The following is a 70482-nucleotide window of genomic DNA, read 5'->3' as shown; positions in this document are numbered from 1 at the left end:
CCAAATCGGCCGAACGGAACGAGGTGTTCGTTCGAGGTTCGCAATATCCCAAGAAGTAGCCAAAACCGACAGCATCTGGGGTGAGATTACGGTTAGTTTGGGTATCAGCAGCGGCCCTTTTTTCTACAAGGGGTTTTCCTCAACGAAGATCAATCAAAATGTGTCCGAAAGCGTGAAAAGGGTCGCCGGTGCCTTAGGAAAAGTTTTCCTTGACGAGGGGTGATCGTTTTTATGTTCCAGCTCAGTTTAATTCAATTTCATTAATTGATAGCACGATATAAACATGTATTGTAATACAACCGGGCGACCTCGTGAGACGCATTTGCTTGCCTTTGTGTTAGAATTTATGATAATGTTTTACATTTACAATTTTTTAATTTTATATTGTCATAATTGTTGTACGAAAACAATGCCAACATGTTTTTTATTCCATTCTAACAAATCAGGAGTAATTTGTAAGTAGATTAATAATTTAAAAGTTCCGGGGAAGTATGTACAAAAGTATGAAATTTAAACAGTTGAACAAATTCAAGCAGCATTTTTTTAAAACAGCTAATTTTAATGTTTACATTGGATTTATGTTATTGAATTTTCTCTTGAAGGATGAACAAAAACCAAACTTTTCCAATAATTACAATTATGTATTCACTTTTTACAATTGTGTACTTCAGTGTATGACCACTTATGATTGATTCTATGTTTATCTCTAGTTCACAATAGAAGTTTTGTAAACAGATGGTCTAACATTCTCATGGTGCTTTATTGTAAAATATTTCTGAAGCCTGAGATTCAATTTAAACCACCAGAGTTCCGATGAACCCATGTAGGTGCTCTTGTAAACGTTAATAAGCAACCCGGATGTTTTTTAGCAGGCTGAGAAGTTGTTGCGATCATATTGCTTGCCATAGTGCCAGTGACTTCAAAGACTTCCTGTAGTGAGCCGTTTGAGAGAGATCTCGTAAATTGATGATAACGTGTTATGAACTTCTCAATTTCATCGCATGAAGCCGGCGCTTGTGAAACCTGCAAGATGCCTTCTTTGTTGCTTCATCCGTCACCTTTAACGAAGCATGTGAAATATTAATAACTCGTTATGATGACGTCCGACTTTTTTATTAGAAACAGCAGCCGACCGGCACAATACCGTGGAAATCAAACTTTTTCCGACGTGCTTTGACGTTTTTTTTTTTTGTATTTGTAGTATAAATATCAGATCCTTGCAAGGCACCAGGAAATGCGTAATTTTTTATTAGAAATATCCCAACTTTTTGATTGGAAAAAAGTTCCAACTAGGGCTTTTGTTTTTCCCACGTTTCCAGGCTCTTCGGATATTATTGGATAGATTTCATGAACGAGAACAACTTTTGTTATATATTTAGGGGTGAAAAAGTTTAAAATGCTATGTACTCACGCTCGAACAAGTTACTAACAATTACTCGTTCTTGGTACAATGGGATGTCAGATGCCGAACATTGAAGCAGAATGTATGAACAGCACCGTTTCCATCGAATTTTCGATGAACCGTACCTTGACTGTATCGAGCAGAAGGTTAAAGCCAACACACATGTTGAAACTTAAAACTTGTTGCATCCTTAGGGTTGTAAGTGGATAATAGCTCGAAGAACTCTTAAATTTGTAAACACAACCTGAAACAACAACAGTGCGTTTCTCGATCCGATGCAATTTGTTGTATGGAAAGTAATAGAGTGGTTTACTTCTGCAAACAAACTCCCTCCGCAGATATTAGCATCGAACTTTCTGGAGAGAAATGCAACGAGCAAACAAGATGAATTTAGATTGGAGATTTAAAAGATGACTTAAGTAGAATCCTTCTCCTAGGAATCCTCGCATACATGCAGCGAATCGAATGAACCAATGTTACCGAGCGTGTTGTTGCATGTGATTTTTTTCCATGTGTTTTTTTTTCCATGTGGACTAGCTTATTTCCCCGGTTACACAGGCGTTATGAATTTTTTTTATGTGAAAGCTATCTTCTAGGAGCTGGAATATGAAATTTTAGTCAAATATCACATTCAACGTTTTATTCCAAGTCCAGTTATCACTTGTTCACTTGTTGTCCAAGTCACTTGTCGTCCAAGTCACTTGTCGAACCATTTAAATCGGTATTGTACAACTTCATATTAATCTTAGAAAGCTTTGAAATATTTATTGCTAAGAAATGTGGTATCGGAGTGAGCTCTGGATTTCGTTCTGGTTGATTTGTACATGACGGCGATATTTTTGTTTTGTTTGTATGAATGATGTATGAATTTTATATGAATTTGTGTGTTTGCATGTGTTTCGAAGCACTTGAAGAATCGTGTATTGGAGAGAACAGTTCTAAGGAAATTCGCCATCACTTCTGTTGGTGGTGCATTTTGTTCTTGTTTTTTGTTTTTTTTTGTTAAATTATACGAAGACCATTCCTAGTTACCCGGTGTCGAGTATTTTTTTTTTTACTTGACTCTATTGAACGTATTCCATAAAACCCGGGCCCGGTTCCGCGTGAAATTTTTAAATTGCTTCAAAACACAATTTAAACATGAAAAGTTTTTTGTTAATCCAAGTATATTTACTCTTTCCCAAATCAAGCTGGTTGTTATAGCAATCAATGCTATGGAACTGTCGGTACTTTTTGTCAAAAGTAAATACGCTTCGATATTTTTGTTCATGCTTCATATTTGTGGACAAACTGAAAATACTAAACATTCGTGGCAAGCTCGTGCCGATAGATAGAAGATAGATAGATAGACAGATAAATAGATAGATAGATAGATAGATAGATAGATAGATAGATAGATAGATAGATAGATATAGATAGATATAGATAGTTAGATTTTTCTGCTTGTTTACCCCAAAACAGAGTCCGATTTTAAATCGTTTCTTCGGAATGAGAAAATAATCCGCTCGCAGGGAAACAAGTGGTGTTCGTCGAAGTAGCGAAACACAGACCGCAGCGCCTGCTGGTTTGCCATCCAGGTCGATAATTGAGTTTATATGTTGCCGGTTCGGTATGGTGCTTCACCTGGTGTCCCAAGGTGGAACCCTTTTCAAAATTGTGACAGATACCGCACGGGTGCGCCGGCACCAACCGGATTCATTTATCTTCTCGAAAGGTGATTCGGTGACTCCTGCCCGTCCCTCTTTGACATCTCAATGTGATGCCGGAGCGCCAACGGAGGGCTGGTAATATTCCTGGTAGCACTACATTTTCCGATGGAATACTCAAGAAAAATGCCATCCAATTTTGCTACACGCCTATCATGCGGGATAACTCCCTTTTTCATTCTCGGATCGTTTGCTCGTTGAAGGATAAATGTACTCATTCTGCTCGATGCACGTTCCGTTTTCATTCCCCTCCCCCTCCCCCCACAAAAAAACAAATAGTCCACGTGGGGGGTTTTCGCAATAAATTATCTTATTCCCCGTACGAACACACACACACGTACTCGCACGTTTATGACAGGTACACGACGAGAGGCGCTTTTCTCCGGCGCTTTTCCAAACATCCCTCGACGCCATCACATCGGGGGAGAGGAGGGGAGGGAGGAGATGGGAATCTTTGACAAAATGACACACTAGTTTACACACGAGCTAAGAGTACATAAAAGCAGTCAACAAAGAGAAGAAAAAGGTCGCCATAAGTGACAGTTTACGAAGCGTAAAGATATGATCTGGTATATATCCTTCGTGGAACATCGTGACATCGTCGGTCAATGATCGTTGGGACACGGTACGGTTCCAGAAGAGTGGCCATAAAAATTGATTGAAAACTTTATCAAAGTCCGATTTTTACTACTCCAGTTGTACATTTTCCTTGGTTCCCATTTTAAGCGCTTATCAATTTCATTAATGTTTCCCATGTGGATCATTTTGCACAAAATCAATCAGTCGTCGAACGAAACCAAAAAATATATGTATCCAAAAACTAATTTACCGTTTTTGGCCCTTGGCTGATGGTTTTCGTGCGGCGATAAAAATAACGGCCTAATTGATTTTTTCGCTCACATCCGCCGAATTGTCTCGCTAATCAATCGCTCCCGAAGACGAAACTCGCCCAAACTAGCCCTGGAAGATCCTCTATACTGGAAAGTGACACATCAGCTTTGTCAAGACGACAACGGCCAGAGCGAACGGACGTCCGGTTCGAACGGTGTGCCGTGAAAAAAGGGCAAAATAGAATCAACTTCGGGCCGTGGTAGAGTCACAGTCGGATATTTAATTATAACGCCGCAGCTTGTCACCACAGGATGTGTGTGTGTATATGTGTGCTGTCTTTGCCATCGAAGACAGTAAAATGATGGACGGAGAGGAGAAAACAAAAACGCGCTCGGGCTGGGAAAAGAGTAATTTGTTTAACTTCGAACCGTAAATTGGACGGAAGAAAGGTAAATATTGAAAAGATATATTGATGGCCGAATGCGCACGTCATGTTTAATTTGCGGTCACGAAGCTAATCGGGCAGCTAGAGACATTTTGCGATCAGCTCTTTCTATCGTGTTGTCGATTTTCTATTCTACTAAGCAGAAGATGCTTCGGTATATTTTTTTACTGCGTTTTTTTTTTGCGTTATGTTCTGCCAACAGATGTTCAAAATGTATTTTGGTGATATAAAAATCAAAAACTGATTTTCCTTAGAAAGGATTAAACATCACAATACAAAAAAGTATTAACCCTTTCGCGACCAAAGGAAATATTTTTCCCATCTACAAAACTCGTTACTGTTTGTTCAACTATTATCAAAAGGATACTTTTGAAACGAAACATCGAAGAAAACATGATGTCAAAGTCGGCAAATGTGTTTCTGAACGAATAAACAAAAAAGAACTATCAAAATTAATTACTCCAAAGCCAAGCCATTCGTGCGTTCAACCAACAACAACAACTTAGTATTTGGAAAGTTTATTAGACTTGATGAATTTATAATGTTTTTATAGAAATGGCTAAGATCTTTTTTTTATAATTTTTTATATGAAATTTGTATTAGAAAGTAAACACACGTCATTTTTTTTAATTTTATGGTTCATAAGGAAAAATATTTCCCATGAAATTATAAAAAACCTACAAAGACTGTTAGGTTTTTTGGTGAAATTCTCTTATTTAACACCCCAAATAGCCAAAATATTGTGTTGTATTGCCAATTTTAGTATTAGCTGAAAGAGTTAAGCACCTAAATGCAATCTTTAAAACTCTTATTGCGAATTTTACAACCCTCGAACACCAAATCTGATTGTTAAATCGCTATACTCCGTATCTAAATTTATTTTATACTGCATGAGTAAAGTATTTCGACACTTTATTCTAAATTACATAAATGTAAATTTTTTTGTGGTTGAAAAATCCACATCGTAACGGTGCGTTGTAAAAATTAAATTCCACCGGAAGAACCCATAAACGTTCCCTCTAAATGTGTTCGCTTTATCGCCCGCAAAGAAGCTAATGATCTCCTCACCGACGAAACCGAGACTCATTACAGAAAACCGCCATGAGCAACAGGTTAGTAGTAAATCTTCCCCTTCGAACCGAAGGCGAACGATGGCCGCGCGTGATGCAGCTCTCAATTACTCGCTGTGTGTGTTAAGTCAATCTTTGGCCTGGCCCTTTCCGCTCTGATCCACATTCGGGATGCACGATCCGCTGCAGGGTGTTTGAAAGGAGCGTTTGGTTGTTTTTTCTGTTTGGTTTTAAGGTGCGAAACTAGCATCTCTACCGACACGCCGGTAGCAAATCGTCTAAACAAATCGTAAAACCGAATCGATTGGATGGAAATCCGTTTCACACCTTGTTCCGGTGCGCCTCCGCCGTTGTTGGTGGAGTAGTTTTCACCTCAGTGCCTTCGAAGAGGGGGGGTTCCTTCTCCCTGCTCGCGAAAACAGTTACTACACCTCGCTTCCTGCCGGGTATAAACATAAATCGCGAATTTCGCAACCGACCTTCACGTGGGCTAGAGGGGAGGGGGCACGGATGAGATGGAGGACAGTATAAACAGCGTGCGGGTGGGAGCTGTCTGCCTAATCAAACACCGCCAATGGGATGCAGCTTTTCATTTGTTTCACCTCGGGGAAGGCCACTTGCCGTCATATATTTGTAAGATTTGCGAAAAAGTTGCTCAAGTTGCGTGCCAGACAACGTGGAGCATCTCCTCTTCCACACCAGGTTCAGACCTGTTTGGTATCCAGTATCTTCCTTCTCGATAGTCCCCACTCCATCGTTTCTTAAAATACTTTTAATTGTGCTCCTCGTTTGTACCTTTTTCCCTACCAGCACCACTTTCCTACTTTCGAACTGCAGGGCGATGGCGCCCTCTGTGTAAATTTGCTATCCAAACAACTCCTCCGAGCGTCCTAGAGGATGTGTGCTACTTCTTTTTTACTTTTTTTTCAATTTGTTCCAGTGTTGCTTCTTTTTCGTCGCCTTCCGATGCTTTACTCCGATGCGCAACTTCTTGGCACGCAAATAGGTGGGATTAACTGCGACGCTGCACCTCTGAGAAGCGATCGGAAGGCAAAGTTTTTCGCTTCCTCCGCGATAATATGCACACAATCCCTTGGGCCCATCGTTGCCGTGTTTGCGCAGGGGTTCTCAAACGGTTGGCATTTATATTTGACAAAACTGTTATAGCCTGTTGATTAATTAATTTGGAATTTTTATTTTATTTTGTTTCTGTTCGGTTTTTTAATGTTTTCAGTAATTTTTTTTTTATTTGTTCATTTTTTTCCGTCAATCTTCTTGTGCTTTATAAGTGCTGTACGAAACTAGTTTGATAATTGTTCACAAACTGTATGTATGAATAGGAAAGTAAACGGAAGAGTAATGCTAGTGAAAACACGAACATTTTCACGATTTTTCGATAAAAATGTAACCAAAAAAGAAAAATGCACAATATTCTGATTCCTTCTTTCGAGTTAATTCGATTTTCTACGGGAATGCTTAAAAGAATGATAAACAAATTCAAGCGAACAAAATTGACATAAATGAAACGGAGAACAGTTGAAACTTTTAAGAATTTTCTTTGTTTGGATGTTTGGTCATTAAAATAAATGCTTTAAAACAAAAATAACGTCACCGAAGGCCTAAGTAATAATATCGCCTTCAGCAACAGGTTGCCAACCACTGACTCGCGTAACGCATGACTTACTTCACGCTTCCGTTTCTCGAGGAACCGAGGAATGGGTTTGAATGGGAATTTAAGTCGTCCGTGCAATACGAGCGCCATTGGTGCCCTTCCTCTTCTGTTGGTTCTCTCCCACCCTTGCGCCCTGCCCGGTGTTTGATCACTTCATTTGCACTGGCAATTTAATTAGCCCAATTAAGCGCGAACGGTAGCTGATAAACATTGGCAGTGAGTCGTAAAAACGGGTGCCCGGTGTCCGCCCGTTGGTGCCAAACAGTTGGAGCACGCGCGTTTCGGTGGACGCAAACGTGCGTACGGCCAAGGGGTTGATTTATCGTTGCTTAGGCACCTGCTAAGTGCCCGGGAACCTTCCGAGAAGTTTACCCGGATTCACTTACGTACATACGTGTTTTATCCGTATCTAGGCAACCAAATATTGGTAATTCATCTCTCGCAGATTAGGTGAATTAGTTCAAAGGGCATCTGTTGCGGTTTGGTAATTCAGACTTCGGTATTTTCCACATTTGCTAAAATTCGATGCAACATAGAAATGAACAAGAAAAATGGACAAAGGCTTCAAATTGCACGACAGCGCTTCCATGACAATCCATAACCAACTGCAACTCTTCATTGTAACCTTAATTGATACTGTCCAGCATGTGCCAAATAGGAATGCAATATTCCATCGATACGTGCGACGAACGGACAATGTAGAGTTGCCAGGAACTACATTGAAACCGGCCTGTTCCGGTGAGACGATGGCGCAGTGGCGTCAACTATACACGTTGCCGATCGTTTGTTTTGCGGTACCATGAAAGTAAGCCACAGACTGTAATCGAGCTGCTAGTTTGGAGCAGCGGTATGGTATTTCCGTATTCGTACTTCCTGTGAATTTGTTGATTTGCAACATTGTGTCCATCGATGCGTTCATTTGGCATACCAATTGATTGGAGCAGTTACTCCCAATAGTTAAGGAATAGTGTAAATTTGAACGGTTCATACCAAATATTCGAGTCAATTCTCGATTTTCATCATTTTATGTTTATCTTCATGAAACATTCGATTTTACACCTTTGCCTTTTTATCCACGAATCGCTTTGTTCAAGGAAAATCACAAGAATGATAGTTGGACCTGTGTTTTGTTTGTTTGTTTTTTTTTTATTTTAATCGATCTGTCCTTTCTCTCTATTTCTCTTTAAACTTCTTGAAAAAAGGTGGGTCATAATTTTCCCAATTTTGTTCCCAACCGGCTTTTTCAAGTTGGATCTTTTCGTTGTTTGCAAAAAACAAAAAACAAAATACAGTCGACTTTCGATAATTCGAAGTTGGAGGGACCCATAAAAAAGTTCGATTTGTCGAGAGTTCGAATTATCAAGTGTGTTGGGAAATAAAATTTATAAAACACGTCTTATGCACTTAGATCTGTGTTTGAGGTGAATATGAAAATAAATATATTGTTGTTAATAAAAAAACATTATTTAAAAAAACCCACTTTTTTCGCTAACTGTTTTTTCTTTACTTTTCTTTGTGCACCTTCTTACAAAGCATATGTGCCCCAAATATGTCCATCCGCCCGTCTGCACCATGTTGTCTATTTCGAACGAAAATCTTCGTCCCCGTTCAACAGAGTGTTACGGGGCACCCGCAATGTGACGCGTTCTATCACGTTTCAACTTGCTCAGAACTTCGAATTGTTGCGAGTTGAGTGGATACAGCTTCGAATTACCGCGTGAAGAGAGCACCCTAGCTTTGAATTTTACTTCGAATTATCGAGTGTACCAAATCGTATTGTTTTTATTCGAAATAGTGAGGGTTTTCCAAGGGACTACTGATATACTTCGAATTATCGAGAGTTTCGATTTATCGAACGTTTGAATTAGCGAGAGTCGACTGTACATTAAAACGTTTTCTACCGCATGTTTCTGTTTGGCACAATCAAATTTATTCAAAAACAGGAGTAAAAATTGAAATTAGATAATGACAATGTGAACAATATCTCAATATAGACAATGTAAACAATATCTCTCTACGGAAATGAAATGGTTAAATATTCAACTAAAATTGAAAATAAACCATTAAATTCTCTTCTCTCCAGCAAACTTTTGTTAATGCAATTATATGAATAATATTCAAAATAATATTCCAAGAACGACATTTTTGTTTCACGTTGGCAGCATTAAAAATATCGGATACGATGGAGGCGCCTGATAATTCGAATGGAGACGCCCAATTATTCTCGTGGAGGCGCCTGATGATTCCAATGGAGGCGCCTGATCGTTTAACCTCCCGCACGAGCGCATGGTCAAGCATTGCGAAAAGGGGAAATATATTCACTGGAAACCATCCGTCATGAGGGATTTTTTGAAAAATCCATCCCCTTTTCAAACAACATTTATTTATTTTCCTGTCCCGTGGCACATTCACGCACACTATCTCGATCCTCCAAACAAACATCGGTACGGATTCGTCCCGGGAAGAAAGGCGACCATCAGCGTCGGCGTCCGTCAACAGTGAAATAAAACATAAATAATTCATTTCAAACTGTCAAACGCCATATCGGACGGCTCGCAGGCTTTTGCGGCCGAAAAATGTGTTGTCCCGGACGCTCTGACCGGGAAGCAATATGAAATGTTTGGCTGCATTCGATTACGGACAATTGCGTTAGCGAGAAAAACTCACCCCTGCCCCCGCCACCGTGTGTTCGTGTTACGGGGGGAAAAGAAGCTCCACCTTTTCGCATCCTAAAATCGTGTGTCCCGGTCCGGAAACTCAATTCGACAGTTGTTGTATTTACGGGGAAGCCGATGATGGTGTGTGTTCCTTTTCCTTTCCCATTCTTCTGGCCCCCCGGTTGGTTGACCTCGCCAACCTTGGAGCAAGCGATGATGGTGTGTGACAAAAATTGTGAGCACGTGCGTAACATCGCAAGATGGCGCACCGCAACTGGTAAATCAATCTCGATTTGAAGCACTTTTTACACTTCCTTCCCTCGGTTCCTCCCTCCGGTCCGAATCCGGTTGGTTAAACATGCAAAACGTTGCGCATGAAACGGTGAAGTCCCATCCAAAGCGGCTCACGGTTGCGTGCACCCGATGCCGCCACATTGTGAGAAAGTTGTGGAAAATGAAAGTTTTCCCCCCGACAGTCAAGCGTAACGTGCCAATTTGCGCAGTATTGTGCTCGTACTCGTAAGCGCTTTTTTGCCGCACTTGTTCATGCTTTTCTAGCTCAAAAGTACAAACCTTATCGAAGCAATAGCTCTTAAGTCAAGCAGGAGGAAGCAGGGTCGTCTTGTGTCGGCTCTACAAAACGTTCTGCAGAGATATGTTTAACATACACAAACAATGCTTTTTTGCTCAGAACAAACGTAAGCTAATCCTTTCAGGAAGTTGTGTTCCATTTGAAATTAAATTCGAAGGGTGGATTTACTCCAACCAGCACGAAGCCTTCTGTTTGTTTAGAAGAGCAATTTGAAACCCTAACTTATTTCAAACAATCCCGTACGTAACGTTAACTTGTACACTGCGTGGCATTATTGTAGAAGCTCAAGAGAGAGCGTTGGAGAATCCATACGAGTTTGGAAAAGTTATTACTTTGTAGAGTATAAAAATAGAAGTTGGATAAAACTAGTTTCGATGCATTTGAAAATTTCATCATTGACTGTTTTTTCATCATGTTTTCCTGCTTGATTTCAATCCTTTCTAATCACAATCAGTAACAAATCGATTAAGTGACAAAAAGAGAATGAATCTAACTTGAAGTAGTTGGAAATGAAATTCCTTTAATAGTTTTTAAAAAATTTAAAAACACATAAGTGTCTTGTCATTTGACGAAATTACATAAAGAACAAGTAATACTACAGTTTTGCATTCGATTGTGTGCTCCCATTTTAATACGTGTACGCCTTTCCGTCACTTTTTATGATGGATGGATGGATTTGCCCGACACTTACCAGCAAGTGTTCAATATAACCCGGCTTACATTTTCAGCCGTTTGCTTGTGCCCACACAAGCGCCTCCCGTTAACGATTGATGTCATCAGGTGTTGTGTCCCACTCCAAAAGACATTTTTTATCTAGCTTTATCTAACGCCAACGGAGGCTCCGGAAAGGGGTTGTGAGGAACATATTAAAGACTTAAACGATTTGTCATAATTGCGCACGTTGTAACATCTGCTTTAATCGAACACCGTTCGTACCCTGAGATGAGCGCACAGACACACACACAAACACACACACCATCTTTTCTCATTCAATCTCCACTAAATGCCTCCTTACATATTCAATTTCGAGTGAATACATTTTCTATCACAAACGCTTTCCCCCTTCGGCCAGTGGCTCGGAAAAGGGGAAGGGGTGGGGTGTGGGAGATAGGGGAATCCAGAATTGATCGATTAATTACAGCTGAGGCCATCCTATAACTCATCGCATCGCCCGATTCGCCCGCCATAATTGATGCTACATTTCTGGTTTTTTTCTTGCTTGGAGGAAACATGGAGGTAGTGGAGGAGGTGATGGAAACGAGATGTCGTCAATTGAAAACTTGGTGCCGTACGCTTTTGCGACGCCTTTTGCGAGTGGTACGAACGGGATGAAACCGGTACGCTCTCCTCCAGCTCCAATTGCATCGAGAACCATCGCCATCGGTTGGAGAACTAATTGAGAATCCCGATTGTCGGATCACGCTTGTCACAGGTCCATGTACAGGACGGTCAGGGCGGAGCAGGCGGCCAGCAGGCTGCATCCACAGGCGGCCACGATGATAACCGTCGTCGTGCCGGCCGCGTCGATCAGCGCCCCCATCACGAGCGAGACGATTAGCTGCAAATGGTGCCCAAATGGGTGTCGTTCCATCATCATCATCATCATCATCATCAAGAGCGTTATAGTCTAACGAGAAGCGTTAGGTAAGGTGTCACATTACGCTCGAACCTACCTGGGCGAGACACAGGACGCTGCTCATCATCGAAACATCTGCGCCGAAACCACGCGGCTCGGTGCTCTCCACACACTTCCCGTCGACCATCGCAAACTGCAGAGAGAGGGGGGAGGGGAGAAAAGGATAATAGATGGTGGCACAAATGGGGGCGAGGCTGGAAAGGACGCTTACCGAGTTCTTCGAGTGGTAGTGCGAAATCAGCAGGAATGGGATGGAGTAGATGGTAGCGTACATGATGCCAGTGAGGCAGCAGCACAGCAGGACGACGGCACGGTGGTGGAGGAGGCCCATCGCCAGCATGCCGACGCAGTGTGCCATCAGCCCGCCGACGTAGACGGGTCGTGCCCCGAGCCGCTCGATCAGCCGCTCAATTACGAGCGAGTAGAGCGAGGCTCCGGCGGCGAACAGCGCCATCCCGAAGCACGCGAACCGTATCCCTTCGTCGTAGCGCGCCAGCTCGGCGGAGTTCTTCGGTGCCTTGAGGGTATTGAGGAAGGGGGTCAGTAATCGGAGGCGTTCATCGTTTCGTGGGGCACACTTGTTGTCACCTGCGAGTCCCCGCCGTACACGGCCGACGCGACGAAATCGGTGAAGTACAGGCAGTAGGGCAGGTAGCCCATGTGCGACAGGAACTGGGTGGCGCAGAGGATCTTCATGGAGCGGGGCATACGCACGGTGTTGCGCAGGAACTGCCGGAAGCCGATCGACTCCGCGAGCTCGGTCTGCGTGTCGTGTGCGTCGCCTCGGAGTCGCTTCAGCTCGTTCTGCAGCATCCGGTGTGTAACCGGTCGGAGCAGCTCGTCCCGTTCCTGCACCGGAAGCGGGATCTCCGGGAAGCTGGTGAGCGTACTGAGCAGCCCGACCAGCAGCACGAGCCAGTTGGCGCTGAAGACGGCCGACTCGTTGCTGTCGAAGTAGCTCCCGATGGGCAGCGACATCCAGTCGACCGACCCGAACAGGTAGCCCATCGCGCCGCCGAGTCCTCCGATCAGCATCATCGTGCTGAGGACGCGCGCCTGGTCGCGGATCGTGCACACCTCCATCGCGTACGTCCGGCAGAGGCCATTCGATGCTTCGGCCGAGAAGTCGGTCGTCGTCAGCCCGATGGTGGTCAGCGTTGCCACCCAGGCCACGCTCCTCAGCCCGATCGCTTCACCGACCGCCCGCCCATGTGGCAGCAGCATCATGCCGAGCAGCATCGCAATGCCGAGGGCGAGCAGGACGGGCCGTCGACGACCCCAGGACGCGCGCAAACGGTCACTGGCTGAGGCCACAATCGGCACGAACAGCACGCCAACGATCGGTGGCATCGCCCACATCATCGTCATGATGGTGTGCGGCAGGCCGATGGCGAGCAGGATCGGAGCCACAAACGCCGTCTCCGTCGCATAAGTGCACTCGATGCCGACGATCAGCAGCGACAGCCGCACCAGCTCCCAGCGCGTTTTCGTCCTAGAAAAATACACAACAACGAAAAGGAGCACTTTTAAAACATCAATCACAAGTTAAAACTAAAGTGGAAAGTTGGAACTGAAACACACTCTTAAAAGTTAAAGAGGAAAGTGAATATTATTCAAGTTTGTTTGTTCGATAAGAATACAATCAAAGCAGTTAATGAAGTGATGGAAAAGAAAGTAAAACTGTAGCACACATACAGTTGCTCCCAACATTGAACGTACATTATCGATTTGCTCGTTCAACCACAAGCATCTTGGTCAATTCTCATGGTAGCTGTAAAATTCTACAAGTATATTATAGAGAAACTTACGCATTATAGAGAAAACGCTAATTACCTGATAAAACATCATTTAGAGAACTCACAAAAGTCATGGTACACCGTTTAGTTCCTCTGGGATTTTCTTACAACTGATCAAGTAGGCTTTGGTAATTATGACATAAAAGGTTCTGGACAGCTTGCACATAACTTCTTTACAGTTTTAGATTTTTATTAGATTAGAGGGGTCAAGAAAGGAAACTGGGGTTAAATTGAGGTAACGAATAATTTCACTATGTGCCATGCAAGGATATTCAATGCGAAAAGTTGGTGACATAGTAGGACGGACATGATGAGATGGCGATTCGAAGGAAGAGTGAAGAATAATCCATGAACTGGGAGAAAAAGAATACTAATGGTTAATGATGTCCAAAAAGTACGGCAAGAACCAACCGCCAGAGCTCCAAAATGAGTTGAAGAAATACCGAACACTATTTCAAGGTCAATCCACAACTCAAGAACTCAAGTCGTGGTCAAGTACTAAAAACATGTTTAAAAATGGGGGGATATCACGAAAAAAAACTTTGATATCTGTAATAATATTGATAAATTTGAACATTTGACCAAGATGATTAAAGTTAAATGAGCAAATCGTCACTGTACCTTCACTTTTGGGAGCAACTGTAGATTATGATTTTACTCATCACTAAAGAAACTTCCGTTGCGTAAAGACGCGTATTCCTCAATACTGTTTATGCAAGACGAATCGTTCTTTCTTCTTACTTTAAGTTTGTTTTACTTTAGTTTTCTTCATCTTGCGAATCTTTTGTTATTTTGTCTCGAACATTGTTTTTCGGTGTCTTCTGCATCTTTGTGTCGGACTACATCTAGTTGGCCTGGTTAGCAAACATCAGCAACAGGGCCGTAAGCAGACGAAATTTAAAGATAACCTTTAGCAACCCTCCATGAAGTTTCTGGACTATACCGGGAAAAAGACTGATAAACCCGATCATCAGAAAGTAGAACTAGTCTTGCCGATTATTCGTGTTGCTTTTTAGCAACAAAGCAGTCTGGTCGTACATGACGCATCTCGGTAGCTTGGAAGTGTTTTGGTAAACATTTGCCGTCATAAAAGAGCCGGTTACATGCGGCTCGCGGTTTTGTCTGCAGGTTTTAGTGAAGTCCACTGTCACAAAGTCCCGTTTATCACGGTTTAAATTACAACATCAAATTCACTCAACAGCAAGCAGTGTGCGGGATAATCGTGCCGAGTTCATTACGTTCCGAAACGGGCCGGATGAATGGCACGAACGTTTTGTTTGGATGTAACACCAATACCGGAACGTGCACGGTTTTTCAAAGATGAAAACAAACGTGAGCAACACTGTTCACTAGAATTTCTTCAGTCCAAGAACCGACTCTGTGGGTTAACTTCAGGAATAAACACAGGATGACGTACGTGGACACAGTTCCCTCACCTGAACGTATGATGGTAGGTGCTGCTCCCCAGCACTCTCTGCGCGTACAGGAACCGCCGGCTCAGCATACCTTCCAGCACATCCTCGTCCGACGGTGCACCCGCCACAGCGACCTTCGTGTCCTCCATCGCGGGGCTAATCTTATCCACTAGAACCAAGCGAAATCGGTCCGTTCTGCAGGTTTCCGGCTGCAGATACCGATCGAGCAGATACCGGCCGGGGTCTTATCTAACAACGGCGCACGACGATGACGTGCAGCGCGACCGTCTCAGCGTCGACTGCTGTTCACCAGTTCGAAGTTCGGCCACGACTGACCGCGCAGTCGCGCAAAACTTCCATCCGTCGACCCGACCCGGCGTTGGGGCGCCGGCGCGGAATTCATGAACTCGTTGTCTGAAAACGACGTTCATCGACGCACACTTTGAGCGAGCGGAGAAGCACGTGCCATGCGTCAGAGTACAAAACGAAAGTAAAACAGTCACACTCCCTTGGTGGAGGGGTAGGCAGCAAGGAGCAAAACGGGGGGAGCCCGCAATTGCAACCACACGAACAAAACATTAATTTGTGTTTGATGGCAGACTATTACCGAGATGAGGATCACGCGACATATTGAGCTTTGACAACGAGTTCTAGATGCGTGAGTCTTCAGTAAATAACTGAAAAATGATCATTATTATTAGAAACAGCCCTAAAATTGTCCCCGTTGTACCAAACTTGAGACAACTTGTTCATTTCTCTGGAATTTCTTGAATCTAGAACCACTAATTTGGGCATGCATTAATGAAAGACAGTTTTATCTATTAGTATCCTTTAAATCTTTATATGTACTGTACATTATTTTATCTGAAAATCAACACTTGACAAAGTATAAAAATATAGAAAAGTGTTCTACACATTTATTTTCGAACAACGTGTGTTCTCTAAGTGAAGAACATTGTGTTTCAAAGTATTTTTTAATGTGGCACACCACAGCTTCAACTTTATTACTCTATTTAGTACTCAGGCTTTTTACTTGGAAGGTAAAGACAGAGAGACTTTCAGTGTTTTATTTATTGAACATCAGTAGACAACGTTCTAGCTGTCGCTGTTGCAACATTTTATTTAAAAGTGATCAATATTTGCATACCAATTCGCAACTTCATCGTACTTCATGGGAAAATTAGCTACGTTCTGTGAAAACGTCCAACATTTTGCATAAAACGATTATAAATTCGTTAAAACTCAGAGTGGTCCAAAGCAATCTGAGAACTCTTGAAGGTAATGCTAAAAACAATCACATCGTTTACTGAAGGACAATCTTGCCGCCTTGACGCCTAGGTCACATTCCTTCCGGTGGCTTCGGTTTTGCAAGTCCATCTCCACCTCACTCGGTGTTATAAATTCCAACCACCCTCATGAATGGTTTATCACGCACACTGTCTGTGAGCGGCCATGGTATGGTTTTAGCCAGTCTCACTTTTTTGCGCTGAGGGCTACTCCAGTTACCCAAGTTGGTTTCATTTTCCGCAACAAACGATGACGTCTTCGGTTCCCAGAGAAGCCGGCAAAGAAGAAGCGACCGTGAACGGGCGGGCGGAAGCGTGCAAAAGATTGACCAATTGTATGATGGCGCATCTGCCAAGATGGAAACATAATTGCTATTAATCGCCACGATTTTCTTTTCCATTGTGGTGCCTTTGGTAAATGGATGCTAACGCTTCAAGGTCGGATAAATAAACAAAAACCGCTGTTTTCTCAGAATGGATGGCATATTCTTTTGTTCACCATTAATAATAAAACCAATTGCTACAAGAAGCAAGTTCGATTAGCTCTCTTTTGTTCACTCTTTCAACTGTTAACTAATGTATGATAAAGAGATAGTTGAATGTTTTACTATTTTAAAACTTCTTTGAATATTTTTAAATAATTTCAACTTATAAACCATTTTCGAACTTTCACGTTGTTATTTCATTTAATCTTTTCGCCTATACAAGGGTGTTTTAAATAACTCGAAACATTTATATTAATTTTCCAGCAGTGATTTCTACTGCGAAAGATATATTATTAAAGCGTTAAAACATATTTGATTTTGTGTGTCTATTTTTTAAATTATTTCTGCACAATCAGTTATTTCTCTGTTAACGGGTTTTTGTTTAAAGTGATTGGCTTTAAAACTCAAAGTCGGATCTGGATTTTCACATTTTTTCCGCATGGCTTCACTCGGCATTATTCCAACAGGTCGAGAGATATGATAATTCCCGCTATCTTTTTCTCTCTCTCTCTCCCGTTCTCTCTCCCTTTTCCCCGCAGCAAAAATGCAAGCAACCGACATCATCGCTTATCACAGCGGGAACAACTACACACTCAACCAGACGGATGTAAGGATCGTGCTGGAAGATGGTACGCATTCGGTGCACAATATATGCACATAATTGCAATATTTTCCGCTCCCTTCACTTCCCTCCTCCTTTACGTCACTTGACCTATAAAGGAGAGAAATTTGCATCCTTCATTTGCATTATATCGTTTGGTTTGTTTGATGTGATTTTTCCTTCCTTCCCGGTAGAGAGTCTGTACAAGGTGCCGGTCGGGCTGCTGGTGCTGCTGTCGGTGTTCTACGGCACGATCAGCATCCTGGCGGTGATCGGCAACTCGCTGGTGATCTGGATCGTCGTCACCACCAAGCAGATGCAGACGATCACGAACATGTTCATCGCCAACCTGGCGCTGGCGGACGTCACGATCGGCGTGTTCGCCATCCCGTTCCAGTTCCAGGCGGCCCTGCTCCAGCGCTGGAACCTGCCCGAGTTCATGTGCCCCTTCTGCCCGTTCGTGCAGCTGATCAGCGTCAACGTGTCGGTGTTCACGCTCACGGCCATCGCCGTCGATCGCCACCGGGCCATCATCAACCCGCTAAGGTCAGCCCGAGGCCGTTGGGACTTTGTCAACCCGCTTGTCTTGACCCTCTGCTCTCTGTTCCTCTCCTACCAGGGCGCGCACGTCCAAGAACATCTCCAAGTTCGTCATCAGTGCCATCTGGATCATGTCGTTCGCGCTGGCCGCTCCGATCCTGTTCACGCTTCGTGTTCGCCCGACTTACTACATCGTAATGAGTAAGTTTTTTAAAAAATACTACCAAATGTGTACTAAACACGAACAATGAGAGATTATGAAAGTGATGAAAGAGATTATCACATTCGTTTTCAAATTAAAATCCGACATATTGTTTGGTGATTTTTTCTATTTTGGCGATTGGAATGCATTTACTTGTTTATTTACAACTTGAATTGTCTATTTTAAGTCTTTTTAATTTGTGTTTTAAAATCCTTTTCAACAAACAATATGAATGGAATAAGCTTCTATCATGTTGTTGATATTCTTCTCATGGCCCCAGTGTTCTCTCCTTATTTTGCAACTTTAAAAACAGGTTAAATTTATTTACGAGTGGAATTTTCCAAATAACAAATTTATCTTTTTTGGCGATTGCGATACATTTACTAATTTATTTACAACTTGAATTGTCTATTTTAAGTCCTTTTAATTTGTGTTTTAACCCCATTTTCAACAAACATGAATGCAATAAACTTCTATCGTCTTGTTGATATTCTTCTCATGGCCATAGTGTTCTCTCTGTATTTTGCAACTTTAAAAATAAGTTAAATTTATTTACGAGTGGAATTTACCATCTCCAAAATAACCCAAAATTTAGGTTATCTTAACGATTGTTTTTGTTTTATTTTCCCGTTTTTCAAAACACAAAACCGAGTTGCATTTGCTAAGTAATTTCTTTGCTCCCCCCGCGATGAATAATGATAACGTTAATGCCCATACAAAGTGATGTAACAAGCGTAAAAAGGGGCTATAAATTAATTTGTTTTTGAAGAGTCAGCTCCACAATAGCTCAAGACCAGTGTTGCACGTTCCTTGCATCCAAGCTTCACTCTTCTCATCGTGTACGTTTTTGGGGACCATTTGACTTTCGGTGCCTCAAATTTCGGGTATCACCAACATTAATGTCTCTTCCTCCCCCTCCCCCAAGGCGGCATGAACGAAACCTACACCAACGTGACGGTGCCATTCTGCAAGGTCGTTAACTTCGAGATGGCGGAGATTCTCCTCTACCGCTACGTGCTGGTGCTGGTGCAGTACTTTATCCCGCTGTTCGTCATCAGCTTCGTCTACATCCAGATGGCCTTGCGGCTGTGGGGCTCGAAGACGCCCGGCAACGCGCAGGACTCGCGCGACATAACCATGCTGAAGAACAAGAAGAAGGTAGGCGAGGGGCCAACGCCGGGTGCCGATGGGAGGGAGTGGTGATTCCCATCCACGACGGCGGCGGCTTTCAGTGTCAGCGAGTGGTCTATTTAATTTGCGCTTTCCTCCGTCCATCCATTTCCCATCCGATGGCAGGTTATTAAAATGCTGATCATTGTGGTGGCGCTGTTCGGTGTCTGCTGGTTTCCGCTGCAGCTCTACAACATCCTGCACGTGACGTGGTCGGAAATCGACGAGTAAGTATAGTAACCCACTGGTTTAAAGCCGCCCGAAAATATCACACGGAATAGCCAAACCACCGTCCAAACGTGCTTGTAAGCCCCGGAATGGAAAGAGCACAATACTTTTCGTCTACTTTGGCAGTGGAATGAGCTTCGTTCATAAAAATCATGTACCATGGCTTATCTTTTGTGGTGGCAAAAACGAACAACCACCGAATACGAAGCAGAACGTACTGAAATCCGAGGCCACTACTATCCATTGTGCTACAAGATTATCGATGCGTTTGCCAACTCAGCCAAGCCTGCTGGATATGATAAGAGGCCTTAATGTTTTTTTTTAATATTATGGTTCGGTTTATCCCGTTATCACTTTCATGTACATTAAAGTCAGAAAGAAACATATGAACAGGGAACTTACTGACTTAAATATGCTTAATTAAAAATTACTCTTAACCATTTTTGATAATAATAAAATGTTCCATTCTGTGTTGATAGAACTATGTGGGGTGAAACGTGATAAGATTGTTTTTGTACAAAAAATAAAATTCATAACGCGAAAACACATTTTGAACGCAAGCACGTGGTACGTTTGGCATGTTGCATACATTTAGGGGTTAGCAAATCCAACGTAATTTTTGTTTTCAATGGATCTTTTTTCCTGATTTAAATTTAAATTAAGAAAACTCATTCCTCTTTTCAAATGTGTCAGCTTACTTCGATTTATTTCAACGCCTCCCACGACGCTCCAAACATTCCAACATGAGAAAATGCAAATTTAATTTCCAATAGAGTAAAAAAAAGTAAGAGAATGTTGAAGAAAATTCCTCCAACACAAAATTCCTTTCCTCGCTGAATTGAGCATATTTCAACGGACCGGTGTCCCTATATCTCTTCTCTCTCTTTTACTTCTGATTATCTTTCACTGCAGTTATCGCTATATCAACATCATTTGGTTCGTGTGCGATTGGCTGGCGATGAGCAACAGCTGCTACAATCCGTTTATCTACGGCATTTATAATGTGAGTAAATGAATTTCTCCTTCCGAAATGGCCCGCAGCAGGGTGGTGTGCTTACGAGAATGGGGTTTACACTTTAATGCCCGCCAGTTCGTTTGATCTTTCCGACCGGAAAATTTCACTTTCATTTGAATGTATTTTTCTTTTTTCTTTTGGCTCCTGCTTTTGTTATCACCCATTGGATCGTGGGCAGGAAAAGTTCAAGCGTGAGTTCCGCAAGCGGTACCCATTCAAGCGGGACGCCACCTTCAACCACAACCACGACGACAAAACGTCGTCGATTTTTACGCGCGTCAGCTCGATCCGCTCGAGCTACGCGACCTCGTCGATCCGGAACAAGCTGAGCACCAACCGGTACTCGGGCTCCGGCAAGCAACTCCCGGCTCAGTTCAAGTTCCTGCCACCGCCCAACGCCAACCACTACCATCAGAACCCGCTCCAGGAGCTAGCGGTGGGACGGCCGGGCGTCCCGAAGGGTGGAACGACTTCGAGCGTGAGCGGACATCCGGCCATCGCCACGACGACCTTCGACAGAGCGCTCGGCTGGGAACCGACCCGTCGGCACGAGGTGGACCACAAGGATCAGCAACGGGACGGGAACGTGGCTGGCACGGACGAGGAGGATGACTTCCAGCAGCGCAACTACGCGCCATCCAACGGTGAGCAGAGCCTCCGCGAACGGACTCCTCTGCGGTCGAGTGGCAAAACGAACGGACAACGGGGGGTTGCGTCTTCCTTCCATGAACGGGTCGCCCTGAACCACCCACATCCGGACAGCGGGGGCGAGAGTTTGGACGACGAGGCGAAACCGACTCCGGCCACGACGCACCTCTACTGCAACGATCTCGACGATGAGCTCGACCGTCCGTACGACTAAGAGCGGTCCGTTCGCGTGGCAAGCAGAACACCCGACGCGGAGGAATTTACAAATCTAGAGAAGCTTTTTCATTGTTTTACGGAGTACAAAATGAGAGCTATATTTACGATGTCTCTTTGCATTTATCTAACGTGAATAAAACTATGTTCGAACTAAAATTGCCACGTTGGATGCATGCTCTTTTGAAACCGGTATCCGAAAGTAAAAGAGTCTTCGCCTTTCAGATCAACTATTACATCACATTTAATCTTCTAAAATGCACGAGTTCGTTGTAACTGTCAGTTCGGTTTTGTGTATGGTTTTTCTACTATTTTAGTTCTTTATTGTTGTTCAATATTATGTTTAAGAGCCTGGTTTCCCTGATGCAAGTTAAGTTTTTGGCGTGGATGCTGGGATTTAACACGTTGACACTTTTTGTTTTAGTACAATCTTTTTTAATAAAATGAGTTTATAAAATTTATTAAACTAACTATTTTTAAAGGCTAATGCAAAATAAAACTTCCCAAAGAATTGATATTAAATATTTCTATATTTTTTATGTTGTATTTTCATTTATGTATGGGTCAAAAACTTTTTAGAATCGACTTCTGCTGTCACCCACTTTTGAGTGACATGATAGTCTACGTGTTTCCGCCTTCGCTGATGGTTTGGTTGAGACTTCTTTATTTTACTTTCCTATGGCCAACCTATGCTCTGGATTGAATACACTTGAACGAACGGTAATATTTACGAACATCAGTACAATACTATATGCCAACAGGAGAAAACAATTAGTATTTTCTATGTTAGTAATTATTCTTTTTTAAGGCGTTTAAACGTCACGACAGTGTGAAGCACAAAATACCTGTCATACTAAGTACCAAGGAAATTTTTGACATTACATTCAGAAGATTTTAACAAAATCCATCATTCTATGTATGTTTGTGAATAGGTTGTACAGTCAAGTCCAGTTATTTGTCCCACATCTCGTAGATCAGTAGGTAAATCCATATTGCAACGTTCGTTCTAGCTCTTGCAGATATTTTGCAAAACCGTCAAATTGGCGTTCTCTGGATGCATTCAAGTTTCAAGTATCGTTTTAAAACAATCTATAGGCAAACTCAAGGATGTAGACATTCTATTCTGAGACTTACTTGATTTCTTTCCGAATTGATTAACTAGAAAGAATTTTCCAAAATCAAAGCTGAACCGGAATGACAAGGTTTTTTGCATCCGAGGTTCAAAAATACTCCAGCATTGTTCAGGCTCAACAACTCCCGGGAACACTTGAATTCGTGCCGGTATTTTCTCAGAATAACATTTACAGCCAAATTCCGTCTACAAGATCGATGAGATGATTTTATTTCTCTATCAACTAAATTCTTTTCGTGGGTGCAGTTTTTGTGGAGCCGGATTTAGGAAATACGATTTTAGATGACAGCTGGTCAATTGAAGGAAACTTCCTGGAAATTTAAATCCCTCAAGAGGCTCCGGGGGATTTTCAGGAACCTCTCCGTTGTCCCTGCCATTATCGCTACAAGCGTCACTTGCACCATAACCTCGCCGTATCGTCGTCCTTCGTTTATTTTCTTAGGAAATAAGAATACCAAATAAATGTCGCACCACGTACAGACGATGGCCGAGCTTCAGGCAGAGCAGGATCCAGAGTAGTTTGTGCAGCAGCCGGCAGAGAAAGTGTATCCTGTTGACGAAGGCGAACGTCAGAGAAGGGGATTCTTGGAAAGCAATCTTAGAACGTACCTTCGACTCCAGCGCGCGCTCCAGCGTGCGGTCGGTGGCTTCGGCTCGCCGAGGACGTACCGCCGTACGCCGGGAATGTACGCCCGGAAGTACTCGTCCCAGTCGACGGTGGACAGATCGAACTCGAGCAGGCCGGCTTCGGTCGGGCTGAGGAGCGTCCGCAGCCGGACCACATTCTCGTTCGCCACGGTCCACTCGCGCAGCCCGAAATAGGACATCGTTTCCAGGAACCGGGTCGTCTTCGCCGCCAGCTTCCCGTACCTATGTACGTCGATGAAGTCGGTTGATGAAAGAGACATGAAAGATAAATCCCCATTGTCAGTAGCTGTCCAACGGTTGTGGCAAAAATCACCGAAAAATGAATGAAGGGCACATACCGAGGGCTTTTCCCGCGAAGCCGGCGGACGACGTCGAGTAGCCGGGCCGGCACGGTGTGACAGCACACGGACAGCGCCCGGAAGAGGGCGCGACTCGGGACGATCGTGTACGAGAGGTTCCTGCGGGGTTCGGAAGGACGAAACGAAAACATCCACTTACAACAGACTTTTTCCGGCGCGAAATGGTATCGATTTGGTAAAAGTTAACATTCAACCTCTCCCTTCCCGGCGGGGAAAAGTAGTGGAAAACGAAAAAAATGAAATGGGAACCTCTGTGACAAATACCACAACCATTTTCCCACCCAATTCCTTACGGACCATTTTCTTCCTCGTTATGCTCGTTCCTATTATTGGAAATATTTATCCGAGAAAGGAAGACGATAATATATCACTCATTGCTCCCGGCGAGCCGTTCGGTGGATCTCAGCGGGGCGCATTATAATTTTCCCGCTTATTGCTCCGATGGTTGCTAATTTCGCTAACACGATTACGATTTTGCCGACGGCCGCCATTTCGCCACGGCAAACCGAAGGGCATAAATAAACATTAAGTGTCTCGACATTACCATTCATGGTGTGCCGAACGCGCGTGCCGGTAAGTGTCCTTCTGTTAAGGGTTTTACTTTTGAAGCGGCTCCGTTTTCCCACAGCACAGATTGCAACCGCCTGTTAAGCTGTGTTCGATACAGCTCAATAAATTTTAATTTAAATAACTTGATGTTCACCAACACTTGCGTTATTGTTACATTACTTTATCTCTTTTCACTCAGTTAAACGAGGAGTGGCTCACAGCAGACGTAAAAAGAAAAGAAAATGCTACAACACTATCAGTAAAAACTAGGGCAGAATAAATTGTTTTGTCCATGGCCAATGGGGTCGCCTAAGGAGTCTTTGAATAAAACATTATTCTGGACAGCTGAATATAATTACGCGGAAGATTCTTTATGGAAGACACGAGAGAGAAAAGGAAGTGTTTATAAATGTGCTTCTGCACCGTTTTGGTGGGACCTTGTTCATCCGAGAAAATCTACTAACCAGCAAATATGAAGAAAACCTTTTAAAATTAGCTTTTCCGAGCATGTACCACTCTGTATTCAGAAATATCAAGTAAAAGCAAACTTTTGTTATGGAAACAGTATCAAATTTCCATGTTCTTAGACGTACCAAACGTTGAGTATTCAGAAAACAATGATTGAGGCTTCTGCTAATTTCTAAAATTTATAGCACGTTTTGATAGAACTGTTTTGAAAGTGCAATTTCCCATCGAAGTTGGCATATTTTGTGAACGAACGTTCGCTCACTTGGTTTATTATGTTCCTGTTCCGGGGAAAAGTAACATTTTATTCCGCTTACCACCACAAGCGATGCAGCAGTCCGTCGAATCCCAGCGACACCAGGCTCATATAGCGGCCCCAGGTCAGGTTCGACCGGTCGTACATATAGTTGTAGACGGGCACCGGCAGCTGCTCCCGTTCCCAGCGGTCACCGTCGGGTTTCCCGGGCCTTGGGCACTTCCACCGTTCCGCCACGTCGTAGCCAGCGACCAGCATTGCATTGACGCAGTAGTCCACCGGCACCAGGTTGGCTCGTCGGTGCCGATTGCCCCAAATCACATGCACGTACCCTTTGACCGTCCACAGGCACAGCCCGGCCGGTCCGTTCAGGTTGTCCGTCCAACCGGCGATCGGTTCCCGGTAGGTGGAGAGAACTGGGGGTGGGGGAGAAAATAGGGAAAACTAAAGCCACCGAACGACAGAGTGTAGCTTCATAGGGAGGTTTAGTTTGTGGGAACGGATTTGTTTTTAATACCCTCGTTTGACGTGGACTTTTACTCTCGTCCGTGACTAGAATATGACCGCGTCTAGAAAATTAATTAAAATTACATCCGACAGAAACATTCCCTCCTTACAAACGGAACCTAGCATAGCTGACTTCTACTATGGAGTGGAAAATTTGTGTTAAAGTGCCAAAAAAGTAGGTTCTACCCAAACTTTACTGTCTCACCCCTGCTGAACTTCAAACTGACACTTGTAAACTCAAATTAACATAAGAAAGTGAAGTATTCTATTAGTGGAATATTTTTCTGTCATATTTTTAAACGTTTTTTTTTTTCTTATTTATTTGAATATTATTTAGTGTTTGGCTTGAATTGAGGGTAATTATGCCTTGCTTCTAACAGTTATACGTTTTGTATGGAGAACTTTCAGTTATCGTTAGCTGTCAAACGCTTTCTTGATCTCAAACCAGCACTTGTGAACGCCATTTCCATGGAACCGTGAAATGTTTCGTTAGCACGTCTCTGTAACGTGAAAGAAACTGAGATAGTTATTTATTGCATTGATTTGCTACTTTTTTTTGGTTTTGAAAGTCAGTACTTGTCGTCAAAATACATAATTTTGCTGTTGCATTGTGTTTTATTAAAAGATACAGATTTATTTGACAGGTTTGATTACTCACTACTGTATTTGAATTTAATTCAAGGAATTAAGAAAAGCAACATGATGAATATTGCTTACCAATCGATGAGAGTTGCTATTATGTACTATTTTTGGCTTTAGGTAGTATTTTCGGCTTTAGAAAAATGTTAGTTCAGTTCACCTAAGCTAACTCCTAAGATATTTGAACTCATATCAGCTCTTGTGAATTAAAACTACATGGGAAAGTAAATTTTTTGTCTTTTCTACTTTCGTTTATCTACGTTCTCTAACTTGGCTAATTTTAAAAATCGAGGGTTTACTTCCAAAAAAATTCTAAAAATCCAAGGTATAGAATCATCTTTTGACTTCATATCCCAAATCTATCAAAACGTTATTATTACCGTCTCATGTGGCTTGTATAATCCGTGCAAAAGGACTTACCGATCGGTGGTCGGAAAATCCCGACGGGCAGGTCGGAAAATTGCTGCTGGATCAGCGTCTCCGCGCACTTTTTGCTGAACGTGTACGTGTTGGGCAGCGCCCCAACCAGGCAGTGCTGCAGGCCATCCATCTCTTCCGGCGACAGCACTGTTGAAAGCTAATCCGGTAAGTCGTATGGGATGAAGTGAAACAAAAAGGACAAAAGTCACCCTAATGCATCCGTGGAGCGGGCTTTTCCTACCTGTAGGACCGTGTCGGGATTCAGCCGGACGTCCGGGTACACCCGCTCGCCGATTTCCGTCCGGTCGCAGTTCGAGTAGAGCGTGGACACGTGCACCATCGATCGCAAACGATGCATTCGGCGCGCCAACAGCAACACTCGCCTCGTTCCGCCGACGTTCGTGCCGATGGCCGTGCTGAGGCACTCGTTGAACTTCACCGAAGCCAGCACGTTGAGGATGACTTCCGTTTGCTGCAGCAGGCGCTCCTCGGTGCCCGGGTCGATCCCCAGTCCGGTCGGATCGGATGCACCGAGCGAAATCTCGACCGCTTCAAGGCGCTCCAGCAGTCGCTCGGTCGACGTTTCCTGGCGAAGCTTATCGAAAATCTGTCATCGGGGAATGGGTTTTTTTTGGGTCGCCAGGATTAGGAATGGAATGAAGTTTCACTAATTAACTACAGGTGAATAGAACGTGCGACATTTGAAACCTGTCTAAATGACCCGGAATATGTCACATATCATTGCGCACGAGCTTGAACAGAGTGAATAATTTACCCAACGAAAGATAAAACTGCCATTTCACATACAATTCTCTTTAAAAAATTCTTTTATATTCAAAGAATAAAACAAAAATGCTAAAAGAAAATGGATTGACGTACTATAGATTATTTTAGTTCTAATTGCAAATCTCGATGGTCTAGTTGCTTAAGTTTCTCAATTAATTGTTTCATTTTATTTTATTGATAACATTTCAATCCCAACGAAACACGCAAACAAAATTGTAATTAGATGTTATTATTAATTAAAAATATATTTTACTTGAGTTTAGAAAATATTTTTTCATGATAAAGAGCATGCTGGATGCTAAAGTGAAATCGGTTCCTATAACACAAAATTCCTCTATGATAATAGACTTGTTCCACAGCAAAAGGAACATATCTATTATTCAGTAATAATGGGTTTAATGTTTCAAAGCACAATACAAACATAAATTGTGTCTTGAAATAACACGCACTGATTCCTACCAATTGGAAAATAATTTAATTGCAAAAAAAAAATACAAAGGACGATTTTAAGCTTAGTACAAAATGACTCCTTGGTAAAAACCATGTTGATTATTCCATTTCGAACCGTTTGTTCTAACGTTAGCAACATTTCCAGCGGTTCCACGAAACGTCGCCTTACGCTGGCGAAAAAATCGAATGTGTTATGATTCTTTCCGTAATTGAAAGTGTCACTGGCATTCCCAACGAAAAACAACACAGCGTCGACATACCGCATCCTTCAGCAGCTCCTGCAGACGTTCCTCCGGCCTGCGGGAGTTCTTGGGCCGGATGAGCAGAAACACCTTTCGCACGCACAAACACCGTAGAATTTTCTCCAGCAGCACTTTCCCGAGGAAGCCCGTTCCACCCGTCACCAGCACCGTTGCATCGCGGTAAAACTCCAACACTCGATCCGAGCCTGCGGACGTTTCCGCTTCGACACCGTGCCGATTCGTTGGGGCAGCTCCGGCGGCCATTTTACGCGAGGCGCAAAACAACACGCAGAACAGAAAAAAGCCTGTTAGGCTCCGTCAAATCCCGGAACGCCTTGCCACGACCATCAGCCGACAACAACTGACTGGCGAGGAAGGGGAACGTTGACTCGACTGAACCGGAAACTTTGACTTCAGGCCGTCGGATGCAATGAAGTGCGTGACAGCGGTACCTCTACAGAGTCGGGTCGCCGGAACACCTCCGAGGAGGGTTGGACACCACCAGAGCCGGTATGCAATATTGATGGCGACGGCTGGGAACTTTCAGCAGCTGCTTATTCCAGCTGGCGTGGAATAGGATCTAACACGGGCGAAGGGAGTTTCCTTACTTCTGAACTTATTTCGAGTTAGGGTCATACACACACATTTACGCAAATGATTTCACCTACGTGTTGTATAGGAATCTACACGTTCGAGTTTAAAAGCCTCCAAATTTTCTAATTACACAATTTCAAATCACCAATAAGTCTTTGAACACTTCAAATGCATAACAGTGACAGTGATTGCCGGTCGAAAACTAGTTTAAATCCCGGTACGGGACCACCTCAACCACCCATCGGGATGCATTTGATTGTTCCATTAGTCGCTTTTATTATATTTACACTCAAATTACGCAAATCAACATAACATGCGCAGTGCTCAGGGCTTTTCCGCCAACCGCTGGAAAATCGTTAAATTGCATTTGCTGTCGGAGGGAATTCTCATTTCGATTTGAGCAGAAACTATGCGGTCGTCGAACAAACGATGAAACGGAACATAATTGCAACTCGGATTGCCTGGTGATTGCAATCGGAAAGAAAATTGCCCACATATGAACTCCCACAAACAAGGCTTTTTTTTATTGAAGTTTATTTATTGGCTTCTCGTTCATTTGCAACAGTAAAACATGAATGGAATATATTCAAATGAATCTTTGATCCGAACAAATTGGTTTCATTGGTTTCGTCCAAAGTCAACAAGGAAAAGGGAATAGTAAAATCGAATAAAAACAAACGCACAGATGCATTCCGAGAACACCAAAAGGAAGCACGCAGGTTGCGAACGAAATCCGAAAGACAAACATCGAACTGAATCAGTTAACGAAACTTAAATAAATGGAGCTGTAATGGAAAAAAAAGCAATAGGTAGAACGTGAATGGAAGGTTCCGAATCGATATAAAATAGCATCAACCTCAAGCAAACAAACACGATTAATTATGAAATGCAAGAGCATCACTCTCTTCTGATATTTTACCACCTTTTTTTTGCAGTAAGCCACATTGCCTTGAACCGGTCGATGCACCTCGGACAGGGACAACAGAGGAAACACGTATTTATAGGATTTTATAACTCGGCAGGAAAATAAGGGATGGAAAACCTTCTGCACTTGAGAATGGAAATAAACAACTACCACCTCGTGTTCAAGAAGAGAGTTGACGTAAACGATGAAAGTTTGCATTTTAAAATAAGTTTCAAATAAATGATGCATTAGCGAAGGAAAAAAAAGGAAAACTAAAGGCATCTGAACGTCACAACTATACACAAACGTGAACGAGGACGTTGAGTGAACTGGGGAGCAAAGTCGTTAATGTGAATTCAACGCAGATGGAATGCGAGGTAACTAAAAGTTCGCAAGCAATGGAAGGAAGTAACGCATGAGGAGTTTTCAATCCGCTGACGAAGCTGTTCAAACGCGCGAACGCTTCACTCGTTCGAAGAATGCATCTTCCCAGTGTTGGAGTTGGTGAGCAAGAAAACAAACAGTTTGCCATCTGACAGGCGCCCTCCAGTGTAGGATGGGAAGCGCAAGCGACAATAATTGCAGTCCCGTGGCGACGTAAATATGCAGCACGACCGGCAATGGGTTCCGCCCAAGTTGTGCCTGACGGGTTCCACCGTTCAGACGTCGTGACCTCTCTCTGGCCTTCCGGTCGGAAGTAAACGGCATGGAATGCCGACACCCAAGCACATCTTGTAGACGCTTCGTTTGACTGGCGCACCAAGAACGGGTCAGAAAGAAAACACCAACCTCTCCAAAAGCGGCATCGTAAGTTTATGTAATGCAAATTGAATGCCTCTGAAGACAAAGAGTGGTATTCCAGGGGACATGAACTCGGAGGAGAAAAACATGGAACAAGGGAAAACATTTAACGTCCGATACTACAAAAGCGAACGGATTTACGAGTATCAATTAGTAGGAGGAACGGTGGAATTAGCACAAGCAAACAAATGGAACGGAAAGCGTCGACGATCCTTGAGGGTCATCTTCTGGGATCTGCAAGCTCCAATAACCGTTCACCGAAGGACTACATTTATCAGTATTTTTATTTCTTAGCGAAAGTACGTCCTTCTGAGGAAGGACCGCTGGTATTATCGTATGGCTAAGTGTGATAAAGACATCAGGTCAAAAGACACTAAACAGATCTTGTAGCGTTTGGTATTCGATCGGGGAACATTGAAGGGGCTTGGACTTGTTCCTTCTCACTTCTATGCTCTTTTCTTTTTGGCATGTTAAGAGAAATTAATGGAAAGCTACACCTTCGTTCGAGTATTTCACTTCCAGTTTGGTCTGTACAGAAGGAAGGTTACAAATATCGCTAGTTCCCTGGACGGACGAACATCTAAGCAGACATTGGGACAGGACAGGAAGCAATACAACTGACGCACACAGACGGAAGCGGTTGCTTAGTTGTAACCACGGAAACCGGAGACCAGGGTGGAGCCTACGTAGGTGGACGGTGAAGAGCCACCGTAGTAGCCGTAGCCCAGGTTGCGGTTGCCATAGTAGTTGTCATTGTTGTAGCCATAGTAGGACTGCAGCCCTCCGTTACCTCCGAATCCGCCGTAGCCTCCATAGCCACCGTAGACTCCGGAACCGCCTCCGTAGGATCCAACTCCAAGGGTGTTGGTGCCCGGGTAGTAGCCGGAGCTGGGATATCCCGATTGCTGGAAGGAAGCAAAAACCCCAAGGGTGTTTGTAACCGACAGAGTAGGAAGCTTATTTCAAGCACCATCGGCCATAAGGAGGGTTGTGACACTTTAAGACTGACTTACCGGATAATAGCCTCCCTGTGGGTAGTAGCCTCCCTGTGGATAGTAGCCTCCCTGTGGGTAGTAACCCCCCGACGGATAGTATCCCCGGTTACCCGAATAGTACGGTTTGCCCAGCAGACCTAGATCGAACACTGGTGCAAAGAAGACGACGCACGGTTACACTTGATAAGGCCACTATAGCCAAACCCTCATCCTAGCCGATAGACCATAGACACTTACGGCGCTCGCTGGAACCACCGCCGTAGTAACTCCGCTGCGTCCTCGCCGAACCCTGCGTCGTCCGGACCAGCTCGCTGGAGCTGCTGGTCGCATCTGCGGCCCCTTCCCCCTTGCCGTCCGCCACCAGCGGGTCCGCAAACAATGGTTTGGAAGCTTCGCGACGGATACGCTGCGGCAGGGCGTGCGCCATCTGCGCCAGAATTGAGGTCAGCAGCAGCATCTGCAATGAATGGGTGGGTGAGTGGCGGTTTTCACCAAGGGTGAGAAAAGTGCAGCCGAGGTCAGCCGAGGCGAACAAATAGGACACAATGAATGGTCCAGTTTGAACATGATTATACTCAAAAGTCTGCGCCCAGTCATGACTTCAATAGGGTTTTCAATGACGTCTTTCAAAACATAACGCCAATGGCGTCCGTCAACGACGGGATTGGAACATGGTTATGAGTTTTATTGCAGCTCGTTAAAAACCAACTCAGAGTGCCTTGTAATGTAGAGTTCCTGGAAAATGTTATTACTTCACGCAGTATCTTGCGTTTCCCGGAAACGAACACTGCTTTGGTACAGATTTATGTTTCAAAGAAAAATGTAAGCACTTCCTTTCCTAGGAGCACTAGATTGAAACAGTTGCTGTGCATTTATGCTGTATGATTGCAACATTTTTGTTCCTTTTGCGCTTTACGCTAATCTACCACATAAAGCAAGAATAAATGTCTTCCTTATTTCCTGTAACCCACTTTAAAGCCTTTGAGATTCATGATGTTACAAAATCTTCAACGATAGCTACAGGGTAAAGTTTTAAATTATTGAAACAATTTAAATCTTCTAACTGAATAAGCAGTGTTATTAGAAACTTCTTTTTTGTATGAACTATGAATGATGATGCGCTAATTTACAAATTACAAAACTTATTTTTTTCGTACTTAATAACATTGATAAAGACAGGCAATAAAATAAGTTTTATGAACTAAGATTGGCTTTTAATGTTTTACCATTTCACATACGAAAATAGTACAAATAAGTCCAATTGTAAATGAAACAAAAAGGATCGAAGAAGGACCGCAGGGAAGTGGAAAATTTAACTGAATTCAAATAAAACAATCATCTCACAAATGTAACGCTTCATATGTTTAGAAAATATAAAATGATATCACTTCGTTTACGATTAAATTTAAGACAAAACCAACAAGAACTCACCTTAAAGAGTATGCCGGTGGAAATCATTTTACACTTTTCGTTAGTCTTTCAGCGTGTCTTTTCGTCTGTCGGTTCTGGCAATGCCGTTCGTCGCCACCAAACTTTCCAAACGGCGGGCGAAATCTGACCGGATGATTAATGGCTGGAAAATCTGTCGCTTTGCGCGCGAGAAAAACAAAACGCCTGTTTTTTTTTCACTGTCAAAGTCACAATCGCACTTTTTCTGCTCTCGATATGGTCGCACACTTCAAATCGCGCTTAGCGTTTCGGTTCTGTGGAAAGGTCGGCGGGAAAAGAGGGAGAAACAAAAGGAGGAGAAAATGAAGCTAAACCAAAGCTAAAACAATGCCGCAAGATGTTATCCTACTATCGGGAGCGGTTTTGTCGGTTATGGTTTCGGGTGATAGAAGCTGCCTTTCACTCGGTGGTTTTTGCATTTAGTTTTCGGCACTTTTTCCTGTTTTTGTCCGGTTTTATTCACAACCGCTTTTCTTCTTTCGCGTCAAGTGGTGCTTGTTTCTCGCAGCGAAATGTTTCGTACTGGTTTCGCTGTTACACTGGAAAAGCACGCTTTTGCATACGAACCGCTTAGTTAGCTTTTCTTCCAACGCGCAACTTCGTTCGGCAAATTTTCCCGTTTTCGACTCTTCAGCGAAATCTGCGCGTTGAATAGGCACACCGTTCTTCCGATGTTTGAGGCACACAAAATACCATAAAACCACCGAGCGGAAAGCGCGACTTTCCTTCACTTTACCTCGTTGCTGATGGAAATCGACACTCGCACAAAGACGCCCACTTGTTGGTGTGCGCTTCTGCTTCCGATGATGAACCGGATGGACGAAGTCGGAAGCGCACTTCTGTGACTGCACAGCACCAAAAAATACCCTACCTTGTTGCAGGCTGTTACTCCGCGTAGCGATCGGATGGAAGTAATGGTTTTTCCCAGCGCCGACACGAATTTATAGTCAAGTCGTTTGTCGTTGTTTTTTTTTTCTTTTTCTTCTTCTCCTCCCCCCGCTCGGTGGAGATCGCCCAGAGACGCACCCAGATGTCGAAGGGCTCGGCAAAGCGATGCCGGGGTTGGGAGCCCAGGGGAGGCTATGTATCTAAAGTGCGATCCACCCGCGACTCGCGCACAACGATCACCCCTTTTCTGCGTCAGTTCCGGTGCCGCCATGTTTGTTTTGCCACCAGCGCGGGTTTTTTTCTCCTTCGAAACATTTTCTGCAGCACTCCTGCAACAACACCTTCAACACACGATAAGAAGAGGACCCACACACAAACATACATTGTTCATACGAAGCTAAAAAGAGTCTACAAAACATGGCCCCGGCAACGATTTGTGAGGTTATGGGAGTGGTCCGGTATGAACTTGAAGAATTCGTATTCGGGTGTATCGGCCCCGAACTGTGGTGAGGGACTGTGCAAACTTTCTGCACCACACGTCAACCGCCGGCCGGTCCCTTGTTTGGTAAACAGCTTAAACTCGGTAGTATTGAGGCCCAAGACTTTGCGCCACCCGATGTTAAGGTCACTGAAATTGCGGAGGACAACAAGCAGCCGTTGAATGCTACCATGGTGATCTACTATGCTCTTAAGGGGTGTTTTTTGTGGCAAAGAATGGTTGGACCATTTTTTTATGCTACATTTCAAAAGCAGCTAGAACGGTAATGTACCGTTATATTAGGTTTTTCTTCAAAAGAATTCTACACTTGTAACCTGGTTATGACTTTTGGGGAGTTGCGGAAATCAAAATTAAGATTCAAGAATCTGGATGACTCTTTGTGTTTTAGAGATTCATGAATCCCAAAGATTCATCAACTGGTTAAAAGTGATGAGCAAAACAGTATCTTGGAGGTACGTGAAAGATGAAGATTCATAAAGGTTTCGAATGATTAATTAACGATTGAAGATTCCAATTCCAAAAGATTTATGAACCCATCTAAATGAATCTTAGGTGAAAGGTTCGTATGAATAATTTTCTTCAAAAGATTCATAAAACACAACACTAGACTTTTGCAGTTTTTCTATTTTTTATCTTCTACATACACTACTTACATAAGGGTCTTTGAGGAAATTATTTAAAACTTAATGCATCACAATCGAATGAAGGAACAGGAAAAATTTTAAATTGCCTTATAGCGTTTTTACGTGATTTTTACCTTTTAGCATTTACCTTATAGCATTTTTACGTGACTTGTCTTGTCTTGTTTCATTTTATATTCCATGGGATAAATGTATTTATATAATTTCGTGAAAAGGACATTCCTTCACAAATAAATCAAATGGAATTAAGTGCTTTTTTTCGTCACACAATAGTACGACTTCTTTTGATGAAAATTAGATTAAGAAACTAGTTTCCCGAAATAGATCAACCCTTTCGAATTCTTCTGATCACTCTCCATCGATTGTTTAACTCAATTCATCAATCCGAAAAGGTCGAACTCGGAGTTGGACAAATCTATAGTAATCTGAGTTTTCTTCGCCAGGGTGAACTGCATTGGTTGTAAAGTCCCTTCGAGCAATTTGTCCTGCGGAATGGAATACGTGCCGGGAATGTCAATATTTGACAAAATCCGATAATTGAAACCCTTTCGATGGTCGCCCGTCGACAAAACAATTTCTCGCCGGAAGATGGATCGTTCGAAATAGTTTGTGTCGCACGAGCTCATCTTCCGCCTTTGTAACCAGGTTGGAAGAAACGGATGGTGGCTAATGCGTTCATTGTGCCGTACCAATCAGTACGGCTCCGAAGTCACCTGCGACAACCTGGGCGCCCAAAACCGTGATGGCCGTTTGCCGTTACCGAAGCGTTGTGCCCCGAAAAACACTTGTGATGGCGCAATTAGAGTGGTGGAGGAGGACAATTTGGTGTGTGAGCAAATAACCGCAACCAATCATTTGGGCACCTGCGACGAAATGTAGGCGACGCAAACCGCAGGAAACGCCCGACCAGAACGATGATTCACGTTTGGGCCCAGCCTTTCAATTTCGGTGCCTGTGTGTGTGTGTTTACCGTGTCGGGGGAGAGTGTTCGTGGAGGAACCGGTGGAGAAGGGAAAGCGATCTCATCACAACCACCCAAACGCCCTGTGAGGAAAATTCTACAACCCCTTCCGGGAACGAGGGTAAGCGTCTCCCGAGGGCCAAGGTCACTAAGTGGTGATAATGGGACTTTTCAACTTTGGTCCACCCATCGGACGAATGTTGGCCCCGATTTCGGCCAGCTGCTGATCCAAAACAAGCGTGACGAAGCGCTGTGCAGCTTGATTTATGTGAGATTTCCCACTTGGGGCCCTTGTTTGCCCCAGAGATCGATATTGTCAAGTTTGGAACGGCACAAATGTAGCTTTAGTGTCGGTCGTTTTGCTGTGATTTGTATCAACTTAAAGAGTTCCCTATTTTAAAGACCAATAACGCTACAACTGAAACAAAGAAATCGAAAGAGCTACATTTGTATCGATTTTTTAAATACTATTAAGTCAATCCATATCTCATGAGTAATTCACAGGTCTATTAGACTACACCAGTGCTGTGGTTCGGTGTGAAAAGATGAATATTTCATCATACCTACTTTACATTCGACCTCTTTAATCGATGTCACTTTTATATTCCCTGCATTTGTGTTCGATTAAAAAATTGTATTTCAATAAAATTCACATCAATACTTATGTTATTAGCATTTAGATCTAAACACATTGAACTGCTGCACTCGCTACAAATATTGTAGTTCCCTCTTCTTTCAACAAATCAAACTGCCTTTATGGCGACATTCATTTGAACAGCTACATTGTTTACATCTGAATTATCCCAAATAAACAAAATGAATTTAAGTTAAAAACAGAAAAAAAAGTTGTAGTTCCTCGAATAACCGTTTAAAATTAAAAGAAATGATAGTAATGCAGTGATAGATAGTATCTCTGAATTATCCCAAAATAAACAAAATGAAATTAAGTTAAAAAAAAAGAGTTGTAGTTCCTCCAATAATTGTTTTAAATTAAAAGAAAAGAGAGTAATCTCTGTTTCGGTGTTCGTAACCTAAACGCACCCAAATTTATCAAACATCGAATTAGAAGAGAATTAAGAAAAAGCAACAATCATTTCGGAAGCGAGTCAAAAACGTGCGACCAAATGTATGCATTCCATTGTAAATTCGTCAAACGCTAACTTATGATTTTTATAACACATCGCAGTGCACGCTTCATTAGCACCCTCCCAGTGATGTGGGTGGTTTTTTCCACCCCTAACCCTCTCGAACAACCCCATATTGTTCGTCTGAGAAAAGAAAAGAAACTATTGGACTCCCCGCAAATGCTGTGGGAAAAATGCAGCTTTGTGTCGCATGTCACGAAAAACGACTAGCAAACAACCATGGGCACTTACATGCATGAGCTTCGGTTGCGTTTTGTTATTTTGAGTCTCTGCTCCAATGTAACCGCAAGGTACTTGCAACTTGCGGTGAACATCTAGAATAAACCTCATCGTTATTACTTAAAGTTTTGTTGTAATAAAAAACCACATATTACGAAATGGCTTTTTAAATAAAAACTTATATCAGATAAGCTTATTTTCTGTCATCTAATACAAATAATAGATTAATGAAGTTTGACTAATTTAATTGGAAATTAAAAATGTGCTAAGTTTATTCGATTTACCCTGTTCTGCACACAAGTCGCTACGTTGCGACGCATTAGCCTTGCTGGTGATGGTGTCAAACACGTTGTGCAAAAGGTCGGACGAAAGCCCCATGGGAGGGGTGCGATAGTGGGTGTGCAGATAATGGTTGCGCCTCTCCGCGAAGTTATGACACATGTCAATGTACCGTGCGCGCGATCGCGACCACGTACACAAAGGGCTCGCGCTTACGTAACGACCCGCAGAGAGGTCTCGTGCCGGAGGTGGGGGAGAACATTTCCCAGCACGAGGAAGGGAGGGGTCTTAGTTTCCCCCAGTGGATGGTGACTGATAGACACTGATTAGACCCGAACCGGCGTGGCAAAGAAGCCGGCCCTAAAGCCGGTGTCAGCGCGCGGAACGGGTGCAGTACGGGTCGACATGGGCTGAATGGAAGCGCTAGTGATCCGCATCCACCGGGTAGGTCGGTGTGAATCCGAGGCTCCAATGTCAGGGTCCCTCCGATGACCACGTTGGCCATTGTGCCGTTTGTCTCGCCACCGCAAGCGGGTCACTCGTACGACGGCCATCGCCAATTTATGGTACGAGCCGTTCCCTTGGTCCGGTGGTTCCGCAAAATGGGGTCAAACTGGCCGCAATGGCACCGTTTGTGGTCGGAGGGGAAACAGTTGTACAAACGGTTGAATTGTAGACTGCAACTGGAACACCACCTCTCCAAGCCGGACGTTCACGCGCACCTCAAGTCAAATATAATTTCAATTCATTTACTTAGTATACTAGATAAGCAATAAGGTTGACCCACTAAACACCAACCCATTTCGGTGCAACACAAAATATTGCCGAAATTTCTACCATTTTCATTTGTTTGGAAGAGTCAAAATTGTGACGCCCCAAGTTATGCAATACACAACACACGGTTTCATTCTAAACCGAAAATTCCAATCTAAAATGTAGGAAATGGGATGGGCTTACATAAAATTACCATACCACTAAATATTCATGAAGGTCATAACACACACACACACACACACACTCCAGATGAAATATTGGTCATCTCCATTAAATTGCAATAATATTATTATTTGAATCGAACCGCGGCTGGAAATAGATTCAACGGCGATGATTCAGACTAAGGTAACGGTGCGGATGAATCATGCTTTTTCTCCGCTCTGTGCGGCGCTTCGTCCGATTGCCTAATAGCATTATCAGCAGACCTCGCCTACGACTTTTTCCGTCACCCTCGTGACCTCGCGGCCTTAAAGGGCATACGGCCTCGCCTGGCTGTTTGACTCAGGTGCTTAACTGGTCAAATGTTGTGACTTAATGAAATATTTCTTTTAACATTTTTCAAGGTGCCAAAATATGCTGGAAAATTACTATACTTTTAAACAGGTTGGTAACATAAACCAAGAACACTAGAAATAAGTCAGGGTCATCTGATGTCATATTTGAGTTCTACAGAAAAATTAATCCAACTCTAGATTAAGTAGAGAAGAAGATAATCGGTGTGTAGAATCTTCCCATGTTCCTTAGGAATGCAACCAAAAATTAAATGAAGCACTAGAAATGGTTGTCTTTATTGCATCGGTATATTTATTCGAGTAGTTTACGGAGACTTAGTAGCTTAAAATCGACAAAGTGCGATGGCTAGCCGCAAGTGTTACACCGCGACGTACCGTACCCAACGGACGGGATGGCGAACTGGCTGCCGGACGGAACTCCTGCCGGTCCAGGTGATCCCCTCGGCGTTCCTGGGAGTGCGTCGACGATGACGAGAGGCAGAAAGACTTGCCTGGCGTTGGGATCGACGGCACCGAGTCCAGGATCACAGTCGGGGCCAGCTTTTGGTGAGTTGTTGCCGTTGTTGAGCGACTTCAGTAGCATCTTCAGAAGCGTCCGTAGCTCGGTTATTTCCTGTCCGACGGCCTGGAGGTCTCCTGATTGAATAAGAGAAAAAGGTTTGCTGGTCAGCTTCAAGTTCCTAAAGAGGAAGCGAGTCTCCCGATGCTACCTGGTGGGGGCTTCAGCGTCTCCGCATTGTTGGTGGCAGGCAGTCCGATGAAGTTGTCCCGGTTGTTGCCGAACTTGTTGCCGCTCGTCTTGGGAGTCGTCGCAGGAGTGTTGGGGAATCGGGGAACCGGCTTCGGTGTCGTGGCGAACGTGCGGGGTGGATTCGTTGGCGGAGGAACCCTTCGAGGAGGAGCGGTCGGTGGAGCCGTACGGACCGGCGCCCTGGTCGTTCTAGGAGTCGTTCGGGGAAGCTCACGGGCTGGAGTTGGGCTAACGCGAGGCCTTGCTGGAGTCGGCCTAGGAGGCGCCGGAGTAACCTTCCGTGCCGGGGGAGTTGGCCGGGGAGTAGTCGGACGCGGGGTAGAGGAAGGCGGGGGTGGAGGTCGGCGCGTCGTAGTAGTACTCGTTGTGGTCGGTCTCAAGGTGGTGGTCTGCGTGACCGTACCATCGTCGTTCACCTTAAAGCCGGGAGGAATCGACAGCTCGTTGCGTTCCTCCTTACTTCGCTGCAGCACGCGACACACATCCGGGAAGTACAGCTTCTCCCAGTCGTATTGAATACCGACCGAATTGTAAATGTCGGCACTGGAATCAAAGTCCAAAAGTCAAGGAAGTTCGTAAGAAATCAGCTTACATTGCTTCTAGACTTTTTCGATAGGTATCGCAACATTATTGCTGTTGGAATTCTTTGATTTCCTGCTATGGCTTGCACTATGAACAAGTCGGTAAATAAGGCAACACATTTTTTTTCAATTCAATGAAAAGCATGCCCAAACATAGAACCATTTTCAAAATAGAAACCTTTTAGTTCAATAAAGTTTAAAAATTACAGAAATCCATCAAATCATAATGCGTTTGTCAAATGAGTTGGAAATCATCGATGGAATGCTTTTAACAGCTTATACCAGTTGTAAAAATGGTCTTCTGGGAACTTATTCCTTCTGCACATCAAAGCAAAACTATCGGATGTGTCAGTGATGTCAAACTATCAACTGCAAAAACAAATTTAAGCCCTACAGCGTTGGTAACGTCTTTCCATTACTTGAGAGGCTTTCTCCAAACCCTTACTCCTGACAAAATCCTATATCCGAGGAGATGTTTCCTTCGCCTAGAGTTCAGAATAAACATTTCCGCAATCGCCTCAGAATCGCTTCAAATACTCACACACTGTTCGCCACCCGCTCGGTGTAGACTTTGGTCGGCCTGTTCGGCGGAACCACCCGGTAGCCCTTCAGGTCCGACACGTAGTGGTACAGATGGGTGCCGTTGGTCGGATCGACGAAACCGTAGCATCCGTACGTCACCCCGTCCGGGCCCTTCACCTTGTGCTGGAACTGGTTGTAGTTCTGCCGGGGCACGTTGTAGCCGTAGTTGAACGAGCCCTCGACCGTCTTCGCCTGATGGTACAGCTTCGAATCCGTGTCCACTTTGATGTCGATGTTGATGTTCTCGTTCAGTGCTGCACTCCTGCCGCACACCACGGCCATCACCAGCAGAACGCACTGGGAGGGGGGGAACGGAAAACAAGTCATGCGGGGTTGGCGCTCGTCAAAGCAGATCTTAATTTATTGATAACCCTCGATACAAATCGATGTCCGATTCTCGTGACAAATAGTGTCGCATAGGACGTACCCGGTCGACCCCCAAAGCCGAAAACCAACCAAGCAACCAACGAAAAAGAAAAACAGAAAAAAGAAACCATATCGGACCGAAACCCACGCACCGTCTCATACCTTGCTCCTACGCAGCGCAGCATCTTCCAAAATATACATATGCGCGCGTTCTCGGCGGTCAAGGAAAATGCCACATTTATGAGGTAATGCTCCAGCCGGCAGGGGAGGACGAGCGCGGCGGAGCGGCTTCTGCATAATCGATCGAAATCGGAATTTCTAATGCCCGCGATGACACCTGGTGACATCAGTTGAGCTGGATCGCGTTTCGCGGTGGATTCGTTTTTCTTCCGATTTCGATTCCGAAGTCCGATCCCCCGCCAAGGTCGCCAATGTAAAGCAATGCGAACGCTCGAGCGTCGACCACGCTCAGCCGGACGACTGAGCCTGCCCCATTAGAATTTGGGCGCAAAAATGTTAATGAATCGTAAACACCGGTTAAACATGGAGCCCGCCGAGACGACAGCATCGGCTGCACGCGCTAGCATAGGCGGAAGCAGAACGACGAAGACGACCACGCTGGCTTATCGAACCCTAGCGCACAGACCAACGAATAAAATTGATTCGTTAAAGCGCCCGCTACTAATCCTCCTTGTTAGGGACAACGCACGTTATTGTTCGTCACGAATGTGGGGATTTAATTTGTTTTGAATCATATCTTTTTGACCGGTTAGGGAAGTATTAACACGGAAAAACAGGCCCCACAATGGGTTCGCATATTTTAACCAACGAGCACGTTTTATGTTAGGCAAATCGTTGTGACAAGATCATCGTAAAAGCCCAGATTTTATACACCTTCGTTGGGTTTTTGTTTGAAATAAAAAAAACTACCGTTAAAGCTACACAGAAACATCTTCTGACAGCGATTTCAAAAAGCAGCATTATTGTGTGAATATTTGCAAAAACTTTTCTTTCGAGAATTCGAATTAAAGGACTTTCAATTACTTTTAGATCCTAAAACAATATTACAAACAGACTTATCGGTTTCATATATCTAATTTCTTGTGTGAACACCTTTAAACAATTAATAAATAATTCATTTACAAAGTATTAAACAAATTGGGACCACATAAAAGGAACAACAAGGCTATTTGTTAAACATAACCTCGGACCAGATCAAGAATTCATTTATCCAAGCTAAGTTGTGGCATTAGGGAAGTTCTTCATATATTTCGTGAAGTACCACTGTGTTAAATTTCAATTGCTTTTATAGGCCAACATTAAACATCGAACAATTTCTCTCAAATTTTCCAACGGTTGATACGAGAGGGGAAAAAAGCCATAAACTGATCACAATCAAGCTAAACTTTTAAATTAACTTCCCTCGTCGAAAAAAAAGTTTGTGAAACTTGCTCAATCAATGGAAAGAAGTCGAATTAAACGTTACGATACAACTTTTTCTCGTTCCAAAACGGCACCAGAAGCAAACAAAGTGGCTGAAAATTGTTAAAAGCGACCAGGGAAAACTCTCGGACCCACTTACCGATCGAGATCGTGACAAAAAAAAGTAATTTCGTTACACAAATCAGGGATTCTCTTCTTTGTCCTGCTTGTGCATTGAACATCGGGTCGTATTTAATGCAAATCGAAAGAGAATATTTCAAGTTTGAGCAAAAGGGAATGAACATCTCGACAAGAAGCAACAAAACGTTGCGTTTTGAGTTTTTTTTTTGTGTTTTAGTGAAACGTTCTGGTGAGACAATTATTACTTGCATTCAAATTAAATATTAACATGCACAGCTTTCAGTTGTAAGCAGTTTTGGTCAGTTCTGCACGATTCTCTCACCCTTGAGCAGATGCTAAAAACGGTGACAAGGTTCCGTGAGCTTCCGTTAAACAAATGTGCTAACTGCCAATCATCCGAAACCAAACAGTCAGCGTGCATTCGATTCTTACGTTTGCTTTATTTTCATCTTTTTAAATTTGATTTTCATTGATTTCGTTTAATTTTAGCAATTCCTGCATTTATTTATATGTTCTCTACCTACTGCACCTATTTTATTTGAACCGAAATCGCTCCATTCGTCCTCCGTGCTTGTAACACTTACCACTCTACTTATTATTGTCATTTTTGCTCACTGTTTTCCGTTACGGTTCGCTTTCTTTTTACAACAATTCAAAGTCCAGAGCTTCTCTTACGAAAATTCTGCATTTAATTTACACTTTGCCACACAACTATGTTTCTGCTCGATCTCTTCTTTGTTCGTAATTTATGTTGCACAATTTGCAATATAATCCACTCGTTTCTGCTTCGCAATTCTCGTACTCTGTTAACTTAGATTTAATCACTCTTTTCCAAGCTGCCCGTGTGTTTTCACTCGACTGTCTATCCCCAGAGCCGTTGCAGGATGGAGGATTACACTGAACAGGGTGATTCTTTCCGAAAAATAGTCACGTTCACTAGCCACCAGCAGCCGGCATTCGACTGAAGCCCGTTCGATCTGCGAGTCACTTTTAAATATGTGTGACAAAACCAAGACCAGATCAATCCATGCCAAAGGGAAGAAGACCGTCTGTGCCTAAATCGTGTTTGGATCCCCGCTATCTCGCGCGCGCACACACGCACGCACATGCCCACACATGCCATGAAAAATACATTAAAAAGCGGCATCAGTTGATAGCGAAGGAAAACGAAACCGAATCGATGGGAAAAGAGTGGGGACGCAGTGCGGCCCGGCGGCGCTGGCTATCATCTTCGTGACCATTTAATATTTTGTGCTTTTGCATTTTTGATGAGACAGAACGCGGCCGGCTCTGGCGCCCCGAAAAAGCGCGACTTATGGCCGCAAACGATCATGATTGGGGAGAAATAAAGGAGAATAGCGAAACTGGACATCAGAACCGGTGCGGAGGTCCCACCTCGGGGTGGGAAAATAAGGATGCTAAGGGAGGGGGGCGGAGGCGGGTAGGCGGCACGACAGACCGTGATCACACCGTGATGGCGGTTTGAGTGATGATTTCCAATTATTTTCCAAGCTCATCTGCTAATAGAACTGTCTTCCGTCATATTTAACATCCCACCAACGGGCGCCATAAGTAGCAGGGAGTATTTTGTCGTGTGTTCTGAAAGACTCCTCGGGCCTGGCTTTTACTGTTTTGGTCGAATTACTAATTTATGAGACAGATTGCTTGCCGCATGCCTTCTCATGCATCGATAAAAAATGACGGAAATCTTAAACAGAAACAGTTGACTTGAAGGAAACATTTCATTTTTTCTTTCCCAAGGACACACTCGTAATGGAGCTGCTACTTCAAACACACTTTTAATCATCAGCCCACTGAATTCATCACGCCGACTCCTCTGACCCATGCTTGTCCCAGTTCCGATGCCTGCTTAGTTTTGGTGCACGGTTCATTTAAGTACGCAAATATTTACACATTTGAATTCGGCTGTTGCAAATAGATTTCGCCACCTTCATCCGATCTCAGGTTGATTTCGGCGAAGCGAATCCATTAGGCATGGTGATATGAATTACTGACTTCAACGTAAAGTATATAATAAATCAACCGACCCAAATCAAGGTAGGACAACACAAAAGTACTTTACTTTTTAACTCATCTTGGTGGAATGTTTTAAAAAAAATTTAAACGTATGATAGAAAGACGTCAATCAAAAAACAGACTTTAACAAGTTTTCGATACAAGGAGTATACACTCCTTCTCCTATCCAGTCCATCCAACCTGTTGCACTTTTGAACAGTTTATTTCTTTAAGCGGAATCGGTAACCATACAACGCATAATGAAACCCAACTTTTTAAGTGAAATGAAACACTAAAGACCTGTACGTCGTTTTATTGCACAGATAATTTTATTGAAATAGTTCACGAATACTCGGGTGTTTCAGGATCGATGTAGTAGGTTGCCAACCAACAGCACTTGGTACGCGGTACTCGGAGCCTATGCATCATTGAAATTTTTGTTCTTCAGAGCCTTTTCATGCACCTGCTTGCACACTTTCGGGAACTTATCCCATTGGGCGTCATGGTCAACATCTGTGTAATGTTGGACTCTATCAAAAAAAGGTGAAAAATTAGTTTGTTAACTGCTTGAATAACATGAAGAACAGTAAACGTTCGCTTATGAATGATGTCATCATAACACGAAGCACAATTTCTTTTAAAAACGTTATAAGTACGAGAGGACCGATGCCAAGATTTAGGACAAACATGATCAAAGTCACCGAGGAGAAAAGAACCTCTACAAGCAACGGATACTTACTCGTCGTCCTGCTTCAGCACCCTGAGACCGATGTCTGCCCCCTTGATATAGTAGGTGAAATGGACCTCGTCATCCAGATCGATATGTCCGTTGCACCCGTAACTCAGTCCTTCCGGGCCATCTTCCTTGTACTCGTACTGAATTTTCTTTTCCTCGGTTTCACCATGGCAACATACAACGACCACCACCAGCAGAATGTACTGAAGAGAAAAGGATGTCAAGTTTGAGATTTAATTCAAATGTTCCTTACAAACTGAAAATAACTAAACAATAGTCTATTGCAAGACATGCATCTCAATCTCTCTTATTCAAAGGTGTTAACTTACCACTGTATTTAGCAACGACATACTGACTCTTCTTCTGAATACTGAATTCACTTTACTTAGCACAAATGCACAAATAATAGGAGCTAGCTGTTGCTTGGACCTCTCAGGTTTCGTCTGCAAAAGAAAATAGACCGATTTCCTCCGGATTACAATTTTGAACAGCAGCTTCAAGATGAATGATAGCTTCTGAGAGTACTTCAACGCGTTTAATTAAAGGCCTCTAACACTTGTACTTACACTTTGACTCAAATATCGCCTTCACAACCTGAATGTCACTTGCATCCAACGATCACCGTCCGACTGATGCTGGCTCAATCTCGGAAGCCTTTTAAATACGTGTGATAACATAAAAAACGAACAAAAGAGCAGCATCGGACGAGAACCAGTTCAATAAACATCCACTCAAAAAGCGAAGTAAAGAATGAAAGCAAAACTATCTAAAGAAAGAGATAAAGGTAAGGGGTCAGAAGATCATCAACATACTTGTCACATCTTCGTGCATAGAACATGCAAAAACTAAGGTAAAGGAAAACAAAACAAAACTGACAAAGATTGGAAGAAAGAGGGATAAACATTTCCTATTATTTCCCAAAGACGGCAGACAGCATCCAACGTTCGATTTACATATTAACGAAAAACTAAACGAACAGGTTCAAGGTCAAGCTGAAGTAGACCAATTTAAAGTGCACTGACCTATGCAAATTAAGTTATCGCAAAAAAAAAATTAACAAGCTTGTTCTAAGGAGCAGAATAGTTTAGGGATATATAAAAGAATGGTTTGAAACACAGTTACAATTGTTAGTGTGCATTGAAAATGTTAATTTTTATTAATCAATTAGTGAAATTCTACAATACTCGTTTGTTGCTGAACATTTAAACAAATAATTTTATTTGCGTCCCAATAATACGGACAGAACAAATGCAAGCTGAATTTATGAAGCAAAATAATTGTAAATAAAATATATTATCTGAAGGTTACAAGTAAAATTGAGTGCTTTTGAGTATTGAATATAGCTGGCTCGTCCATGGTACACAAGTCCATTGCATTCTCAGTAATATTGTCAACAGTTTTGTTTTACGAATTTTATTCTTCACTCTCGTTGCACTCCTTCGGGAAGTTCTCCCACTTGGGGTCAACATCTGGGTATGAAATGGTTCTGAAAGAGACATGAAAAATCAACGTTCAAACATATTAAAACGTCGCATGTTTAAGATATCATTAATATTATTCCCTGTCAACCTTATGATATGATACCCTATTAAGACAACAATATGAGGGGTACTGAGTGCCTTCATACACAAAAGGAAAAGACTAACCTTTGGCTTACTTTATAACCTACAAGCAGACTCAACGATCTTCGCCTCGTCCAATATTACTTCGTCTGGGATAAACGATTTGATCTTATGGAATCCTGTTCCATAAATATATTTGATTTATCATGTAGAAAAAGCTGTTTTACGAATCTTCCCATTTTCCGGCTTTTTCAATTTATCAATTTTATGATTTTTCTTTTTTTTATATTCTATTCTAATAAAATGAAACAAATCAGCCGAGGACATCTTTAACATTGGCACCGCCAATTTTGGGTTGTAGCGTTTGAAACAAACAAACATTTTTATATATCATACTACTTCTTTTTCCATATAAAAAAAGCCTGTTTTCGAGCTTATTATTTTCTGAATTTTTTAAACTTTTCATTGTTCTACAACCCTAATTGGACCAAAATGGAACACCTCTTCAGAAAACTTCGTTGTGATAAGTCCAGTCGTTGTTAATTTTCCTTGTAGGTGGTAATTTATTTAAATATTTAAAAAATTTTTAAATATTTATGGAAAAAGCCCTTTGTACAAATTCCGGCTTTTCAAATTGCAAATTGAAAAATTCAAATATTCCGGCTTTTCCTTGCGATTTTTCAAAGGTCCTTTTTTTCTAAATCTTCCTTGATCTTCCTTTTTCCACGAAGATACATACATTCACTTGTATAGATATAGAAGAGATTACACTGCGAAAGAAAATCTCTCCCAGGATTTTATACTCACTTGCCGTCCAGTTTCAGTGGCCTGTAACCGAATGAGCCCGAAATATATACGGTCGTATAGCTTTTGCCTTCGGGATCGACATGCCCGTAACACCCATAGGTCACATCATCCACGCGCTTTTCCTTATGCTGGTACTGGTCTCTTTCTGGCTGAGGTACATCGAGACCGTATGTAAATGAATCGACTTCTTGACTGTGGCAACCTATCACAACTACCACCATCAGAATGCACTGTAAAAAGAATAGAAGAGAAGGGAAACTATAATCACTTTCCGTTACATACATCTCAGTCTCTATTAATCAAAATTTTTAACCATACACCTTTTAATATGAAATTTCAACACTCACCACTGTATTTAGTAACGACATATTATTTGGAATCACAAATGCACGATTGATTGGATCTACCTGTTGCTTGGACCTCTCAGCTTTCGTATACAAAAAGATGGACGGATTTCCTTAGAACTATAATTAAGTAAGTAACTATAATATAGAATTGCAGCTTCAAGAAATGCTTTAATTGCTTGAAAATTAATACATGATTCACATGACGTTTTTTATTACAGGCTTCTAATACTCTTACTTACCTTTTTTAACTCAAATATCTTCTTCTCACGTCACTTGCATCCAACGATCGCCGTCTGACTGAAGTCAGTTCAATCGCGGGCACCTTTTTAAATAACTGTGATACCATAAAAAAAAAAAACATAAAAAAGAAGCATCGCACGATAACCAGATCGCCTCCGGCACTTTTATAAAAATACACTTAAAAACTGGTTGACGATAAAGAACGAAAGTAAACGAATTTTACAAAAAACATAGAAAGGTAAGGGGTCAGACGAGCTTCCAAATACCGTGGGTTTTTCCAACTTTCCAACACAAGCCGTTCTACTCCAAAAAAAAAACACCAACTTTAAACCAGAATAGATTTTTATTTTGTAAAATTAAAAGAAAAAACATTTATTGGGAAAGGCGAGAAGTATATGAGGACAAACAGGGATGTTTCTTTAAGTTATGGGTTTCAGTCTATTCGTAGTTATACTGTAGAAAGGAAAGGATTTTTCTTCAACAAACGAGTTTGCAAGTTGCTTGAATCACTAAAAAATAAAACAAATCGCCGGGGACTAGCCCGACAATTGTAACCCGAGGCGCTCAAAATAAGCCTACATTTGAAGCAAATCATTGGTTCATGAATAAAACTAAAGGTTATAATATTGGTTTTACTGGATTGAGAAGTAGGTTCATAGTTTTTCCTTTTAAATGTATTGATTGCTTTTTTAGATTCAAAATGTCTTTACTGACATTTCTAATAATCTAATTTATTTAAATTAGATAAGACATTGTTATCCACTACAAAAAAAAATCTGCTCAGATGCCCATATGCCGCAGTTTTTAAATTACGCCACACGCTAGTCTACACTCCTTACCAATATATTTACTACAACGTTCACCCAAAAGCGGAATAAAAAGATACACACGACAAAAAAGGATTTCCATTATGTTCCGGCTCTTCGACGTGAATAAAGCCGAATCCTTTGAATTCAACGTCGCGCTTATTCAACCGCATTGCAACGTTTCACCAAATATCCACTAAATGAAATAATATGCTTATTTACGATTGCTTAATAAATGTAAGGTAGCTTTATTTGATTCCTTAAAAGTGTTTGGTGCATCTCAAGCTCCATTTTGTTAAGTTCCTTGTTTATAAACATACAATGCGATCACAAATTCATGCATTAAATTGCATCTTTGTTTCTTTAATATGTTTGATATGCTTTTTGTGAAAGCCTCCCGGACAGTGTAACAATAACTAGATCTGTTCTTCAATTACCAACGTGTTCGGATGTTTCTAAGACTCTCGCACATTCAAATACAAAAGAAAGGGAAAGGAACATTACACGTGAAAAGTTCTTTCTATACGAAACGTACACCATCAAGAATAGACGAAGCTTTTTAATTGCATGTCATGATATTCCACCTTTAAATTTATTCCAGTATTTCAGACGTTCTTAGTTTGTTCATGTGAAACGGACGGGATGGCAAACTTGCTGCCAACGGGGATGCCCGATTTTCCGTGCAGTTTGTCCACGAGAACGAGTGGCAGCAAGACATGTTTGGGGCTGGAATCGTCGCCATTGTCTCCAGAGTCACACTTGTCGGGGCATCGCGGTGATTTCAGCAGGTTCAGCAGCATGTCGATCACGGACTCTATCTGCTTTGCTGCGTCCTCAGAGATGCAGTTGGATGAAGGGTTAGGGGGTTCCCGAGTAACATCCTTAGATCTAGGAGTGGTTGTCGGGGGAGGTTGTTCGGTTGTTGTACTGGTGGTGCTAGTTGTTATTGGCGTGGTGGGCTCTGGATTTGATGTGGTTGGCGTGGTGCGAGTTGTTCTTGGTGGGGACGGCGTGGTGGGAGCTGGAGTAGTTGTGGACGGCGTGGGACGAGTTGTTCTTGGTGGGGACGGCGTGGTGGGAGCTGGAGTTGTTGTGGACGGCGTGGGGCGAGTTGTTCTTGGTGTGGACGGCGTGGTGGGAGCTGGAGTTGTTGTGGTTGTAGTGGTTTTTGGTGGAGTAGGTTCCGGAGTCTTAGTTGTTATTTCTGGCTCCGGTGTGGTCTCAGGAGGTGGGGTCTCAGGAGAGGAAGTTATTGTCGGTGGATCAGTTGGAGGAGACTTAATGTAAGCATAACATTCTTCCGGAAAGTTTTTCCAGTGGAGCTCTACATCAATATCGTTGTGTGATAAATTTCTGGAATATTAAAAAGAAATGGAATGAATAATGTTTTTAACAAATAACACATGTACACACTCAAAATTTAAATGGAATAACCTTTAATTTGGTTAGAAAACAAACAAAAATTCCCTTTAATGAGGTACGGAAAATTCGTATGCAATGACTGCACCGCCGGTTATGGCATATTCCAGGCATATTTCAAATCAAGCTGGAACCTGTTCAGTGTAGGTGTTGCATACCACTGACTTACAATGTTAGGAAATGTTTAGATAACCTTCCCATGATGGCGTGGCCTATGATCGTCATACCACCAGATGATATACCCTCCCCGGCTGTCGGATACTTACTTGCCGTCCAGGTATAGTGGCCGGTAGCCGAATGATCCCGAAACGTACAAAGTATTATGTTCACCACCCTCGGGATCGACATGTCCGAAACACCCGTAGGTCACATCATCCACGCGGTGCTCCTTGTGCTGGTACTGGTCTCTTTCTGGCTGAGGCACATCGAGACCGTATTCGAACCTACCGCCAGCGCCTTTATGGTAGAGCTTCGAGTCCTGTTCGATTTTGAGTTGTATGTTGATGTCGTTCTTTTCGTCTTTCCCGAATTGGGATTTGAGGTCGTCGCCAAGTCTGGCACTCTGGCAGCATACCACGGCAATCGCCAGCAGAAAGTACTGGAAAAGGAAATAGCAGCGATGCTCGTAAAGCAGATTTTAACTTAGTTATAACCCACAATCCAATTGGAAAACCTCACATCGGAACCGATGATCAGCGAGGCTAAAACGGGGAGAAAGTCCCTCGAAGCTCGCGCGCCAGATGTTATCCATATTTTCCAGAATGTTTAAATTATCCATTTTCCAGGTAAAACTTAGAGAGTACTTTAAATCTGATATTGTGATTATTTTCTAGTTTTAGTTCAGCTAGCCATTACAAACCCAACAACAGGTTGAGTAATAAATATCAAAAAGACGAACAATAAAGCATCTGAAACAAACGAAGATCTTCTAAATTTCCTACTAGACTTGAAGCAATTCGATAAGGTTTGGAATAAAAACATTAGCTGCCAACTATCAAGAGTGGTAGTCATCGATCACTAAGACCATCACGGTCAGACCGCTGGAACCGATTTGTATTTCACTTACCACAGTATTTAGTGCAGCCATATTACTAAAAGTATTTTTTGTTAGTATTGTAACACTTCACAAAACCGTAATTGATCACTGTTCACACTGCCACAAACTTATGTTCGGTTGTTTTTACGCTTGACATTAATTTATCATTATTGGCGAGTGTAGCAGCATTGGCCTGCAATGAGATAAACAATTTTCTTATGAACTCTTTTGCACTAACAAATCCATTTGCAGTGAACAACGAGATTCTTAAGTCGTAACTTCACACTGAACAGTCAACCAAATGAACAATAGTTGCACCAAACTGGAGTATCCTCACGCACAATCGTCACGGTCACTTGCACCCAACGGCCACCGTCCGACTGAAGTCCGTTCGAACGCTGGTGCACTTTTAAATAGGTATGATAACATGAAAAAAACGACCAGAACAAGAAGAATCTCAACGAACAAGATCGTCCGCGCTATGTTTAGGAAAATCCACTCAGTAAGTGGGGAAACGATAAGGAATGAAAGCAAAACCATTAAAAGAAACTGAGAAAGGTAAGGGGTCAGACGACCATCCTCCGCCGTTCCTACCATCTTCTTGGCCGTTTTATATAGTCGGTTTTTGCATTTCTGATGAGACAGGACGCGTTCTACGCAGGCGCCTCGAATGAGCGCGACTTTTGGCCAGAAAAGATCACGATTAGACTGAATTAAAGAAATAAAGAACAAAACCGGAAAAGATCGCCTACCGGAGGCCGGTCGGTGAAAATACAAGAGGCATGGTGGGGCTTTTTGCGAATAGTTTGGTAGCGGGAGAGGGGAAAGAGGAGGGGAAGTCAAATGAGATCACACCGCGATGACGATTTGAACGATGGTTTCCAATTCTTCTCCAAGTTCTTCTGCTAATAAAACACATCTTCCGTCATCTTCATCGTACAGTCCAACGGACGCCATGAGAGGTTGAGGTTATCTTTAATCCGATTCATTCAATCGAGTTTTTCTCTGAAAGAATCACTTTTCCTTTCTCAAGGACATTTAATAATCTTCTAAAAATATATACAATTCTAGTGTCGCGGGGTTAGTGTTGAAACTCCTCCTAAAAGAAAGAACTATTTTTAATAAAACTTTGCACACATGTTCGTTAGGCTTAAGAATAGGGTTTCACGTCTAAAGACTGGATTCGTTTTTAATCAATCACGATTTTCTTTCTTCATAATTGTTTGTTTGCAACGGCATTTGAGGTGCAACTCAACACGCAAGTATAACCGGCCAAAGCAGCATGCCTTATGGCGGATTGTTGTGAGTTTGTTTCGAAGAAATTGTTTCATTTCAAACAAGAAACATAATCTGAAAGCAACTCCTTTATGGTGCAATTTCTGTTATCTTTACTTATCCATGCTTATGCGTGTCGAAAAGGTATAGTTTCTATGATCTGTCGTATTTTCCAAACACTTATTCAATATCGGCAATGAAGAAGTGTACTTACAAAGATACTGGATGCTTCACTAATTGCTCCTCCTTCAATATGTCTTAAAAAAATAGCAGCTGTTTGCTAAAAGAGTTTTTCTGACAGCAAAAATTGAAGAGTTAATTTGTATAATAACAAACTACAAGATGACTTGATATCATTTGGCTCTATCGATCGAATTGGCTACTCCAACAAATCTGTAAATTACCGAAATTTACAGCTAAAATCAAAATATTTTCTACCATAAACATCATAATGTAAACAAATGTTAACCGAGTCCACTCGACATCCATTTATCAATATTTTAATTCCGCTTGAACCAAAGCCTTTGATTTCTTCAGACAATTTTGTATCGCCCTTAGTGTTGGGCCAATACATATTTAATTCACACCTTCAAACCGTTTCTGCAGCAATCGTCACAGTTATTTGGAGAAAAATGATCAATTCAAATGGATTCAACAATTCAAATGAAAGAATTTGGATAAAAAATCCAATAGTTTCAAGCTTATGGAAATCAAAAAAAAGGAACAAGAAAACTTATTAATTTAAGATAAAAAACAAGAACACAAGCGAAGAAACCAAAGTAGGACGCGAGGAAGTCAACACGTGGACGTTGTTTGAAAGCAGATGGTCGGCCGTCTTTAGGGTTCTCGCCAAAGTGCGTCCAAAGCCGACCAAAACTCTCAAGGTCTCACGCCAGACTAACAATCTGCCATTACTAACCCTAGTCTTATCACAACTTTTTTATCTTAATTCATAGAAAGAAAAATATTTCATTTTCTCCAACGATTCTCTATTAAAACCAGTCGTTTGAGCCAGTCGCAGCCATGAGCTGCAGTTGTCAAAACTTGAGGATCAAAGCTCTGGACGATCGTTTGATCTGATTGATAGCGTGCTGAGGAATCGGTTGTTTAGAGTGTTTTTAATTTTTGCGCAAAAATCCCACTTCGAGCACCTCAAGAGTGTATCTTTTTTTGTTTCAAGCGACGAACTCGGCATCGTGCGTGCCATCGTGACAATAAATTAGTGGATATTGTTCTATTTCTTGATACGCTGGAATTTATAAGCCCACCTCGCTCGGTTTGATAAATATGCTAATTGTGTGTTGGGTGCTTTGGAAGATGTTCCGTCCACACCGAGATGATTCTGTTGCCTTCGGTTTGCTTGTGTGTGTGTGTGTGTGTGTTTTATTTTTTATTTTTTGTTTTGTTGATTTGAAGTTTTGTTTTTTTCCGCACGTTTTGTGCGTTTGAATGTCGAATCATACGACCAACGGTGTTGCCGTTTGAACTGCTGACATTTCTCCCGTCGGGCCGCGTTGAGGCCGCTTGGGCAACCTACGGTCGTGTCGACCTGCCAGATGACACCACACCGTATGTCTTCCTTCGTCGTTTTGCCTCTATTTTTTCACCTCCAACGAAACGGAGATGCGTGCGATTAAAAGAAGATGAACGCGATACGCCAAACTGCAAGCCCGGTTCGACTGCTATGCAAGCTCCAGAATGCGTCATCGGTATTGGTTGCCTGCTAGATATAATATTTCCCCACCAGGCTTGTTCTTCAGCCGTGGGAACATGACGTTTGGCCAGCGCTTGCCAGGGTGAAACGGAAACGGTATTAATTTTCCACGCGGAAGAGAGACGTTGATCTTTGCGAAAATAATTCTTGTAAATTAATTTAAACGTGATAAATGATCTAGCTCCTCTGCAGCAAAAAAACTATGTTGGGATTTCCCTGTGATAAAAATTTTGACATTTCTCCAGCCGTAGTATTTTCATAGTGTGTTGTGGTTGAAGAATCAAAGAATCTAAAAATAACAGAATAAAAAAATAAAAAATGAATGCTAATAAAATTAAACCAATTCCGACCGGGCTTTGTCAATAGCGTTAAAGACGTCTTCAGAAAGTCTGACGCATATTATCTATTTTATTTCGGAAGATTTCAGAGCACAGTTTTAAGTTATACCTTAAATTTTAAGACTTAGAAAACAACATGAAATAATTCTTATTAAATGTTCCATTTCAAAGCCGTATCCCTGTCGTAAAACAAAGCTCTTGTATGTGCTTAACACGTTCCGTAGCACGTTACCCAAAAGTGGGTGATAGCAGCAACTAGTTCTAAAAAGTTTGTGACCCATAAATAAATTTTCATAACATAAAAATTAAAGTTATATTAAAAAAAAGTTATTTTGGAAGCTAAGTTTTTGCTTGGCCTTCGACAACCATCGGTTTAACAAATATTATAAACAAATTTTAACACGTTGACTGCCAAGCGTTTTTAGCACACATTTTTAGAACAATCGTTTTTAATTTAATTTGTTTTAAACATTTATTAAACCATCCACTTTTGAAGGCTAAGCTAAAACTTAGCTTCCCAAAGAATTGATATAAAATATTACTATAATTTTTATGTTGCGTTTTCATTTATTCATGGGTCAAAAACTTTTTAGAACTGAGTTTTCCTGTCACCCACTTTTGGGTGACACGGCAGTCAACGTGTTACGTAAAAATATTGTACTAAAAATTGTGCTAAAAGCGCTTGGTACGCAACGTGTTAAACGTTGTTATTTTTAGTTTGAAGGATTTGATAAACCTTGTTTCAATTAAAACTGCACGGGATTTTGATAAAGAATGAAAATTGAACTGATTTTAAAAGCCTTCAACCTTTCCCATTATATCCACCGGTACATAATGTGTACCATTTTGGAAGCTAAACGCCACTCCAACGGAAGCGAACGGAAAAAATGACCGTCCAGCTCTAATCAGTTTGGGTTTTCCGAGAAGCTCGTCCATAATCGCTCACCTCGTAAAACACTCAGCTGTAGGCTGCAGAACCGGATTTAATACCTCATGTTCGATCACGCACGCCCGGAGCGGGTGGTGTGAAAACGGGGCTGCTTCCGAAGCGCGGCGCCTCACCTCAGATATGTATCTTAAGCTTAATTTCTTATTTCTTCTTTCACGAAACCGACCGACCGGCCCTAAGTGGCCCGTCCTTGCCGTCGTGTTATCGCGGGGCCACAGAATTGCACCGGCCACCATTAACACCATCCAAACGCGGGCTACCGGGTTGCCTTATGGGACTAGCTAACTGAGTGACTGAAAAACTGTCACCTCAGAACCAAGACCGTGAGCAGCTCGGATGCGCATCGTCGAACTCGCCAAAACCGACAAGCCACAACCTCGGGCGGCATCTTCAGCGATAGAATTCGGAATCGCTCGACCGCTTCGGAATGTAGCTCGGCGTTGCGTGGGTTGCTGGTGCGCCGCTTGAGGTTGTCGTTGAAGATGTTGCCTAGCGTGTGGGAGCACTCAGGATGGGAGCTACAGAGAGGAGGGTGTCGCAACATTGGCACTCTGATTCATCGCGAGGGTATCGGGGCAGAACGTTGAACCGGATCTACTTATGCAGCTCCGCGAATCGGGTTCCAGTTTTTGATCCGATTCGCCAAACATTCTCCATCCAGCATCCGAAGCCCCAACTCCCTGCGCGCGCTTAGAACCCCCCAAACCCCCTACGGTCCCCGGTGCTTTGGGGCAAACATTTCTTGGCAAAAGGGTAAAAGATCACGCCACGAAAAGGCAGGTTCGGGCGAGCCCGCAACGAAATAGCATCGGTCACGGCGAAAGTCTAAAAATATTTGACAAACTAAAGCCAACTAAAACAATGTGCGGACGCTTCCCGCATACGCGCGGCGAAGCGAGCGGGAGCAAATTAAAAAGATACATAAATAAAGCGTCAACCTTTAACATAAGGTAGCATCGTGTGGTGCTGGCTGCTTTTGCAGATTTCCTCTTTTGGCATTCGAGGGATGTCGATCTTTTGCAAGAACGGCACAAGAAATCGGCGAGGAAAGAATGTGTGGAACGTCTAAGAGCTTCTTTGTTTTGTTTCCTAAACTTTGTCACCATTCTTACGTATACACCTTGGCCGTTGCTTGCGGCATCGTATCAAGATCGTTCTGGTCGACGTCGACGTGTGCGGATTGATTTTTAGCATTCCTAATGAAACGCTTCCCATCGTCGGCCCGAGAGCCCAATGGGCGACGGAGGCGCAACATACGGCGAAGCAATAGAACGCGAGCGAGCACATTATGCTGGCAATTATCAGTGTGACCGCACGACCCGGACGGCCTGGCATGGGGTCAGATTGCGATCGCCAATTTCGCGCGCTGTTTCCAAAATTCATTAGCGCTTACGATTCGTCGCGACAGCGAACCGGTTTTGGTTGCGAGCTTTTCGTCCTGTACTACCAATTAAAACAGGGATGTCAAACACCCAGAACATTGGATTCGGCCCGCGACCCCTTTGAAACAATACATCGAAAGTTTGGATCCTCGAGTATTGCCTTTCGTTGAAATTGCGAAATATTTGTTGTTAATGTTTTCCCGAACTGCGAATTGGAAGAGAACTAAACGAACGTCAATTTAAACAATTTCTATTAGAAAGGTTTAACACAAACCTTGATCCAAATCACGCCGATATATGGCGGATGACAAGAGCTAAGTTTTTACACAAATTATTGTAGACAAGTGAAGAAATAGTGTTCTTAGAGAATAAACGCTATGAACATCAAGAGTTATTAAAATACAGGCTGGCCCCGGTTTTCGTCAGCCTCGGTTTTCGTGTTCTTCACTCATATGACTCGTGTTCTCGATATTTACTCGTGTTCTTTACTCATATGATTCAATGCATTTTGTATGACAGAAGATCCGGACATGGACTCATAAACGAGTAGTGCAGGTTTTCTGCTTCAGATTACTTTGCTCAATCAAAAATATCTTCCAATTGAAGCACTGAATGTATTATTGTAAACCTACACGGCATGGAAACCTAAGAAGTAAAACGGAATATAAAACGGCTGATGGCTGATGATTAAATACACAAACTTTGTTATAGTTTGAAGAACACCTTCATATCAACCACTGAAAATTCAGACGAGAAGAATGTTCACATCCAACGTTTTTTTTGTGTCAGTCAATTCTTGAGTAGGTATTATAAATGTAAGAACTGTAGTCCGCTAACCTCGGTTTTCGTCGCTGTCAAAATCCCGTTTGGTGACGAAAACCGGGGCCAGCCTGTATATTCAAATAAACTTGATTCGAAAAAGTTTAAAAGTTAAAGTTTAGAAAACGATTGATCATAAAACTTTCTCTTTTACTCAAAATTGTACATTTTATTTGAAGTAATATAATATAAACAAGATATAAAATTGTAAACCATGATTGAATGTTTTGGGAAGAAATACGCTCCGAGGTCAAACAAATTTGACATCACTGATTTAAAACCTTTTTTCTTCCCTTCCTCCTAACCATCCTCCCTGATGGAACTGATTGTATCCTCGTGGGTGCGCAGGAAAAAAACTCGGAAAGATAAAACTACCATTCTTTTCCCTACGCACACATCTACGAATTGGAAACAATCTAATCCGTCGTAAACAACACAACTATCCAATCGTTTTGCCGCTAGGGGGGGAAAAGGTCATCCGGGAAGATGATGCTTCGCCTCCGAGTAGGGACCGGGTGGACGGAGAATTGATATTCACCTGCTATTTCAGCTATATGGAGCAACAGCCAATCACTAAAGCTGATCTGCATTAAGCATGTTTCCCAAAAATCAATACTAACCTGGAAATTCCCAATAATTTGTGTCCAGGACATTCTATAGTCCTTTTATGTGTTTGTGTGTGTTTGTTTTTGTTTTTTAAATTTTCTGTTGTATACAAATCTTCCTAACTTCAGCAGAAGTTCAAGGCCAGACGGGAAGTTTGCTGAAAACGAAGCATCAACTAAGACACCAAGAATCGTTGATGAAGAATTCAACAACATATAAAATACGAGATAAGAACTAAAAATAAGTTGATTTGCTTAAGACAATATCTACTCCGTGGAAACAGGTTTCTGCAACATAGTAACCGGTACAAATGTATTTTCCCATTAAAATTGTAGCATTTTTAAACTCTGCTGTATTAAAACAATGTTGTGTAATTCGCATAGGCTTTAAATATGTTAACGTTCTGTACGGTAGGGATTCAATTTAAAAACAAAAATTGAATGGAAATTGAGATAATTTTTCGTTTTTCTCTCGGTTAAAAATACGTTAATTCAAACAAAGCTGAGCTTCTATGAGGCATTGTGATGCTAATCTACATCCCTATACTGTTCCAAGGATACCAACTATTCCGTTGCGAGCCATTTGACCCCAACATTATGGAATCAGAATGCAACCGAATTTGCCAAGCAGAACAAGCCAAGCTGACGGCTACAAGAAACTAAAAGAGTGCAAAAAAGCAGCAAACAAAAGATAACCAGCAAAGCAACGATCCAGATTCATAAAACCGGACAGGCAGCAACTGGTAGCCGGCGTGTAGCACGATCATCCTGCGGTGGATGGTCACAAGCTTCGCGCCACACAGTAGTGGACTCGACTGTCTTCAAATGTACGAGGGCTCGCGTGAGCCCGAGCCGTTAGAAATGAATATTAATATTGTTTCCTCAGCGGCTCCAGCCTCGCCGTTTTATTTCGCGGGTCGCATCAGCGAGAACGAGCTTTCCACTCGCCGTTCCTTGAGCCCGGCAGCGCCGGCTACGATATCGACACCCGACACCGCGTCCACAATCGAACTAGTTTAAATTGATAAAACATCCTATCGAACAGGTTCGTCTTCAGGCGGCAAACGACCGATCGAAATATATCCAATTTGAAACGAAAAAATTCGTATACACATTCGAGCAGGAAGGAAAATGGTCGAGGGAGCATCCTTTGAGCCAGCAACAACGTCCGGCCGAGCATGAGTTCTGCGAGCGATTGGTCGTAATCCGTTTTTTATGGTTTCCACCTTACCGGATTAGAAAGGAAAACCAAAACAGAGCTCTGAAATAGAACGAAACCTTTTTGAAGCACGAACCGAGCTACAAAAACGAGTCCGGTTTACGTTAAGAACCGGAGAAACCACATCGATGTACATTGCGCGTCGTTTGAGTGCTGCATGAAAATTTTTGCAAATGTGAAAAGATGATTGATATTTAATTTAAATCCGTTTCAAGTAAATCGGTTTTGTTTTATACATAAAAAGTATGGGAAAGGGTTTTTTATTGTAATGTAAATGATTTAATTAAAGGAGTAATCTATCTTACTTATATGGTTGGTAATACAAAAATACACGCCATGTTGATTCTAAAAACGAAAAGAAAAATCGAAATCACTGTGCTTCAAAACAAGGGTGACGACCCCTGGACATACTAAATATTTACGCCTAAATGTATACATTGAAATAATTCCGTTAAATTTAAATCTATGGCAAGCCAGTTTCAATCGTTATTTTTTGCGAAGAGGGCTGAAATTAATCGTGTTGATGGGTGTTTTATATAAAAGTTTGCCAAAAGGAAAAATAAAGGAAAATATACTAGATCCTATAATGTTTAACACTGATATTTAAAGAACGCATTATCTCCAGCATGCATTTCAAACATACACGATATGAACGCCTTCAAAATTGTTGCCTCAAGGTTTGTCTCATTGTCAGGTCATTACCATTTATCTAAGCTCAAAGGTTTTCTTATAAATTTTAATAGGTTTCATAATATTGGTGACAGGTAGCAAATCTTGCTTTAAATTCTCCTTCGGAAGTTTAAAGCTCTTTACTGTTTTTATTGACAGAATATCATATATATATAAGTTTTATGTTTAACTCATCAATACATGAAATGCAAAAGTTCAGACTCGAAAGAAGAATAGGTAGAGAGTTTTTCCCACAGAGTTTATTCAATTCACAAATTGTAATTTTATATCACATGTAAAGAATAATGGGGGGGAGACCTTGTCCTGTACGAAAGGACTGGCTATCCAAGAAGAATAAGATAGTGTAGTGGTAACATACTAAAACAATTGTAAATTCAATTTATCCCAATGATGTAAAATATGAGAAATGAAATTGTAACTGAGTCTGTAAACTCAGAAGAACTGATAGTATTGTTGAGAAAATCATTATTCTCACACATTTCATAGATTTTTTTTCAAATTTGTACGAAAGATGGCAATTTAACATCTTAACAACCACGACAAGAGTAATGTTATATGGCCGTTTTTGCGTTTGAATTTTGCATTTAGAAATTATTGCTTTACTATTTATTTAATCCTAAAGAGACACGTTTCAGTTTCATTTCTACTCAATTGTTTTTTTATACTATTTTTGGTAAATGCTTGCCGCAAACTGCGATGAATGCCAAGTAAATAAATAACCCCGAAATTATCTACATATCCTAATCAAAATGCGAATTTAGTGACTTAAATTATTTAGTTTTCAACTCATTAGTTGATGCTTGTTTTTTCTTTTTTTATAACATGGCTGATTTATTGTATTTAGATCATCATTACTTTTTCCCAATTTTCTAGGATGAGCCAGTTTTTTTCTATTAAGCTATTGGGTTGTTACTCAGTTAAAAGAAATGTTGTTCACAAACGATAAGTAGAGCTTTTATCGCTAGTGTTAAACTTATTTTACAAATTTGAATGAATAGCTAGGGATATTTTTTTTTTTTCAAATCCTTTCAAGTCGAAAGTTTTAACTGAATTGAACTGCTGTAAGCTGGTTTCCTTCTTTCATACGTTGCTATGCTAAACTCAGCTTACTTTATTTTAAAATATATGATAGCTAAAAGGAATGAACAATGAAAACATCATTTGTAATTTTTAGTTTTTTCTCATTGTGAGCGTTTTTTTTTTATTATCTAAAATGCTTAAAGACTAAGGCGCCGTGATACAATTCTTCGTTTACGCTTACCGCTAGAATCTAATACAATGTAAATGACTCGAATTCACACAGATAACTATCATCACACCTCCTCCGCAAACTCGGACGATCTCGAACGCCGAGGCGCTCACTGGCGGCCGCACTGCTGCGGGACGGCCGGGAAGGCGAACTTGGCCGAATCGGCGTCGACGCCCTCCGGCAGCCCGTCACTCAGCATCACCGGGAAGTAGGCGAACGTGGCGTTGCCCTTGCCCTTCGGACCGGCCTTGCCGCTCGGTTTCTCCGCCAGCGCATCCAGCAGCGTCTTCAGCTTCGACTTGATGTCGGCCAGCTCGCTCTTCAGCTCGTCGCACACGGCGGAACAGGCGGGCTGGGGAGCGAGGTTGGCTGGCGGGACCTGCACGACCGACGGGCAGAGGTTGCTCGAGCTCGGCTCCGGCTCGACCGGTGCGGGGGTGGTGGTAGTCGCGGGGGCTACACGACGCGGTGGGGTTGGGGCCGGGCGACGGGTGGTGGTGAAGACGCGAGGTGTCGGTCGGGGAGTGGTCGCTACCTTCTGCTCCCTGTACAGCTGCTGACAGGCGGGTGGGAAAAACAGGTCCTTCCACTGCACGTTCTTCTCCTGCGAGGCCTGGTAGACGTTGTTACTGGAGTAAGGGGAGGGGTGGGGTGGAATGGGTGGAAAATTAAATCTCCATACTGGCGTTTTCCTCCATCGAACACCTTCGAGCGAGTGTTCCCTCCCAAGCGCCTGGTGGTATGCAATCGGATGAACTGCTCGAAATGGTTATTCGAGCAAGTGCTACTTACATGCTTCGCTCGAGACGCGAGATGTAGATTTTGGTGGCGGACTCCGGCGGTACGATGCGGTAGCCCTTCAGGTCGGACACGTAGTGCACCAGGTGCGGCTTGCCGTCCGGATCGACGAACCCGTAGCAACCGTACGTCACATCGTCCGGTCCCTTCACCTTGTGCTGGAAGTGGTTGTCCTTTTGCTTCACCACGTCCAGCCCGTACTCGAACGAACCCTGCGGCAGCCGCCCGGACAGGTACGAGTTGGAGTTCTTCTCCACGTTGATCTTCACGTCGATACCCTCATCGCCGTAGTGCAGAGCTGTGGCGCACGTTGCCACCGTCGCCAACTGGAGGGAAAAGAGCAGAAAGAGATGAAATAGAAGACATGAAAACATTAAACAACGACAGGGAATGACAGCTAAGCCACTAAACCACTAAACCACCAAATCGCGATGGAATGCAAGTTCGTCTAGGAGCAAAAAGCTAACCACACCGATGCTTCATCTCGATTACGAACCAAGCGAGAAATTAATTTCACAAGCTGCCAGCGGACCAGGTGACAACCAACACACAAACCCGCAAAAAAATGTCATTAGGTAAGCTGTCACCGAAAAGCGCCGCACGACCTTGATCTCATTCTAGCAAGTTCAACCGTAGGCGTTCGCTCGCTGCCGACCAAAACCCAAGCATCTTTCTCGCATCCTTGACATGGCACAGCTAAGGATACGTTATCTTATCTCTCTCGTGCACCCCTTAAACCCGGACCCAGTTCCCACACATACTTCACACCACACCAAGCGCGCGAGATGCGCTCCGATGCGTCGCGTCATTTGCCAAAAACCCCCCAAAATCGATTCCGAAATGACGTAACGACGCCGATATTTGATGGAAGGCGAAGCGTACCGTGCCTTCTTTGGGGCACTCAAAACGGTAGATAATGGTTGGACATGTTTTGCGTGAGCCCACCTCGTTCGCTGGTTTGGTTTTCGGCTGGCGAAGGAATCGCTTTAACAACAGATTAACGTTCGCCGTATCGCAACGGGAGATTATCTTCCTTTTAATGCGATTTGCATCTAAATTGAGTCGTTACGGTGATCCGTGAAATTGTAGATTCATTTACTTTTTGCTTTTAAAGACTCGTGGGGGTTGTCGCTTCTCCTTCTCTTTGGAGCTGACACGATGGAGGTGCCCGGTTGCTAGTGAAATTTGCTTAAGGCGCGATTTACAAACATTGAACTCGTGTGTTTTCCATCTGATTTGGCATTTCGGTTGTTGACGTGAGGTTTAATTTTATCAGAATACTTTTGTTGATATAATAATTTACTTTTGACTACTGTTTGTATCATTCTTGATTGAAAAATATTGTTTTATGTTTCTTTTTTTGCAAACTAGATCCTTACAAGATACAGATCCTCTTGTTGTTAACAAGAGGTTTAATTTTATCAAAATACTTTTGTTGATATAATAATTTACTGTTGACTACTGTTTGTATCATTCGTGATTGAAAAATGTTGTTTATCGGTCATTTTTTTTGCAAACTAGATCCTTGCTTTTACCAAGATAAACCTTACAAAACAACACCTTTGAGCTGTTTTCTTAAACAAGATATTAAACTATCGATCTTTGCAATACTTACCAATAAGAAAAACTTGTACATTTTCACTCAGTTCTCAGCGCTAACACCGAATACTCCTTTCGTTATCGCACGCAACGAAACTTCGATCGGTAATCTTCCTTCGAGTCCTTTCCGCTCACTTTTCTTTACACCAACACCAAAATCTCAGTTCGGTTGATACGACGGAACTATGTACTTTTTTTGTGTGTGTGTGACTATTCACTTCTGTGCACAATTTTCCTCGAATGTCGCTCCGATGTGTTGCCAGGAATAGTGAACTCAGTGGATCGCGTTTTTTGTTTGTTTTCGCTTCAGATTCTCAGTATTCGCCTTCTGTTCAATCAAAACTACGCCCGGTACGATTTTTCCTTGACGATTTTTCGCAACGACTGCGTGTTTTGACTTTAACCGCGTGTCTGCTCGACTTCCAGCGCTCGACTGATGCTGAACGGTTGGCCGGCGCTGGTCTTATTTAAACGACTCCGGCATCCCCCCAGCAGCATCCGGTATGCTACTCGGCAAAGCATATGCACCACCTTACCACCTGCTCACCCAGTCCGCAAGCCTGCCATCCCTCCCCTGCACTTTTGCGCTCGCTGAATCAACCTAACGCAACCCACAGCGCTCGGCCATCCCCTTATCTATCGTCGTCGCCAAAAAAGCACGAACATCGAAAACAAACCCCTCCTCTTCTTCCTCGCGATCGCGACGCCGGACGAAAACAACCAAATCCGGAGCAATAGGATCCACATCGGTACGGTTGGAGGGGGAGGGGGAGTACGAATGTGGAAACCGGTTTTTCTCGGGCTCCAACAAAACGATCAGCTCCATTTCATGCTCGCTTTCTGGCGGAAGGAAGGAGTTCACTTTGGAGATTTTTGGTTTTGTTTACATCTTTCCCTTCGCCAAAAGGTAGGAGTCTGTTTTGTCCACGATCGTTCTTAGGTTAGGTTGTTTATTTTGTTTGTTCACCTATCTCTTCCCCTGTCTGCGCTTTGGTTCTGCTGCTTTCACAAGCAATTCGATCCAGTGGATCTTCTGATTGGAATCTGGGAAAGATTCGAAGATTTTGACAATGTTTTTTTTATTTTGAGAGTCGCTGGCGTCGATCTGACGCACGTTCGGTTGAGCTCCCATTTTCGTCACAGTTGGTCCCGCTTTGGAAGCTTGTTTTCCTTTTGGTGCGACCTCCAAAACGCTCGGAAAGGAAATAAAAATAAGCTCACATACCCGCGCATCGGCCGGATGGGAAAGCAGGGAACGCAGCCGCACCCGGTGCCGGATGTTTTTGAGCTTTTTTGGACTAATAAATGCGCGAACTTCGGACCCCGCGAGACGTGGACAGATCGCGCGGATCGTGGCGGATAAACAGAATGGCCGTTTTTTCCCCCCCTCCGGTTATTTTTCTGATTTTTGCCTTTTCCCCGCTGCTTTTGTTTTTCCCGTTCTGGAACGTTCCGGCATTCCTTCGGGCCGCCGATGTTGTTTGGCAAACACGCCAATTTCGGGTAAACACCGTTCGGAAGGAATTGATAGTGAATGCAAATTCTTCGGCGCTTATTTATAAGGTGTGTTGATGTTTGTTGCGAGACTCAAAATATTTCGTTTCGATATCACGAGAATGATTCATCAGAAAATCATTTGCTTTGCAAAATGTCTAATACCAACGGAGAATGATTCAGCTCGAGGTATGGAAATGACTTTTTCTAAACTTTACGAATAATCGTTGACAGTGGAATCTTCGCTTCGCTTATATTTTAATAATTTTAATTTCATAAAAACTTTCAAAACAAATCATAAAATTGATGATGGTAAATAGCAATATTTAATTTTTTTAAACATGTAAATTTAATTAACTTTTCTAAACCTCCAAAACCTAACTTATTCGTACCGTGAAACTTACAAAACCTAACACTTTATATGGTTTCCAAATTTAATGCCAATGAAACTGGTTAAATATTCTATTGATCGTCTGAACGTTAACATCTCCAACAAATGTTTTATAATAGTACACCATCATAAGATCCATACAAGTATTATTATCAAATCATACAATCGTATAAAACACAATTTCATGACGTGTTATGTTAAAGATTACATTTAGAGTATATTTAGTGAATAGAGTATACGTTTATCAAGAAAAAGCATTATATGAATTCGAAGAAAAATATTAGCAAATGTAAATTATAGAATACACTGTAATACACATATGAAGTTAAAATATTGTTTAAACATGAACTGTACTACAGAAGTGCAACAGTATAAAACAAAACCTGATCAACCAAAGGTTAAAAACATGACTAAAACATTTCATTCTGATTTTAAGTAGAAAAAATCCGTGCTCTTTTAAAGACATCATAAAATACTAATGTGGAACAAATCATCGGTCGCGGATTTTTCGTTTTCCCCAATCAGCCCGATCGCTTATCCGAAGATGATCTGCATCTATCATCGCGCCAATCAATAACAGTAAACCATGAGAAAATGGTAATAATCACCGCTAATAACATCGATTATGGTGAAAACGAATACTAAAACCGTCGGCCGCGTTCGGCGTCCGATGTGGAGCTCATAAAATTCATTATCTTTATGAACCGCCAACCTGAGGGGCAACCGTGGACTGGCTAGGCTCGGCCAGCTTCCTTGGCCAATAAAACTAGCTCATTCTAGCCGAGACGGTGACAAGGTGCGCCAAATCGTTTGTGAAAAAAATAGGCGAAACTGTCGATACTTCGCCCGAAGTACCGATTGGCGAAGACACCTTGACACTTTCGTCCGCGCCAAGGTCCGGCCAAGGACGAGGGAGTGTTTAATGTGGGGAAAAATTATGTGCCCCTAACCGAGGAAAAGACAACAACCGGGCCAGCAGATGATGCCCAAAACTGGCGAAAACAATGATGGCGGTGTTGATGATGATGGTGGCCCGATTTGACATTTCCGAGCAACAAGCGACGCCGCACGGACGGTCTCGCAACTGTCCACCAAACGTTTGTGACCGAAAAGTGTTCCAGCTTGCCTTTTCCTCGCTCGCTTTGCTTCCACACGTCTTTGGTGTGACCTTAGGTGATATTGAAACGGATCCTTCCGCGGCGAAAACCGGGAGAATTCGGCTTCGTGTTTAGGAAAACAAATTTTTCTCCCCCCGGGCCTCGCATTCAAATTAGCCGATAGCCCAAAATGGTCCAACGCAACCGGTGGGGTTCCATAAACTTTTAAACGGTCCGGCTTTGCTCGGTTGTTGGGAAGTTGTTGTGATTTAGAAGCACCGTGTTGGGCGCATCTTGAAATGGAATTTCAAAAACAAGGCAAAACCAAACGACGTGGGGGAGTTTTGGGAAGAATATTTCAACCGTGAGTCAGATGTATTGGCAATAAAGTGGTGTTGTTTTTGTTGAAAATTCTTTCTCTTTTCCAATGTCGAAATGAACACCTGCATTTGTTGGTTCTGACTGCAGATCGATCGCTGCGAATCAGGAATTCTAACTCGATTGAAGGGAAGTAGAGAAGGAGAGACTCTCGGAAGGAAACCAGCGATCCGATTTATGATCACCTCTGCCCCAAACTTGGACCAATCTTCCGCAACAACTCTATCAAAGTCAGCACGAAACACACAAATGTCAGGCACTCACATACCAAGACCCCATCGTTAGGTGCTAAAACTAAGGTATCCTCTTCGCCGTATCTTCATCCAAAATGGAACCCGCACGGTTAAATGGCGCGATTTTACGGCTTCGGCGCTCGCGCAATGTTTTACAACCCCGTTTGGATGGACTCTCGAATTAGCTTTTATCTCCCGGATGGACAAGGGCACGAGCGATGATTTAGATGGCTCGCGTCGGTTCGTGGTGTTGTCAACAAATTCACCCGAATCGCGGAACCGATGCAATGGCAGAAGCGCGCTTGAGGGAACTCATCCTCACTCATCTCGCATTAAAATGTCAGGACATTAATCTGACGCGCCCGATCAGTTTGACGTCCCCTCTACCTTGGTTCGCTCCGGGGGAAGCCATTCCGCGTTGTTTTAAAATCATCAAAAGTATAGATATATTTTATTGTTTTAATTTACCTCTTCCTTATTGGTGCTGTTTGTCGCCATCGTTTTTTTTTGTATATTCACAATTTTTCTCTTCCTTGTTTCGTGCAATATTTTCTTTCATTCTTGATGTCCTCTGGGGTTTAGTTTGTTTTTTTTCCGTTTTCTCTTGACAGCCCAAAACCGAAATCGTTTCAATATATTTAAATCCCATCGATGGGAAATTTAGCTGCAATAAAAACAGTTCTTTCACCGCTCGGGATTTCCCTCTTCTGTCCCGGGGATCGTCCGGGATACTGGCGCCACGATAAGGCGCCCAATCGGGCGCTACCTCAATTCAATTTGTGGCGCCAGTTCTTTTTGGCGCAGCAAAAACGGGGAACGGGCAAAAGCGTATCGAAGCATTTCGCACCGGACGTTAATTGGTTTGCTCCGGAGGCGCCCAAAACCTGTCCGCAAGCACGGAGGGCCCCCGAGGGTTGAGGGATGGAGGTTTATGACCCCCCACCCGCGAGGGGACGGACGGACGGGCTCGATCCGCGGAGCCGGAACTCACTTATCTTAGCTCCGGGCGATTGGCGAACAGACTTGCACGCGCTAAATGACAGAAGAAGATGACGGCGAAGACGATTGGCGCGTGGTGATAGTAAAATGTCACACGGAAGACGACGCACGACGGTTAGGACCGACGGGGATTTTTGGCTATCGCACCGAGAACTTTTGCCCGGGGCGCAAAATAAGGATATTTGTGCGAAATTGTTATGGCTATTCCTAGCGATCATTAGTTGGATTAAATCACTATTTACGGTCTCCAAAGGATGAAGTTGGTTCTAATGTAAAATTTCCATATTGCATCTTCTTCTTGGCGTAAACGACCTCTTGGTCATGCCTGCCCGTTAAGGGCTTACGAGACTTGTTTCCCTGTTGTACGTACGTGGATAGTCAGTCCTCTCGTACAGGGGAGGAGTCCGGTTTCGGTTGGGATTCGAACCCACGCCGTCGAGGTGGTGAGCCCCGGCGCTCATGGGCCGATTTTCTAACCGGCGCTACCGCTCGGCTGTCGCGGACCCCCCCTATATATTCCATATTGCATATTTTTCGCGAATTTCAGAGTTAGAACTAAGCCCAGCTTTAATTAAGCTCTAGCTTTGCACACATTAAATCGACTGCTAACGTTTTAAAACATAGAGCAACTTCTAACAATAGACTTTGCGTACACTTTAATTCAATGTGTTTAAATATTTGGTTCCCAAGCCTGATCATTCACTAAATGTTTGTTTTCTTTTCGTTTGTTTTACTTAAATACAATTTGATTGCAAACTCAAACACTTTCACTTGCTTAACATGTAACGATTTTGTTTATTATTAATATTTGCTTCTTTTTCATGAAACGTAACAAAGTTACAAAACCAATACACAAGCTTTAAAATAAGTGAATCTATCTACAAATTGTTACAACGACGTTTAATTTTAGTTTGGCTTAGCAAACATTCGTAAACTCGAATAGATTTTTTCATTTCTTACCAAAGATGGCGTCCCAGGAAAACCCTTTTTTGGGCTGAGCTAATCCTGGAGATAGAAAATTTATAACCCAGTATATGTCTGTTTGGAATGCACTTTACTTCCACCAAAACCTCCTTTGCTTCATTACATTTTCGATTACTTTTACATTCCTACTCGGCTACTGACAGCTTTACCATGCATTATGCAGGGTTTTATTGGACCACATCACACTTTCCCTTCAAAGCTTGCGTTTGAGTGCTTGTAAGTGCAAGGTCTTCCCTTCGGCAACATCGCGTTGGGTAACGTATCCTTCTCCCAACGCTCGGATGCACGTTGCACCATGCCACTCACGGACCGTGACCATCGGAAGTCCCACCAGGCAACAAGTTCCCCGCGATAGTGTAAAGGGCCCGGTGCAGTTGCATCACGCAAGCTGCTCCAAAACCGAACGCACACGGTCGACATCCACACGCGGCAAGGGCAGTAGAGCAGCATTAGCATAATCGCTTCCTACGCCACGCAGCATCAGGCAGCATACGACACCGTGACGTGGCGGCGGTTGTAGTGGTCCACCACGAAACCACCACGAAATTTCCATAGCGATCTGGTTGGAGCCCGAAAGTTGAAGCACCTCCGGACGCCGGCACCGAAACTTGTTCGCTTCAGGCGACCTTGCGACGGCATTTCTCGGTCAATATTCGCTCGCCTCTGGTTGGTACTTCAGGCCAGCTGCTGAATTCTACAGTTCGGGCCGGAAATATAGCCTACAGATTATCTA

General features: G+C 42.8%; 6 protein-coding genes across 6 annotated transcripts; 1 reads left to right on the top strand and 5 right to left on the bottom strand.

Annotated features, from left to right (window-relative positions):
• Positions 1–11262: 11262 nt before the first annotated feature.
• LOC131258954 (proton-associated sugar transporter A-like) lies at positions 11263–15381 on the bottom strand. The gene is made up of 5 exons (XM_058260359.1): positions 15244–15381; positions 12600–13503; positions 12223–12528; positions 12049–12144; positions 11263–11933 (listed from the first exon to the last, which is right to left on the bottom strand). The coding sequence occupies exons 1-5, from the start codon at positions 15369–15371 to the stop codon at positions 11802–11804; spliced, it is 1566 nt and encodes a 521-aa protein (XP_058116342.1). The 5' UTR covers positions 15372–15381; the 3' UTR covers positions 11263–11801.
• Positions 15382–17537: 2156 nt separating this feature from the next.
• LOC131272699 (RYamide receptor-like) lies at positions 17538–21725 on the top strand. The gene is made up of 7 exons (XM_058274529.1): positions 17538–17622; positions 17789–18140; positions 18214–18335; positions 19262–19494; positions 19633–19733; positions 20647–20737; positions 20928–21725. The coding sequence occupies exons 1-7, from the start codon at positions 17538–17540 to the stop codon at positions 21609–21611; spliced, it is 1668 nt and encodes a 555-aa protein (XP_058130512.1). The 3' UTR covers positions 21612–21725.
• Positions 21726–23180: 1455 nt separating this feature from the next.
• LOC131259025 (fatty acyl-CoA reductase wat) lies at positions 23181–28327 on the bottom strand. Its single transcript, XM_058260434.1, has 7 exons — positions 28082–28327; positions 26827–27192; positions 26586–26742; positions 25081–25435; positions 23729–23848; positions 23352–23612; positions 23181–23292 (listed from the first exon to the last, which is right to left on the bottom strand). Exons 1-7 carry the CDS (start codon positions 28325–28327, stop codon positions 23181–23183), a joined length of 1617 nt encoding a protein of 538 aa, XP_058116417.1.
• A 2679-nt stretch (positions 28328–31006) lies between these two features.
• On the bottom strand, positions 31007–32815 carry LOC131259386 (prisilkin-39-like). The gene is made up of 4 exons (XM_058260866.1): positions 32789–32815; positions 31595–31814; positions 31376–31506; positions 31007–31267 (listed from the first exon to the last, which is right to left on the bottom strand). Exons 1-4 carry the CDS (start codon positions 32813–32815, stop codon positions 31007–31009), a joined length of 639 nt encoding a protein of 212 aa, XP_058116849.1.
• Positions 32816–39070: 6255 nt separating this feature from the next.
• LOC131269346 (uncharacterized) lies at positions 39071–45669 on the bottom strand. Its single transcript, XM_058271701.1, has 6 exons — positions 45649–45669; positions 45323–45522; positions 45047–45113; positions 40598–40935; positions 39435–40018; positions 39071–39357 (listed from the first exon to the last, which is right to left on the bottom strand). Exons 1-6 carry the CDS (start codon positions 45667–45669, stop codon positions 39071–39073), a joined length of 1497 nt encoding a protein of 498 aa, XP_058127684.1.
• A 16216-nt stretch (positions 45670–61885) lies between these two features.
• LOC131269335 (uncharacterized) lies at positions 61886–64210 on the bottom strand. The gene is made up of 3 exons (XM_058271690.1): positions 64190–64210; positions 62569–62900; positions 61886–62405 (listed from the first exon to the last, which is right to left on the bottom strand). Exons 1-3 carry the CDS (start codon positions 64208–64210, stop codon positions 61886–61888), a joined length of 873 nt encoding a protein of 290 aa, XP_058127673.1.
• Positions 64211–70482: the final 6272 nt, after the last annotated feature.

Source organism: Anopheles coustani, chromosome 3, assembly GCF_943734705.1.
Source record: "Anopheles coustani chromosome 3, idAnoCousDA_361_x.2, whole genome shotgun sequence".
Classification (NCBI taxonomy): domain Eukaryota; kingdom Metazoa; phylum Arthropoda; class Insecta; order Diptera; family Culicidae; genus Anopheles; species Anopheles coustani.
The sequence above is the reverse complement of the archived record's forward strand: the minus strand, read 5'-3'. Positions and strand labels throughout refer to the sequence as shown.

What these genes read in the sequence shown, in the direction of transcription:
- LOC131258954 (XM_058260359.1), bottom strand. Translation starts at nt 15,371, where the DNA reads ATGGAGGACACGAAGGTCGCTGTGGCGGGTGCACCGTCGGACGAGGAT. An exon ending in TGTACGGCGGGGACTCGCAG is followed by an intron (nt 12,529 to 12,599) that starts GTGACAACAAGT and finishes AATACCCTCAAG; the next exon opens with GCACCGAAGAACTCCGCCGA. An exon ending in GCGTCCTGTGTCTCGCCCAG is followed by an intron (nt 11,934 to 12,048) that starts GTAGGTTCGAGC and finishes CACCATTTGCAG; the next exon opens with CTAATCGTCTCGCTCGTGAT.
- LOC131272699 (XM_058274529.1), top strand. Translation starts at nt 17,538, where the DNA reads ATGCAAGCAACCGACATCATCGCTTATCACAGCGGGAACAACTACACA. An exon ending in GACTTACTACATCGTAATGA is followed by an intron (nt 18,336 to 19,261) that starts GTAAGTTTTTTA and finishes CCCTCCCCCAAG; the next exon opens with GCGGCATGAACGAAACCTAC. An exon ending in ACGTGGTCGGAAATCGACGA is followed by an intron (nt 19,734 to 20,646) that starts GTAAGTATAGTA and finishes CTTTCACTGCAG; the next exon opens with TTATCGCTATATCAACATCA.
- LOC131259025 (XM_058260434.1), bottom strand. Translation starts at nt 28,327, where the DNA reads ATGGCCGCCGGAGCTGCCCCAACGAATCGGCACGGTGTCGAAGCGGAA. An exon ending in GATTTTCCGACCACCGATCG is followed by an intron (nt 25,436 to 26,585) that starts GTAAGTCCTTTT and finishes CCCCACCCCCAG; the next exon opens with TTCTCTCCACCTACCGGGAA. An exon ending in AGCGCGCGCTGGAGTCGAAG is followed by an intron (nt 23,293 to 23,351) that starts GTACGTTCTAAG and finishes CTTCGTCAACAG; the next exon opens with GATACACTTTCTCTGCCGGC.
- LOC131259386 (XM_058260866.1), bottom strand. Translation starts at nt 32,815, where the DNA reads ATGATTTCCACCGGCATACTCTTTAAG. An exon ending in CCACCGGCATACTCTTTAAG is followed by an intron (nt 31,815 to 32,788) that starts GTGAGTTCTTGT and finishes CATTCATTGCAG; the next exon opens with ATGCTGCTGCTGACCTCAAT. An exon ending in CACAGGGAGGCTATTATCCG is followed by an intron (nt 31,268 to 31,375) that starts GTAAGTCAGTCT and finishes GCTTCCTTCCAG; the next exon opens with CAATCGGGATATCCCAGCTC.
- LOC131269346 (XM_058271701.1), bottom strand. Translation starts at nt 45,669, where the DNA reads ATGTCGTTGCTAAATACAGTG. An exon ending in TGTCGTTGCTAAATACAGTG is followed by an intron (nt 45,523 to 45,648) that starts GTAAGTTAACAC and finishes TTTTCTCTTCAG; the next exon opens with TACATTCTGCTGGTGGTGGT. An exon ending in GTGCTGAAGCAGGACGACGA is followed by an intron (nt 45,114 to 45,322) that starts GTAAGTATCCGT and finishes TTTTTTTGATAG; the next exon opens with AGTCCAACATTACACAGATG.
- LOC131269335 (XM_058271690.1), bottom strand. Translation starts at nt 64,210, where the DNA reads ATGTACAAGTTTTTCTTATTG. An exon ending in TGTACAAGTTTTTCTTATTG is followed by an intron (nt 62,901 to 64,189) that starts GTAAGTATTGCA and finishes TTTTCCCTCCAG; the next exon opens with TTGGCGACGGTGGCAACGTG. An exon ending in TCGCGTCTCGAGCGAAGCAT is followed by an intron (nt 62,406 to 62,568) that starts GTAAGTAGCACT and finishes CCCTTACTCCAG; the next exon opens with TAACAACGTCTACCAGGCCT.